The sequence below is a fragment of the Dendrobates tinctorius genome, unplaced genomic scaffold, assembly GCF_039654945.1.
Source record: "Dendrobates tinctorius isolate UK_male_01 unplaced genomic scaffold, ASM3965494v1 ptg000109l, whole genome shotgun sequence".
Classification (NCBI taxonomy): domain Eukaryota; kingdom Metazoa; phylum Chordata; class Amphibia; order Anura; family Dendrobatidae; genus Dendrobates; species Dendrobates tinctorius.
Window position 1 is genome coordinate 669,272 of NW_027361777.1, and position 72,089 is coordinate 741,360.

Here is a 72,089-nt window from a genome sequence, read left to right on the forward strand (position 1 = left end):
TTGGTAGAATCATGCAGGACTGAAATTTTTGATGTTTTTCTACTCCTCTCATGAGCCCAAACAAGTCTCTAAAAGCATGAGTTTGCAACTACTTTACTTTTGGAGAAAATTCAAAACATTCATTATTCAATAGAGCCCAATAGCAAAAACCAGCGTTTTGAATGAAGAATCACATTTCTTGGTAGAATCATGCAGGATTGAAATTTTTGATGGTTTTTTACTCCTCTCAACAGCCCAAACAAGTTTCTAAAAGAATGAGTTTGCAACTACTTTACTTTTGGAGAAAATTCAAAACATTCATTATTCAATAGGGCCCAAACTATCAAAAACCAGTGGTTTCAATGAACACACATTTCTTGGTAGAATCATGCAGGACTGAAATTTTTGATGTTTTTCTACTCCTCTCATGAGCCCAAACAAGTCTCTAAAAGCATGAGTTTGCAACTACTTTACTTTTGGAGAAAATTCAAAACATTCACTATTCAATAGAGCCCAATAGCAAAAATCAGGTTTTGAATGAAGAATCACATTTCTTGGTAAAATCATGCAGGATTGAAATTTTTGATGGATTTTTACTCCTCTCAACAGCCCAAACAAGTTTCTAAAAGGATGAGTTTGCAACTACTTTACTTTTGGAGAAAATTCAAAACATTCATTATTCAATAGGGCCCAAACTATCAAAAACCAGCGGTTTGAATGAACACACATTTCTTGGTAGAATCATGCAGGACTGAAATTTTTGATGTTTTTCTACTCCTCTCATGAGCCCAAACAAGTCTCTAAAAGCATGAGTTTGCAACTACTTTACTTTTGGAGAAAATTCAAAACATTCATTATTCAATAGAGCCCAATAGCAAAAACCAGCGTTTTGAATGAAGAATCACATTTCTTGGTAGAATCATGCAGGATTGAAATTTTTGATGGTTTTTTACTCCTCTCAACAGCCCAAACAAGTTTCTAAAAGAATGAGTTTGCAACTACTTTACTTTTGGAGAAAATTCAAAACATTCATTATTCAATAGGGCCCAAAATATCAAAAACCAGTGGTTTCAATGAACACACATTTCTTGGTAGAATCATGCAGGAAAGAAATTTTTGATGTTTTTCTACTCCTCTCATGAGCCCAAACAAGTCTCTAAAAGCATGAGTTTGCAACTACTTTACTTTTGGAGAAAATTCAAAACATTCACTATTCAATAGAGCCCAATAGCAAAAATCAGGTTTTGAATGAAGAATCACATTTCTTGGTAAAATCATGCAGGATTGAAATTTTTGATGGTTTTTTACTCCTCTCAACAGCCCAAACAAGTTTCTAAAAGGATGAGTTTGCAACTACTTTACTTTTGGAGAAAATTCAAAACATTCCTTATTCAATAGGGCCCAAACTATCAAAAACCAGCGGTTTGAATGAACACACATTTCTTGGTAGAATCATGCAGGACTGAAATTTTTGATGTATTTCTACTCCTCTCATGAGCCAAAACAAGTCTCTAAAAGCATGAGTTTGCAACTACTTTACTTTTGGAGAAAATACAAAACATTCATTATTCAATAGAGCCCAATAGCAAAAACCAGCGTTTTGAATGAAGAATCACATTTCTTGGTAGAATCATGCAGGATTGAAATTTTTGATGGTTTTTTACTCCTCTCAACAGCCCAAACAAGTTTCTAAAAGTATGAGTTTGCAACTACTTTAGTTTTGGAGAAAATTCAAAACATTCATTATTCAATAGGGCCCAAAATATCAAAAACCAGCGGTTTCAATGAACACACATTTCTTGGTAGAATCATGCAGGACTGAAATTTTTGATGTTTTTCTACTCCTATCATGAGCCCAAACAAGTCTCTAAAAGCATGAGTTTGCAACTACTTTACTTTTGGAGAAAATTCAAAACATTCACTATTCAATAGAGCCCAATAGCAAAAATCAGGTTTTGAATGAAGAATCACATTTCTTGGTAAAATCATGCAGGATTGAAATTTTTGATGGTTTTTTACTCCTCTCAACAGCCCAAACAAGTTTCTGAAAGGATGAGTTTGCAACTACTTTACTTTTGGAGAAAATTCAAAACATTCATTATTCAATAGGGCCCAAACTATCAAACACCAGCGGTTTCAATGAACACACATTTCTTGGTAGAATCAAGCAGGACTGAAATTTTTGATGTTTTTCTACTCCTCTCATGAGCCCAAACAAGTCTCTAAAAGCATGAGTTTGCAACTACTTTACTTTTGGAGAAAATTCAAAACATTCATTATTCAATAGAGCCCAATAGCAAAAACCAGCGTTTTGAATGAAGAATCACATTTCTTGGTAGAATCATGCAGGATTGAAATTTTTGATGGTTTTTTACTCCTCTCAACAGCCCAAACAAGTTTCTAAAAGGATGAGTTTGCAGCTACTTTACTTTTGGAGAAAATTCAAAACATTCATTATTCAATAGGGCCCAAACTATCAAAAACCAGCGGTTTCAATGAACACACATTTCTTGGTAGAATCATGCAGGACTGAAATTTTTGATGTTTTTCTACTCCTCTCATGAGCCCAAACAAGTCTCTAAAAGCATGAGTTTGCAACTACTTTACTTTTGGAGAAAATTCAAAACATTCATTATTCAATAGAGCCCAATAGCAAAAACCAGCGTTTTGAATGAAGAATCACATTTCTTGGTAGAATCATGCAGGATTGAAATTTTTGATGGTTTTTTACTCCTCTCAACAGCCCAAACAAGTTTCTAAAAGGATGAGTTTGCAACTACTTTACTTTTGGAGAAAATTCAAAACATTCATTATTCAATAGAGCCCAATAGCAAAAATCAGGTTTTGAATGAAGAATCACATTTCTTGGTAGAATCATGTAGGACTGAAATTTTTGATGTTTTTCTACTCCTCTCATGAGCCCAAACAAGTCTCTAAAAGCATGAGTTTGCAACTACTTTACTTTTGGAGAAAATTCAAAACATTCATTATTCAATAGAGCCCAATAGCAAAAACCAGCGTTTTGAATGAAGAATCACATTTCTTGGTAGAATCATGCAGGATTGAAATTTTTGATGGTTTTTTACTCCTCTCAACAGCCCAAACAAGTTTCTAAAAGGATGAGTTTGCAACTACTTTACTTTTGGAGAAAATTCAAAACATTCATTATTCAATAGGGCCCAAATTCTCAAAAACCAGCGGTTTCAATGAACACACATTTCTTGGTAGAATCATGCAGGACTGAAATTTTTGATGTTTTTCTACTCCTCTCATGAGCCCAAACAAGTCTCTAAAAGCATGAGTTTGCAACTACTTTACTTTTGGAGAAAATTCAAAGCATTCACTATTCAATAGAGCCCAATAGCAAAAATCAGGTTTTGAATGAAGAATCACATTTCTTGGTAAAATCATGCAGGATTGAAATTTTTGATGGTTTTTTACTCCTCTCAACAGCCCAAACAAGTTTCTAAAAGGATGAGTTTGCAACTACTTTACTTTTGGAGAAAATTCAAAACATTCATTATTCAATAGGGCCCAAACTATCAAAAACCAGCGGTTTGAATGAACACACATTTCTTGGTAGAATCATGCAGGACTGAAATTTTTGATGTTTTTCTACTCCTCTCATGAGCCCAAACAAGTCTCTAAAAGCATGAGTTTGCAACTACTTTACTTTTGGAGAAAATTCAAAACATTCATTATTCAATAGAGCCCAATAGCAAAAACCAGCGTTTTGAATGAAGAATCACATTTCTTGGTAGAATCATGCAGGATTGAAATTTTTGATGGTTTTTTACTCCTCTCAACAGCCCAAACAAGTTTCTAAAAGGATGAGTTTACAACTACTTTACTTTTGGAGAAAATTCAAAACATTCATTATTCAATAGGGCCCAAAATATCAAAAACCAGCGGTTTGAATGAACACACATTTCTTGGTAGAATCATGCAGGACTGAAATTTTTGATGTTTTTCTACTCCTCTCATGAGCCCAAACAAGTCTCTAAAAGCATGAGTTTGAAACTACTTTACTTTTGGAGAAAATTCAAAACATTCACTATTCAATAGAGCCCAATAGCAAAAATCAGGTTTTGAATGAAGAATCACATTTCTTGGTAAAATCATGCAGGATTGAAATTTTTGATGGTTTTTTACTCCTCTCAACAGCCCAAACAAGTTTCTAAAAGTATGAGTTTGCAACTACTTTACTTTTGGAGAAAATTCAAAACATTCATTATTCAATAGGGTCCAAACTATCAAAAACCAGCGGTTTCAATGAACACACATTTCTTGGTAGAATCATGCAGGACTGAAATTTTTGATGTTTTTCTACTCCTATCATGAGCCCAAACAAGTCTCTAAAAGCATGAGTTTGTAACTACTTTATTTTTTGAGAAAATTCAAAACATTCACTGTTCAATAGAGCCCAATAGCAAAAATCAGGTTTTGAATGAAGAATCACATTTCTTGGTAAAATCATGCAGGATTGAAATTTTTGATGGTTTTTTACTCCTCTCAACAGCCCAAACAAGTTTCTGAAAGGATGAGTTTGCAACTACTTTACTTTTGGAGAAAATTCAAAACATTCATTATTCAATAGAGCCCAATAGCAAAAATCAGGTTTTGAATGAAGAATCACATTTCTTGGTAGAATCATGCAGGACTGAAATTTTTGATATTTTTCTACTCCTCTCATGAGCCCAAACAAGTCTCTAAAATCATGAGTTTGCAACTACTTTACTTTTGGAGAAAATTCAAAACATTCACTATTCAATAGAGCCCAATAGCAAAAATCAGTTTTGAATGAAGAATCACATTTCTTGGTAAAATCATGCAGGATTGAAATTTTTGATGGTTTTTTACTCCTATCAACAGCCCAAGCAAGTTTCTAAAAGGATGAGTTTGCAACTACTTTACTTTTGGAGAAAATTCAAAACATTCATTATTCAATAGGGCCCAAACTATCAAAAACCAGCGGTCTGAATGAACACACATTTCTTGGTAGAATCATGCAGGACTGAAATTTTTGATGTTTTTCTACTCTCATGAGCCCAAACAAGTCTCTAAAAGCATGAGTTTGCAACTACTTTACTTTTGGAGAAAATTCAAAACATTCACTATTCAATAGAGCCCAATAGCAAAAATCAGGTTTTGAATGAAAAATCACATTTCTTGGTAAAATCATGCAGGATTGAAATTTTTGATGGTTTTTTACTCCTCTCAACAGCCCAAACAAGTTTCTAAAAGGATGAGTTTGCAACTACTTTACTTTTGGAGAAAATTCAAAACATTCATTATTCAATAGGGCCCAAACTATCAAAAACCAGCGGTTTCAATGAACACACATTTCTTGGTAGAATCATGCAGGACTGAAATTTTTGATGTTTTTCTACTCCTCTCATGAGCCCAAACAAGTCTATAAAAGCATGAGTTTGCAACTACTTTACTTTTGGAGAAAATTCAAAACATTCATTATTCAATAGAGCCCAATAGCAAAAACCAGCGTTTTGAATGAAGAATCACATTTCTTGGTAGAATCATGCAGGATTGAAATTTTTGATGGTTTTTTACTCCTCTCAACAGCCCAAACAAGTTTCTAAAAGGATGAGTTTGCAACTACTTTACTTTTGGAGAAAATTCAAAACATTCATTATTCAATAGAGCCCAATAGCAAAAATCAGGTTTTGAATGAAGAATCACATTTCTTGGTAGAATCATGCAGGACTGAAATTTTTGATGTTTTTCTACTCCTCTCATGAGCCCAAACAAGTCTCTAAAAGCATGAGTTTGCAACTACTTTACTTTTGGAGAAAATTCAAAACATTCATTATTCAATAGAGCCCAATAGCAAAAACCAGCGTTTTGAATGAAGAATCACATTTCTTGGTAGAATCATGCAGGATTGAAATTTTTGATGGTTTTTTACTCCTCTCAACAGCCCAAACAAGTTTCTAAAATGATGAGTTTGCAGCTACTTTACTTTTGGAGAAAATTCAAAACATTCATTATTCAATAGGGCCCAAACTATCAAAAACCAGCGGTTTCAATGAACACACATTTCTTGGTAGAATCATGCAGGACTGAAATTTTTGATGTTTTTCTACTCCTATCATGAGCCCAAACAAGTCTCTAAAAGCATGAGTTTGCAACTACTTTATTTTTTGAGAAAATTCAAAACATTCACTATTCAATAGAGCCCAATAGCAAAAATCAGGTTTTGAATGAAGAATCACATTTCTTGGTAAAATCATGCAGGATTGAAATTTTTGATGGTTTTTTACTCCTCTCAACAGCCCAAACAAGTTTCTGAAAGGATGAGTTTGCAACTACTTTACTTTTGGAGAAAATTCAAAACATTCATTATTCAATAGGGCCCAAACTATCAAACACCAGCGGTTTCAATGAACACACATTTCTTGGTAGAATCAAGCAGGACTGAAATTTTTGATGTTTTTCTACTCCTCTCATGATCCCAAACAAGTCTCTAAAACCATGAGTTTGCAACTACTTTACTTTTGGAGAAAATTCAAAACATTCATTATTCAATAGAGCCCAATAGCAAAAACCAGCGTTTTGAATGAAGAATCACATTTCTTGGTAGAATCATGCAGGATTGAAATTTTTGATGGTTTTTTACTCCTCTCAACAGCCCAAACAAGTTTCTAAAATGATGAGTTTGCAGCTACTTTACTTTTGGAGAAAATTCAAAACATTCATTATTCAATAGGGCCCAAACTATCAAAAACCAGCGGTTTCAATGAACACACATTTCTTGGTAGAATCATGCAGGACTGAAATTTTTGATGTTTTTCTACTCCTCTCATGAGCCCAAACAAGTCTCTAAAAGCATGAGTTTGCAACTACTTTACTTTTGGAGAAAATTCAAAACATTCATTATTCAATAGAGCCCAATAGCAAAAACCAGCGTTTTGAATGAAGAATCACATTTCTTGGTAGAATCATGCAGGATCGAAATTTTTGATGGTTTTTTACTCCTCTCAACAGCCCAAACAAGTTTCTAAAAGGATGAGTTTGCAACTACTTTACTTTTGGAGAAAATTCAAAACATTCATTATTCAATAGAGCCCAATAGCAAAAATCAGGTTTTGAATGAAGAATCACATTTCTTGGTAGAATCATGCAGGACTGAAATTTTTGATGTTTTTCTACTCCTCTCATGAGCCCAAACAAGTCTCTAAAATCATGAGTTTGCAACTACTTTACTTTTGGAGAAAATTCAAAACATTCACTATTCAATAGAGCCCAATAGCAAAAATCAGGTTTTGAATGAAGAATCACATTTCTTGGTAAAATCATGCAGGATTGAAATTTTTGATGGTTTTTTACTCCTATCAACAGCCCAAGCAAGTTTCTAAAAGGATGAGTTTGCAACTACTTTACTTTTGGAGAAAATTCAAAACATTCATTATTCAATAGGGCCCAAACTATCAAAAACCAGCGGTTTGAATGAACACACATTTCTTGGTAGAATCATGCAGGACTGAAATTTTTGATGTTTTTCTACTCCTCTCATGAGCCCAAACAAGTCTCTAAAAGCATGAGTTTGCAACTACTTTACTTTTGGAGAAAATTCAAAACATTCATTATTCAATAGAGCCCAATAGCAAAAACCAGCGTTTTGAATGAAGAATCACATTTCTTGGTAGAATCATGCAGGATTGAAATTTTTGATGGTTTTTTACTCCTCTCAACAGCCCAAACAAGTTTCTAAAAGAATGAGCTTGCAACTACTTTACTTTTGGAGAAAATTCAAAACATTCATTATTCAATAGGGCCCAAACTATCAAAAACCAGTGGTTTCAATGAACACACATTTCTTGGTAGAATCATGCAGGACTGAAATTTTTGATGTTTTTCTACTCCTCTCATGAGCCCAAACAAGTCTCTAAAAGCATGAGTTTGCAACTACTTTACTTTTGGAGAAAATTCAAAACATTCACTATTCAATAGAGCCCAATAGCAAAAATCAGGTTTTGAATGAAGAATCACATTTCTTGGTAAAATCATGCAGGATTGAAATTTTTGATGGATTTTTACTCCTCTCAACAGCCCAAACAAGTTTCTAAAAGGATGAGTTTGCAACTACTTTACTTTTGGAGAAAATTCAAAACATTCATTATTCAATAGGGCCCAAACTATCAAAAACCAGCGGTTTGAATGAACACACATTTCTTGGTAGAATCATGCAGGACTGAAATTTTTGATGTTTTTCTACTCCTCTCATGAGCCCAAACAAGTCTCTAAAAGCATGAGTTTGCAACTACTTTACTTTTGGAGAAAATTCAAAACATTCATTATTCAATAGAGCCCAATAGCAAAAACCAGCGTTTTGAATGAAGAATCACATTTCTTGGTAGAATCATGCAGGATTGAAATTTTTGATGGTTTTTTACTCCTCTCAACAGCCCAAACAAGTTTCTAAAAGAATGAGTTTGCAACTACTTTACTTTTGGAGAAAATTCAAAACATTCATTATTCAATAGGGCCCAAAATATCAAAAACCAGTGGTTTCAATGAACACACATTTCTTGGTAGAATCATGCAGGACAGAAATTTTTGATGTTTTTCTACTCCTCTCATGAGCCCAAACAAGTCTCTAAAAGCATGAGTTTGCAACTACTTTACTTTTGGAGAAAATTCAAAACATTCACTATTCAATAGAGCCCAATAGCAAAAATCAGGTTTTGAATGAAGAATCACATTTCTTGGTAAAATCATGCAGGATTGAAATTTTTGATGGTTTTTTACTCCTCTCAACAGCCCAAACAAGTTTCTAAAAGGATGAGTTTGCAACTACTTTACTTTTGGAGAAAATTCAAAACATTCCTTATTCAATAGGGCCCAAACTATCAAAAACCAGCGGTTTGAATGAACACACATTTCTTGGTAGAATCATGCAGGACTGAAATTTTTGATGTATTTCTACTCCTCTCATGAGCCCAAACAAGTCTCTAAAAGCATGAGTTTGCAACTACTTTACTTTTGGAGAAAATTCAAAACATTCATTATTCAATAGAGCCCAATAGCAAAAACCAGCGTTTTGAATGAAGAATCACATTTCTTGGTAGAATCATGCAGGATTGAAATTTTTGATGGTTTTTTACTCCTCTCAACAGCCCAAACAAGTTTCTAAAAGTATGAGTTTGCAACTACTTTAGTTTTGGAGAAAATTCAAAACATTCATTATTCAATAGGGCCCAAAATATCAAAAACCAGCGGTTTCAATGAACACACATTTCTTGGTAGAATCATGCAGGACTGAAATTTTTGATGTTTTTCTACTCCTATCATGAGCCCAAACAAGTCTCTAAAAGCATGAGTTTGCAACTACTTTACTTTTGGAGAAAATTCAAAACATTCACTATTCAATAGAGCCCAATAGCAAAAATCAGGTTTTGAATGAAGAATCACATTTCTTGGTAAAATCATGCAGGATTGAAATTTTTGATGGTTTTTTACTCCTCTCAACAGCCCAAACAAGTTTCTGAAAGGATGAGTTTGCAACTACTTTACTTTTGGAGAAAATTCAAAACATTCATTATTCAATAGGGCCCAAACTATCAAACACCAGCGGTTTCAATGAACACACATTTCTTGGTAGAATCAAGCAGGACTGAAATTTTTGATGTTTTTCTACTCCTCTCATGAGCCCAAACAAGTCTCTAAAAGCATGAGTTTGCAACTACTTTACTTTTGGAGAAAATTCAAAACATTCATTATTCAATAGAGCCCAATAGCAAAAACCAGCGTTTTGAATGAAGAATCACATTTCTTGGTAGAATCATGCAGGATTGAAATTTTTGATGGTTTTTTACTCCTCTCAACAGCCCAAACAAGTTTCTAAAAGGATGAGTTTGCAGCTACTTTACTTTTGGAGAAAATTCAAAACATTCATTATTCAATAGGGCCCAAACTATCAAAAACCAGCGGTTTCAATGAACACACATTTCTTGGTAGAATCATGCAGGACTGAAATTTTTGATGTTTTTCTACTCCTCTCATGAGCCCAAACAAGTCTCTAAAAGCATGAGTTTGCAACTACTTTACTTTTGGAGAAAATTCAAAACATTCATTATTCAATAGAGCCCAATAGCAAAAACCAGCGTTTTGAATGAAGAATCACATTTCTTGGTAGAATCATGCAGGATTGAAATTTTTGATGGTTTTTTACTCCTCTCAACAGCCCAAACAAGTTTCTAAAAGGATGAGTTTGCAACTACTTTACTTTTGGAGAAAATTCAAAACATTCATTATTCAATAGAGCCCAATAGCAAAAATCAGGTTTTGAATGAAGAATCACATTTCTTGGTAGAATCATGTAGGACTGAAATTTTTGATGTTTTTCTACTCCTCTCATGAGCCCAAACAAGTCTCTAAAAGCATGAGTTTGCAACTACTTTACTTTTGGAGAAAATTCAAAACATTCATTATTCAATAGAGCCCAATAGCAAAAACCAGCGTTTTGAATGAAGAATCACATTTCTTGGTAGAATCATGCAGGATTGAAATTTTTGATGGTTTTTTACTCCTCTCAACAGCCCAAACAAGTTTCTAAAAGGATGAGTTTGCAACTACTTTACTTTTGGAGAAAATTCAAAACATTCATTATTCAATAGGGCCCAAACTATCAAAAACCAGCGGTTTCAATGAACACACATTTCTTGGTAGAATCATGCAGGACTGAAATTTTTGATGTTTTTCTACTCCTCTCATGAGCCCAAACAAGTCTCTAAAAGCATGAGTTTGCAACTACTTTACTTTTGGAGAAAATTCAAAGCATTCACTATTCAATAGAGCCCAATAGCAAAAATCAGGTTTTGAATGAAGAATCACATTTCTTGGTAAAATCATGCAGGATTGAAATTTTTGATGGTTTTTTACTCCTCTCAACAGCCCAAACAAGTTTCTAAAAGGATGAGTTTGCAACTACTTTACTTTTGGAGAAAATTCAAAACATTCATTATTCAATAGGGCCCAAACTATCAAAAACCAGCGGTTTGAATGAACACACATTTCTTGGTAGAATCATGCAGGACTGAAATTTTTGATGTTTTTCTACTCCTCTCATGAGCCCAAACAAGTCTCTAAAAGCATGAGTTTGCAACTACTTTACTTTTGGAGAAAATTCAAAACATTCATTATTCAATAGAGCCCAATAGCAAAAACCAGCGTTTTGAATGAAGAATCACATTTCTTGGTAGAATCATGCAGGATTGAAATTTTTGATGGTTTTTTACTCCTCTCAACAGCCCAAACAAGTATCTAAAAGGATGAGTTTACAACTACTTTACTTTTGGAGAAAATTCAAAACATTCATTATTCAATAGGGCCCAAAATATCAAAAACCAGCGGTTTGAATGAACACACATTTCTTGGTAGAATCATGCAGGACTGAAATTTTTGACGTTTTTCTACTCCTCTCATGAGCCCAAACAAGTCTCTAAAAGCATGAGTTTGAAACTACTTTACTTTTGGAGAAAATTCAAAACATTCACTATTCAATAGAGCCCAATAGCAAAAATCAGGTTTTGAATGAAGAATCACATTTCTTGGTAAAATCATGCAGGATTGAAATTTTTGATGGTTTTTTACTCCTCTCAACAGCCCAAACAAGTTTCTAAAAGTATGAGTTTGCAACTACTTTACTTTTGGAGAAAATTCAAAACATTCATTATTCAATAGGGTCCAAACTATCAAAAACCAGCGGTTTCAATGAACACACATTTCTTGGTAGAATCATGCAGGACTGAAATTTTTGATGTTTTTCTACTCCTATCATGAGCCCAAACAAGTCTCTAAAAGCATGAGTTTGCAACTACTTTATTTTTTGAGAAAATTCAAAACATTCACTGTTCAATAGAGCCCAATAGCAAAAATCAGGTTTTGAATGAAGAATCACATTTCTTGGTAAAATCATGCAGGATTGAAATTTTTGATGGTTTTTTACTCCTCTCAACAGCCCAAACAAGTTTCTGAAAGGATGAGTTTGCAACTACTTTACTTTTGGAGAAAATTCAAAACATTCATTATTCAATAGAGCCCAATAGCAAAAATCAGGTTTTGAATGAAGAATCACATTTCTTGGTAGAATCATGCAGGACTGAAATTTTTGATATTTTTCTACTCCTCTCATGAGCCCAAACAAGTCTCTAAAATCATGAGTTTGCAACTACTTTACTTTTGGAGAAAATTCAAAACATTCACTATTCAATAGAGCCCAATAGCAAAAATCAGTTTTGAATGAAGAATCACATTTCTTGGTAAAATCATGCAGGATTGAAATTTTTGATGGTTTTTTACTCCTCTCAACAGCCCAAGCAAGTTTCTAAAAGGATGAGTTTGCAACTACTTTACTTTTGGAGAAAATTCAAAACATTCATTATTCAATAGGGCCCAAACTATCAAAAACCAGCGGTCTGAATGAACACACATTTCTTGGTAGAATCATGCAGGACTGAAATTTTTGATGTTTTTCTACTCTCATGAGCCCAAACAAGTCTCTAAAAGCATGAGTTTGCAACTACTTTACTTTTGGAGAAAATTCAAAACATTCACTATTCAATAGAGCCCAATAGCAAAAATCAGGTTTTGAATGAAAAATCACATTTCTTGGTAAAATCATGCAGGATTGAAATTTTTGATGGTTTTTTACTCCTCTCAACAGCCCAAACAAGTTTCTAAAAGGATGAGTTTGCAACTACTTTACTTTTGGAGAAAATTCAAAACATTCATTATTCAATAGGGCCCAAACTATCAAAAACCAGCGGTTTCAATGAACACACATTTCTTGGTAGAATCATGCAGGACTGAAATTTTTGATGTTTTTCTACTCCTCTCATGAGCCCAAACAAGTCTATAAAAGCATGAGTTTGCAACTACTTTACTTTTGGAGAAAATTCAAAACATTCACTATTCAATAGAGCCCAATAGCAAAAATCAGGTTTTGAATGAAGAATCACATTTCTTGGTAAAATCATGCAGGATTGAAATTTTTGATGGTTTTTTACTCCTCTCAACAGCCCAAACAAGTTTCTGAAAGGATGAGTTTGCAACTACTTTACTTTTGGAGAAAATTCAAAACATTCATTATTCAATAGGGCCCAAACTATCAAACACCAGCGGTTTCAATGAACACACATTTCTTGGTAGAATCAAGCAGGACTGAAATTTTTGATGTTTTTCTACTCCTCTCATGAGCCCAAACAAGTCTCTAAAAGCATGAGTTTGCAACTACTTTACTTTTGGAGAAAATTCAAAACATTCATTATTCAATAGAGCCAAATAGCAAAAACAAGCGTTTTGAATGAAGAATCACATTTCTTGGTAGAATCATGCAGGATTGAAATTTTTGATGGTTTTTTACTCCTCTCAACAGCCCAAACAAGTTTCTAAAAGGATGAGTTTGCAGCTACTTTACTTTTGGAGAAAATTCAAAACATTCATTATTCAATAGGGCCCAAACTATCAAAAACCAGCGGTTTCAATGAACACACATTTCTTGGTAGAATCATGCAGGACTGAAATTTTTGATGTTTTTCTACTCCTCTCATGAGCCCAAACAAGTCTCTAAAAGCATGAGTTTGCAACTACTTTACTTTTGGAGAAAATTCAAAACATTCATTATTCAATAGAGCCCAATAGCAAAAACCAGCGTTTTGAATGAAGAATCACATTTCTTGGTAGAATCATGCAGGATTGAAATTTTTGATGGTTTTTTACTCCACTCAACAGCCCAAACAAGTTTCTAAAAGGATGAGTTTGCAACTACTTTACTTTTGGAGAAAATTCAAAACATTCATTATTCAATAGAGCCCAATAGCAAAAATCAGGTTTTGAATGAAGAATCACATTTCTTGGTAGAATCATGCAGGACTGAAATTTTTGATGTTTTTCTACTCCTCTCATGAGCCCAAACAAGTCTCTAAAAGCATGAGTTTGCAACTACTTTACTTTTGGAGAAAATTCAAAACATTCATTATTCAATAGAGCCCAATAGCAAAAACCAGCGTTTTGAATGAAGAATCACATTTCTTGGTAGAATCATGCAGGATTGAAATTTTTGATGGTTTTTTACTCCTCTCAACAGCCCAAACAAGTTTCTAAAAGGATGAGTTTGCAACTACTTTACTTTTGGAGAAAATTCAAAACATTCATTATTCAATAGGGCCCAAACTATCAAAAACCAGCGGTTTCAATGAACACACATTTCTTGGTAGAATCATGCAGGACTGAAATTTTTGATGTTTTTCTACTCCTCTCATGAGCCCAAACAAGTTTCTAAAAGCATGAGTTTGCAACTACTTTACTTTTGGAGAAAATTCAAAGCATTCACTATTCAATAGAGCCCAATAGCAAAAATCAGGTTTTGAATGAAGAATCACATTTCTTGGTAAAATCATGCAGGATTGAAATTTTTGATGGTTTTTTACTCCTCTCAACAGCCCAAACAAGTTTCTAAAAGGATGAGTTTGCAACTACTTTACTTTTGGAGAAAACTCAAAACATTCATTATTCAATAGGGCCCAAACTATCAAAAACCAGCGGTTTGAATGAACACACATTTCTTGGTAGAATCATGCAGGACTGAAATTTTTGATGTTTTTCTACTCCTCTCATGAGCCCAAACAAGTCTCTAAAAGCATGAGTTTGCAACTACTTTACTTTTGGAGAAAATTCAAAACATTCATTATTCAATAGAGCCCAATAGCAAAAACCAGCGTTTTGAATGAAGAATCACATTTCTTGGTAGAATCATGCAGGATTGAAATTTTTGATGGTTTTTTACTCCTCTCAACAGCCCAAACAAGTTTCTAAAAGGATGAGTTTGCAACTACTTTACTTTTGGAGAAAATTCAAAACATTCATTATTCAATAGGGCCCAAAATATCAAAAACCAGCGGTTTGAATGAACACACATTTCTTGGTAGAATCATGCAGGACTGAAATTTTTGATGTTTTTCTACTCCTCTCATGAGCCCAAACAAGTCTCTAAAAGCATGAGTTTGAAACTACTTTACTTTTGGAGAAAATTCAAAACATTCACTATTCAATAGAGCCCAATAGCAAAAATCAGGTTTTGAATGAAGAATCACATTTCTTGGTAAAATCATGCAGGATTGAAATTTTTGATGGTTTTTTACTCCTCTCAACAGCCCAAACAAGTTTCTAAAAGTATGAGTTTGCAACTACTTTACTTTTGGAGAAAATTCAAAACATTCATTATTCAATAGGGTCCAAACTATCAAAAACCAGCGGTTTCAATGAACACACATTTCTTGGTAGAATCATGCAGGACTGAAATTTTTGATGTTTTTCTACTCCTATCATGAGCCCAAACAAGTCTCTAAAAGCATGAGTTTGCAACTACTTTATTTTTTGAGAAAATTCAAAACATTCACTATTCAATAGAGCCCAATAGCAAAAATCAGGTTTTGAATGAAGAATCACATTTCTTGGTAAAATCATGCAGGATTGAAATTTTTGATGGTTTTTTACTCCTCTCAACAGCCCAAACAAGTTTCTGAAAGGATGAGTTTGCAACTACTTTACTTTTGGAGAAAATTCAAAACATTCATTATTCAATAGGGCCCAAACTATCAAACACCAGCGGTTTCAATGAACACACATTTCTTGGTAGAATCAAGCAGGACTGAAATTTTTGATGTTTTTCTACTCCTCTCATGATCCCAAACAAGTCTCTAAAACCATGAGTTTGCAACTACTTTACTTTTGGAGAAAATTCAAAACATTCATTATTCAATAGAGCCCAATAGCAAAAACCAGCGTTTTGAATGAAGAATCACATTTCTTGGTAGAATCATGCAGGATTGAAATTTTTGATGGTTTTTTACTCCTCTCAACAGCCCAAACAAGTTTCTAAAATGATGAGTTTGCAGCTACTTTACTTTTGGAGAAAATTCAAAACATTCATTATTCAATAGGGCCCAAACTATCAAAAACCAGCGGTTTCAATGAACACACATTTCTTGGTAGAATCATGCAGGACTGAAATTTTTGATGTTTTTCTACTCCTCTCATGAGCCCAAACAAGTCTCTAAAAGCATGAGTTTGCAACTACTTTACTTTTGGAGAAAATTCAAAACATTCATTATTCAATAGAGCCCAATAGCAAAAACCAGCGTTTTGAATGAAGAATCACATTTCTTGGTAGAATCATGCAGGATCGAAATTTTTGATGGTTTTTTACTCCTCTCAACAGCCCAAACAAGTTTCTAAAAGGATGAGTTTGCAACTACTTTACTTTTGGAGAAAATTCAAAGCATTCATTATTCAATAGAGCCCAATAGCAAAAATCAGGTTTTGAATGAAGAATCACATTTCTTGGTAGAATCATGCAGGACTGAAATTTTTGATGTTTTTCTACTCCTCTCATGAGCCCAAACAAGTCTCTAAAATCATGAGTTTGCAACTACTTTACTTTTGGAGAAAATTCAAAACATTCACTATTCAATAGAGCCCAATAGCAAAAATCAGGTTTTGAATGAAGAATCACATTTCTTGGTAAAATCATGCAGGATTGAAATTTTTGATGGTTTTTTACTCCTATCAACAGCCCAAGCAAGTTTCTAAAAGGATGAGTTTGCAACTACTTTACTTTTGGAGAAAATTCAAAACATTCATTATTCAATAGGGCCCAAACTATCAAAAACCAGCGGTTTGAATGAACACACATTTCTTGGTAGAATCATGCAGGACTGAAATTTTTGATGTTTTTCTACTCTCATGAGCCCAAACAAGTCTCTAAAAGCATGAGTTTGCAACTACTTTACTTTTGGAGAAAATTCAAAACATTCACTATTCAATAGAGCCCAATAGCAAAAATCAGGTTTTGAATGAAAAATCACATTTCTTGGTAAAATCATGCAGGATTGAAATTTTTGATGGTTTTTTACTCCTCTCAACAGCCCAAACAAGTTTCTAAAAGGATGAGTTTGCAACTACTTTACTTTTGGAGAAAATTCAAAACATTCATTATTCAATAGGGCCCAAACTATCAAAAACCAGCGGTTTCAATGAACACACATTTCTTGGTAGAATCATGCAGGACTGAAATTTTTGATGTTTTTCTACTCCTCTCATGAGCCCAAACAAGTCTCTAAAAGGATGAGTTTGGGGGGGTGTGGTTTGCAGAGGCCAGGAGCAGACGTGTTTTGCAAGAGCTCCTGAGATTCCTCTAAAAGAGCTACCTAAAGCTTACAAATAAGTGGACTTTATGCAACTATTTGCTGTGGAGGACCTGTGAGAACATGCCTGGAGCTACAGAGATGAAGAAAGAAAAAAATCCAGTGGATAAAAAGCTTCTTAAAGCATCGAGAAGCAAGCGGCCTGAAATTGCTGTGTCATCCCCGCTGTCTGGCTGGAGGAAGATGGCGGCTGCAGTGAAGCCGGTAGCACAGAGGAAGATTGAAGCGACGCCGATGTGGAGATCTGCTGGGTCACAGCCAGTCAACCGGATCATCGGTGGTGGACAAGGAAGGAAAAAAGAGATACCACCGGTTGTCAGCAGCGGGAGGAGAAGCGGCGGCAAAGGTACAGCGGCAGAGCAGAAGAGGAGCGGGACAGAAGAAGCGATGATGTCATCCTATGCCGGCGGGAAGCAGAGAGGCTGCGGGGTCGTCGTGGCAATGGAGAAGCTGGAGAACACAGCGAGGAAGCCCGTCGGGGCTGCCCTGAATGGACGCAATGGTGCCGGAAGAGGAGAAGAAAGAGGCGGCAGAGCGGTCACAGCAGCGGTCACACCAAAGGAGGAGGAAGACCCGGTCCTGCTTTCTTCATCCGTGGTTCTGGCGGTAGCTGAGGGGAGGACCCGGGAGACCGGCGGTGATTCTACAGTGGCAGAGCAGAAGAGGAGCAGGGCAGAAGAAGCGGTGATGTCATCATATGCCGGTGAGAGGAAGAGAAGCTGCGGGGTCGCCGTGGCAATGGAGAAGCCGGAGATTGCAGCGGGGAAGCCTGTTGGGGCCTCGCTGAATGGACGTGATGGTGCAGGGAGAGGGGATAGAGGCAGAAGAGCGGTAATAGCAGCGGTGACATCATTGGAGAGGGAAGAAGCCGCGGTCCCGCTTTCATCATCTGCGGTCCTGGCGGTGGCTGAGGGGAGGACCCGGGAGACCGGCGGTGAGTCTACAAGGACCTTGGTGGAGGCTGGTGTCTGGCGCAGGGAGGTGTCAGGCGCCCTGGAACACAATCAAGCGCTCCATACAGCGGAAGAGGGAATCTTCATTGCGACTTGTGGAGCAGCTGAGGAGAGTTGTCGGGTGAGCGTCCAAGGGGCAGGAATCGGTTCAGGGTGGAAGGAGAAGAAAGAGGAGGGTCTGAGGTTGGAACCAGGGGGTGGCAGCCTGCGATATGAAGCTGCTGTATTTGTACCATCGGTACTCAGAGATGGGGGTGCCTGGACTCAGAAATTGGGGATAGGGGGGCAGGGGAACACCTCATTACAACAATGTTTAAATGGGGGGTACCCCTATACTCCCTCACAAAAGGAACAACTACAAAATACTCAGAGGTTGCGGGATGTGGATGAAGAAGTTCATAATGGAGGGAGTGGATCTGTGGTTCAGTCGTGTGGGGCGATGAGCAAGGTATCCCTAAGAAATAATGGGGTTAAAAACCCTGTTAATACAGGAAGACAGATGAGCGTAACCTTACGTAAGCCAAATGAGGCCATAAATAATAACGGACAGAAATATAAAAAATCCAAATTGGGGGATGGGGAGAAAAAAGGGTTCCATATTGACTCTGTCAATTGCATATCATTTAAAGAGGATGTGTATCAAACGATGCTGGAAAGCTCCCAGTTTAATGAGATTACTTTTGGCGCCAATGATGATTTAGAAAGCATTTATACAATAGAATCCTCTGGCGGGGCTGATTCATACGAAGCGTATGGGAGCGATCCTTTTAATGATAAGATTTTGAATGGAACCTCATCTCCATATTCTACTTCTGAGGGGGATAATACTCCTGAAATTAATACTTCACTGATAGATGACATACCCGCCTCAGATGACCATCCATCAGAAGGCTTTGTAGCTAGAATGTGTACAGCCCTTTTAAAATCACTAGATGCCTCAGTAGAAAATCATATTACTCAGAGAAACTCATTTAAGCAAAAAGAATCCAAGGCTTCTGAAGTCTTCATTAAAAATCTTTTTAGGGATACTTTGCTGCGCCTGACTGATGACTCCTATCCTAACTCTGCTAGAAACTTTGATAATACCACAAAAAGCCGAGAAGTACACGATTCTCAAGAAAACCATGAGCCCCGACCCTCTATCACTCTAAAATTGAATGACCTCCCTTATAAAAACCATGAGACACCAACAACACTAGCGGATGGTACCCATTTAACCTCTTTGATCTCCTCAGAGGTCTCTGGATGCTGTTTTCACAATACTAAGACGACAGATTCAATCAAAATTAAAAGTGATATATTACACTCAAGCGACTGTCAAATGTTATCTGTGCTCTCAGACTCACTGAATACTATTAAAAAGGACATTGCTTCTTTTAACTCCACCCTGGCCAATTATGAGGACTTTAAAAGAAAAAACAATGTTAAAATACGAGGGATCCCTGAATCGGTTCAGGCCTATCAACTAAAGAGCTACATATCCTCAATGGTCATCTACTTCTTCCCCAATGTTAATGAGAATTATCTGATTGAAAAAACTTTTCGAATACGCAGACCACCCGAACTTCCGCAAGACTTGGCAAGAGATGTTATTGTGTCGTTTCATCCAAACTGGTTAAGGAGTGCGCTTCTTGGAATGCCTAAAGAACCAGAATTCAAATCTTCCCCCTATAGTCATCTATCTTTCTTCAAGGACTTATCAAGAAACACCTTAAAAAAAAGAAGAACATTCTCCTCTACTACACGCGAACTGTTACGTGCCGAGATACCATATTTTTGGACTCAGTCTTCGACTCTAATGGTGAAATATGCAGCGAGGTTAATTCCCATTACTTCTCCAGACGAAGGGACAGACTTTTTAGAATGCGCTGGAATTAAGATTTCCAAGATTCTCCGCAAAATCTCTTCTTCTCTCAACTCGGACTATCATCATGAATGAAAGAACTCAACTTACTATTTACACAGGCTTCAGTTCTCATATTGGTCTTTACTGCTATTGTTTTACACTTTTCTAATATTCTGGAATTGAACCGGACATTACCCCCAATCGGTTCCAGGGGCATCACTGGATTTCCCGGACGGGGCAGGCTATATACCTCCTATACTCTACTTTATATATGTCTGTTAATTAACACATTGGAGGCAAATGTGAATAATTGTTTTTTTTTGCAGGTATTGATACGAAGAGTTTAAAACCAAAAGGACGCAACTGGATAGTAACGTCGAGTTTGTTGCTTTTATTAGTTAACACAGATATGTAAAATTATAACATAATTTTGTGTACTGATTTTATTTCTACTCATCTAACTCGATGATCACTTAAAAGATCACTTGCATTTCTTAAGCTAATACTTTGTGATCTCTGATGTGATACGTATATAGTCTGCCTATTCCCCCATTTTTGGGGGTCTTCCCTGTCTTCACAGGGTATTTCTGTTTCCCCACCCTATCCTTTGTTCTTGTATTCCTTCCCTACCCTTATAAAAATTCTTAAAACTCTAATAAAGATTATTGGAAAATAAAAGCATGAGTTTGCAACTACTTTACTTTTGGAGAAAATTCAAAACATTCATTATTCAATAGAGCCCAATAGCAAAAACCAGCGTTTTGAATGAAGAATCACATTTCTTGGTAGAATCATGCAGGATTTAAATTTTTGATGGTTTTTTACTCTTCTCAACAGCCCAAACAAGTTTCTAAAAGGATGAGTTTGCAACTACTTTACTTTTGGAGAAAATTCAAAACATTCATTATTCAATAGAGCCCAATAGCAAAAATCAGGTTTTGAATGAAGAATCACATTTCTTGGTAGAATCATGCAGGACTGAAATTTTTGATGTTTTTCTACTCCTCTCATGAGCCCAAACAAGTCTCTAAAATCATGAGTTTGCAACTACTTTACTTTTGGAGAAAATTCAAAACATTCACTATTCAATAGAGCCCAATAGCAAAAATCAGGTTTTGAATGAAGAATCACATTTCTTGGTAAAATCATGCAGGATTGAAATTTTTGATGGTTTTTTACTCCTCTCAACAGCCCAAGCAAGTTTCTAAAAGGATGAGTTTGCAACTACTTTACTTTTGGAGAAAATTCAAAACATTCATTATTCAATAGGGCCCAAACTATCAAAAACCAGCGGTTTGAATGAACACACATTTCTTGGTAGAATCATGCAGGACTGAAATTTTTGATGTTTTTCTACTCCTCTCATGAGCCCAAACAAGTCTCTAAAAGCATGAGTTTGCAACTACTTTACTTTTGGAGAAAATTCAAAACATTCACTATTCAATAGAGCCCAATAGCAAAAATCAGGTTTTGAATGAAGAATCACATTTCTTGGTAAAATCATGCAGGATTGAAATTTTTGATGGTTTCTTACTCCTCTCAACAGCCCAAACAAGTTTCTAAAAGGATGAGTTTGCAACTACTTTACTTTTGGAGAAAATTCAAAACATTCATTATTCAATAGGGCCCAAACGATCAAAAACCAGCGGTTTCAATGAACACACATTTCTTGGTAGAATCATGCAGGACTGAAATTTTTGATGTTTTTCTACTCCTCTCATGAGCCCAAACAAGTCTCTAAAAGCATGAGTTTGCAACTACTTTACTTTTGGAGAAAATTCAAAACATTCATTATTCAATAGAGCCCAATAGCAAAAACCAGCGTTTTGAATGAAGAATCACATTTCTTGGTAGAATCATGCAGGATTGAAATTTTTGATGGTTTTTTACTCCTCTCAACAGCCCAAACAAGTTTCTAAAAGGATGAGTTTGCAACTACTTTACTTTTGGAGAAAATTCAAAACATTCATTATTCAATAGGGCCCAAACTATCAAAAACCAGCGGTTTGAATGAACACACATTTCTTGGTAGAATCATGCAGGACTGAAATTTTTGATGTTTTTCTACTCCTCTCATGAGCCCAAACAAGTCTCTAAAAGCATGAGTTTGCAACTACTTTACTTTTGGAGAAAATTCAAAACATTCACTATTCAATAGAGCCCAATAGCAAAAATCAGGTTTTGAATGAAGAATCACATTTCTTGGTAAAATCATGCAGGATTGAAATTTTTGATGGTTTTTTACTCCTCTCAACAGCCCAAACAAGTTTCTAAAAGGATGAGTTTGCAACTACTTTACTTTTGGAGAAAATTCAAAACATTCATTATTCAATAGGGCCCAAACTATCAAAAACCAGTGGTTTCAATGAACACACATTTCTTGGTAGAATCATGCAGGACTGAAATTTTTGATGTTTTTCTACTCCTCTCATGAGCCCAAACAAGTCTCTAAAAGCATGAGTTTGCAACTACTTTACTTTTGGAGAAAATTCAAAACATTCACTATTCAATAGAGCCCAATAGCAAAAATCAGGTTTTGAATGAAGAATCACATTTCTTGGTAAAATCATGCAGGATTGAAATTTTTGATGGTTTTTTACTCCTCTCAACAGCCCAAACAAGTTTCTAAAAGGATGAGTTTGCAACTACTTTACTTTTGGAGAAAATTCAAAACATTCATTATTCAATAGGGCCCAAACTATCAAAAACCAGCGGTTTCAATGAACACACATTTCTTGGTAGAATCATGCAGGACTGAAATTTTTGATGTTTTTCTACTCCTATCATGAGCCCAAACAAGTCTCTAAAAGCATGAGTTTGCAACTACTTTACTTTTGGAGAAAATTCAAAACATTCACTATTCAATAGAGCCCAATAGCAAAAATCAGGTTTTGAATGAAGAATCACATTTCTTGGTAAAATCATGCAGGATTGAAATTTTTGATGGTTTTTTACTCCTCTCAACAGCCCAAACAAGTTTCTGAAAGGATGAGTTTGCAACTACTTTACTTTTGGAGAAAATTCAAAACATTCATTATTCAATAGGGCCCAAACTATCAAACACCAGCGGTTTCAATGAACACACATTTCTTGGTAGAATCAAGCAGGACTGAAATTTTTGATGTTTTTCTACTCCTCTCATGAGCCCAAACAAGTCTCTAAAAGCATGAGTTTGCAACTACTTTACTTTTGGAGAAAATTCAAAACATTCATTATTCAATAGAGCCCAATAGCAAAAACCAGCGTTTTGAATGAAGAATCACATTTCTTGGTAGAATCATGCAGGATTGAAATTTTTGATGGTTTTTTACTCCTCTCAACAGCCCAAACAAGTTTCTAAAAGGATGAGTTTGCAGCTACTTTACTTTTGGAGAAAATTCAAAACATTCATTATTCAATAGGGCCCAAACTATCAAAAACCAGCGGTTTCAATGAACACACATTTCTTGGTAGAATCATGCAGGACTGAAATTTTTGATGTTTTTCTACTCCTCTCATGAGCCCAAACAAGTCTCTAAAAGCATGAGTTTGCAACTACTTTACTTTTGGAGAAAATTCAAAACATTCATTATTCAATAGAGCCCAATAGCAAAAACCAGCGTTTTGAATGAAGAATCACATTTCTTGGTAGAATCATGCAGGATTGAAATTTTTGATGGTTTTTTACTCCTCTCAACAGCCCAAACAAGTTTCTAAAAGGATGAGTTTGCAACTACTTTACTTTTGGAGAAAATTCAAAACATTCATTATTCAATAGAGCCCAATAGCAAAAATCAGGTTTTGAATGAAGAATCACATTTCTTGGTAGAATCATGCAGGACTGAAATTTTTGATGTTTTTCTACTCCTCTCATGAGCCCAAACAAGTCTCTAAAAGCATGAGTTTGCAACTACTTTACTTTTGGAGAAAATTCAAAACATTCATTATTCAATAGAGCCCAATAGCAAAAACCAGCGTTTTGAATGAAGAATCACATTTCTTGGTAGAATCATGCAGGATTGAAATTTTTGATGGTTTTTTACTCCTCTCAACAGCCCAAACAAGTTTCTAAAAGGATGAGTTTGCAACTACTTTACTTTTGGAGAAAATTCAAAACATTCATTATTCAATAGGGCCCAAACTATCAAAAACCAGCGGTTTCAATGAACACACATTTCTTGGTAGAATCATGCAGGACTGAAATTTTTGATGTTTTTCTACTCCTCTCATGAGCCCAAACAAGTCTCTAAAAGCATGAGTTTGCAACTACTTTACTTTTGGAGAAAATTCAAAGCATTCACTATTCAATAGAGCCCAATAGCAAAAATCAGGTTTTGAATGAAGAATCACATTTCTTGGTAAAATCATGCAGGATTGAAATTTTTGATGGTTTTTTACTCCTCTCAACAGCCCAAACAAGTTTCTAAAAGGATGAGTTTGCAACTACTTTACTTTTGGAGAAAATTCAAAACATTCATTATTCAATAGGGCCCAAACTATCAAAAACCAGCGGTTTGAATGAACACACATTTCTTGGTAGAATCATGCAGGACTGAAATTTTTGATGTTTTTCTACTCCTCTCATGAGCCCAAACAAGTCTCTAAAAGCATGAGTTTGCAACTACTTTACTTTTGGAGAAAATTCAAAACATTCATTATTCAATAGAGCCCAATAGCAAAAACCAGCGTTTTGAATGAAGAATCACATTTCTTGGTAGAATCATGCAGGATTGAAATTTTTGATGGTTTTTTACTCCTCTCAACAGCCCAAACAAGTTTCTAAAAGGATGAGTTTGCAACTACTTTACTTTTGGAGAAAATTCAAAACATTCATTATTCAATAGGGCCCAAAATATCAAAAACCAGCGGTTTGAATGAACACACATTTCTTGGTAGAATCATGCAGGACTGAAATTTTTGATGTTTTTCTACTCCTCTCATGAGCCCAAACAAGTCTCTAAAAGCATGAGTTTGAAACTACTTTACTTTTGGAGAAAATTCAAAACATTCACTATTCAATAGAGCCCAATAGCAAAAATCAGGTTTTGAATGAAGAATCACATTTCTTGGTAAAATCATGCAGGATTGAAATTTTTGATGGTTTTTTACTCCTCTCAACAGCCCAAACAAGTTTCTAAAAGAATGAGTTTGCAACTACTTTACTTTTGGAGAAAATTCAAAACATTCATTATTCAATAGGGTCCAAACTATCAAAAACCAGCGGTTTCAATGAACACACATTTCTTGGTAGAATCATGCAGGACTGAAATTTTTGATGTTTTTCTACTCCTATCATGAGCCCAAACAAGTCTCTAAAAGCATGAGTTTGCAACTACTTTATTTTTTGAGAAAATTCAAAACATTCACTATTCAATAGAGCCCAATAGCAAAAATCAGGTTTTGAATGAAGAATCACATTTCTTGGTAAAATCATGCAGGATTGAAATTTTTGATGGTTTTTTACTCCTCTCAACAGCCCAAACAAGTTTCTGAAAGGATGAGTTTGCAACTACTTTACTTTTGGAGAAAATTCAAAACATTCATTATTCAATAGGGCCCAAACTATCAAACACCAGCGGTTTCAATGAACACACATTTCTTGGTAGAATCAAGCAGGACTGAAATTTTTGATGTTTTTCTACTCCTCTCATGATCCCAAACAAGTCTCTAAAACCATGAGTTTGCAACTACTTTACTTTTGGAGAAAATTCAAAACATTCATTATTCAATAGAGCCCAATAGCAAAAACCAGCGTTTTGAATGAAGAATCACATTTCTTGGTAGAATCATGCAGGATTGAAATTTTTGATGGTTTTTTACTCCTCTCAACAGCCCAAACAATTTTCTAAAATGATGAGTTTGCAGCTACTTTACTTTTGGAGAAAATTCAAAACATTCATTATTCAATAGGGCCCAAACTATCAAAAACCAGCGGTTTCAATGAACACACATTTCTTGGTAGAATCATGCAGGACTGAAATTTTTGATGTTTTTCTACTCCTCTCATGAGCCCAAACAAGTCTCTAAAAGCATGAGTTTGCAACTACTTTACTTTTGGAGAAAATTCAAAACATTCATTATTCAATAGAGCCCAATAGCAAAAACCAGCGTTTTGAATGAAGAATCACATTTCTTGGTAGAATCATGCAGGATTGAAATTTTTGATGGTTTTTTACTCCTCTCAACAGCCCAAACAAGTTTCTAAAAGGATGAGTTTGCAACTACTTTACTTTTGGAGAAAATTCAAAACATTCATTATTCAATAGAGCCCAATAGCAAAAATCAGGTTTTGAATGAAGAATCACATTTCTTGGTAGAATCATGCAGGACTGAAATTTTTGATGTTTTTCTACTCCTCTCATGAGCCCAAACAAGTCTCTAAAATCATGAGTTTGCAACTACTTTACTTTTGGAGAAAATTCAAAACATTCACTATTCAATAGAGCCCAATAGCAAAAATCAGGTTTTGAATGAAGAATCACATTTCTTGGTAAAATCATGCAGGATTGAAATTTTTGATGGTTTTTTACTCCTATCAACAGCCCAAGCAAGTTTCTAAAAGGATGAGTTTGCAACTACTTTACTTTTGGAGAAAATTCAAAACATTCATTATTCAATAGGGCCCAAACTATCAAAAACCAGCGGTTTGAATGAACACACATTTCTTGGTAGAATCATGCAGGACTGAAATTTTTGATGTTTTTCTACTCTCATGAGCCCAAACAAGTCTCTAAAAGCATGAGTTTGCAACTACTTTACTTTTGGAGAAAATTCAAAACATTCACTATTCAATAGAGCCCAATAGCAAAAATCAGGTTTTGAATGAAAAATCACATTTCTTGGTAAAATCATGCAGGATTGAAATTTTTGATGGTTTTTTACTCCTCTCAACAGCCCAAACAAGTTTCTAAAAGGATGAGTTTGCAACTACTTTACTTTTGGAGAAAATTCAAAACATTCATTATTCAATAGGGCCCAAACTATCAAAAACCAGCGGTTTCAATGAACACACATTTCTTGGTAGAATCATGCAGGACTGAAATTTTTGATGTTTTTCTACTCCTCTCATGAGCCCAAACAAGTCTCTAAAAGGATGAGTTTGGGGGGGTGTGGTTTGCAGAGGCCAGGAGCAGACGTGTTTTGCAAGAGCTCCTGAGATTCCTCTAAAAGAGCTACCTAAAGCTTACAAATAAGTGGACTTTATGCAACTATTTGCTGTGGAGGACCTGTGAGAACATGCCTGGAGCTACAGAGATGAAGAAAGAAAAAAATCCAGTGGATAAAAAGCTTCTTAAAGCATCGAGAAGCAAGCGGCCTGAAATTGCTGTGTCATCCCCGCTGTCTGGCTGGAGGAAGATGGCGGCTGCAGTGAAGCCGGTAGCACAGAGGAAGATTGAAGCGACGCCGATGTGGAGATCTGCTGGGTCACAGCCAGTCAACCGGATCATCGGTGGTGGACAAGGAAGGAAAAAAGAGATACCACCGGTTGTCAGCAGCGGGAGGAGAAGCGGCGGCAAAGGTACAGCGGCAGAGCAGAAGAGGAGCGGGACAGAAGAAGCGATGATGTCATCCTATGCCGGCGGGAAGCAGAGAGGCTGCGGGGTCGTCGTGGCAATGGAGAAGCTGGAGAACACAGCGAGGAAGCCCGTCGGGGCTGCCCTGAATGGACGCAATGGTGCCGGAAGAGGAGAAGAAAGAGGCGGCAGAGCGGTCACAGCAGCGGTCACACCAAAGGAGGAGGAAGACCCGGTCCTGCTTTCTTCATCCGTGGTTCTGGCGGTAGCTGAGGGGAGGACCCGGGAGACCGGCGGTGATTCTACAGTGGCAGAGCAGAAGAGGAGCAGGGCAGAAGAAGCGGTGATGTCATCATATGCCGGTGAGAGGAAGAGAAGCTGCGGGGTCGCCGTGGCAATGGAGAAGCCGGAGATTGCAGCGGGGAAGCCTGTTGGGGCCTCGCTGAATGGACGTGATGGTGCAGGGAGAGGGGATAGAGGCAGAAGAGCGGTAATAGCAGCGGTGACATCATTGGAGAGGGAAGAAGCCGCGGTCCCGCTTTCATCATCTGCGGTCCTGGCGGTGGCTGAGGGGAGGACCCGGGAGACCGGCGGTGAGTCTACAAGGACCTTGGTGGAGGCTGGTGTCTGGCGCAGGGAGGTGTCAGGCGCCCTGGAACACAATCAAGCGCTCCATACAGCGGAAGAGGGAATCTTCATTGCGACTTGTGGAGCAGCTGAGGAGAGTTGTCGGGTGAGCGTCCAAGGGGCAGGAATCGGTTCAGGGTGGAAGGAGAAGAAAGAGGAGGGTCTGAGGTTGGAACCAGGGGGTGGCAGCCTGCGATATGAAGCTGCTGTATTTGTACCATCGGTACTCAGAGATGGGGGTGCCTGGACTCAGAAATTGGGGATAGGGGGGCAGGGGAACACCTCATTACAACAATGTTTAAATGGGGGGTACCCCTATACTCCCTCACAAAAGGAACAACTACAAAATACTCAGAGGTTGCGGGATGTGGATGAAGAAGTTCATAATGGAGGGAGTGGATCTGTGGTTCAGTCGTGTGGGGCGATGAGCAAGGTATCCCTAAGAAATAATGGGGTTAAAAACCCTGTTAATACAGGAAGACAGATGAGCGTAACCTTACGTAAGCCAAATGAGGCCATAAATAATAACGGACAGAAATATAAAAAATCCAAATTGGGGGATGGGGAGAAAAAAGGGTTCCATATTGACTCTGTCAATTGCATATCATTTAAAGAGGATGTGTATCAAACGATGCTGGAAAGCTCCCAGTTTAATGAGATTACTTTTGGCGCCAATGATGATTTAGAAAGCATTTATACAATAGAATCCTCTGGCGGGGCTGATTCATACGAAGCGTATGGGAGCGATCCTTTTAATGATAAGATTTTGAATGGAACCTCATCTCCATATTCTACTTCTGAGGGGGATAATACTCCTGAAATTAATACTTCACTGATAGATGACATACCCGCCTCAGATGACCATCCATCAGAAGGCTTTGTAGCTAGAATGTGTACAGCCCTTTTAAAATCACTAGATGCCTCAGTAGAAAATCATATTACTCAGAGAAACTCATTTAAGCAAAAAGAATCCAAGGCTTCTGAAGTCTTCATTAAAAATCTTTTTAGGGATACTTTGCTGCGCCTGACTGATGACTCCTATCCTAACTCTGCTAGAAACTTTGATAATACCACAAAAAGCCGAGAAGTACACGATTCTCAAGAAAACCATGAGCCCCGACACTCTATCACTCTAAAATTGAATGACCTCCCTTATAAAAACCATGAGACACCAACAACACTAGCGGATGGTACCCATTTAACCTCTTTGATCTCCTCAGAGGTCTCTGGATGCTGTTTTCACAATACTAAGACGACAGATTCAATCAAAATTAAAAGTGATATATTACACTCAAGCGACTGTCAAATGTTATCTGTGCTCTCAGACTCACTGAATACTATTAAAAAGGACATTGCTTCTTTTAACTCCACCCTGGCCAATTATGAGGACTTTAAAAGAAAAAACAATTTTAAAATACGAGGGATCCCTGAATCGGTTCAGGCCTATCAACTAAAGAGCTACATATCCTCAATGGTCATCTACTTCTTCCCCAATGTTAATGAGAATTATCTGATTGAAAAAACTTTTCGAATACGCAGACCACCCGAACTTCCGCAAGACTTGGCAAGAGATGTTATTGTGTCGTTTCATCCAAACTGGTTAAGGAGTGCGCTTCTTGGAATGCCTAAAGAACCAGAATTCAAATCTTCCCCCTATAGTCATCTATCTTTCTTCAAGGACTTATCAAGAAACACCTTAAAAAAAAGAAGAACATTCTCCTCTACTACACGCGAACTGTTACGTGCCGAGATACCATATTTTTGGACTCAGTCTTCGACTCTAATGGTGAAATATGCAGCGAGGTTAATTCCCATTACTTATCCAGACGAAGGGACAGACTTTTTAGAATGCGCTGGAATTAAGATTTCCAAGATTCTCCGCAAAATCTCTTCTTCTCTCAACTCGGACTATCATCATGAATGAAAGAACTCAACTTACTATTTACACAGGCTTCAGTTCTCATATTGGTCTTTACTGCTATTGTTTTACACTTTTCTAATATTCTGGAATTGAACCGGACATTACCCCCAATCGGTTCCAGGGGCATCACTGGATTTCCCGGACGGGGCAGGCTATATACCTCCTATACTCTACTTTATATATGTCTGTTAATTAACACATTGGAGGCAAATGTGAATAATTGTTTTTTTTTGCAGGTATTGATACGAAGAGTTTAAAACCAAAAGGACGCAACTGGATAGTAACGTCGAGTTTGTTGCTTTTATTAGTTAACACAGATATGTAAAATTATAACATAATTTTGTGTACTGATTTTATTTCTACTCATCTAACTCGATGATCACTTAAAAGATCACTTGCATTTCTTAAGCTAATACTTTGTGATCTCTGATGTGATACGTATATAGTCTGCCTATTCCCCCATTTTTGGGGGTCTTCCCTGTCTTCACAGGGTATTTCTGTTTCCCCACCCTATCCTTTGTTCTTGTATTCCTTCCCTACCCTTATAAAAATTCTTAAAACTCTAATAAAGATTATTGGAAAATAAAAGCATGAGTTTGCAACTACTTTACTTTTGGAGAAAATTCAAAACATTCATTATTCAATAGAGCCCAATAGCAAAAACCAGCGTTTTGAATGAAGAATCACATTTCTTGGTAGAATCATGCAGGATTTAAATTTTTGATGGTTTTTTACTCTTCTCAACAGCCCAAACAAGTTTCTAAAAGGATGAGTTTGCAACTACTTTACTTTTGGAGAAAATTCAAAACATTCATTATTCAATAGAGCCCAATAGCAAAAATCAGGTTTTGAATGAAGAATCACATTTCTTGGTAGAATCATGCAGGACTGAAATTTTTGATGTTTTTCTACTCCTCTCATGAGCCCAAACAAGTCTCTAAAATCATGAGTTTGCAACTACTTTACTTTTGGAGAAAATTCAAAACATTCACTATTCAATAGAGCCCAATAGCAAAAATCAGGTTTTGAATGAAGAATCACATTTCTTGGTAAAATCATGCAGGATTGAAATTTTTGATGGTTTTTTACTCCTCTCAACAGCCCAAGCAAGTTTCTAAAAGGATGAGTTTGCAACTACTTTACTTTTGGAGAAAATTCAAAACATTCATTATTCAATAGGGCCCAAACTATCAAAAACCAGCGGTTTGAATGAACACACATTTCTTGGTAGAATCATGCAGGACTGAAATTTTTGATGTTTTTCTACTCCTCTCATGAGCCCAAACAAGTCTCTAAAAGCATGAGTTTGCAACTACTTTACTTTTGGAGAAAATTCAAAACATTCACTATTCAATAGAGCCCAATAGCAAAAATCAGGTTTTGAATGAAGAATCACATTTCTTGGTAAAATCATGCAGGATTGAAATTTTTGATGGTTTCTTACTCCTCTCAACAGCCCAAACAAGTTTCTAAAAGGATGAGTTTGCAACTACTTTACTTTTGGAGAAAATTCAAAACATTCATTATTCAATAGGGCCCAAACTATCAAAAACCAGCGGTTTCAATGAACACACATTTCTTGGTAGAATCATGCAGGACTGAAATTTTTGATGTTTTTCTACTCCTCTCATGAGCCCAAACAAGTCTCTAAAAGCATGAGTTTGCAACTACTTTACTTTTGGAGAAAATTCAAAACATTCATTATTCAATAGAGCCCAATAGCAAAAACCAGCGTTTTGAATGAAGAATCACATTTCTTGGTAGAATCATGCAGGATTGAAATTTTTGATGGTTTTTTACTCCTCTCAACAGCCCAAACAAGTTTCTAAAAGGATGAGTTTGCAACTACTTTACTTTTGGAGAAAATTCAAAACATTCATTATTCAATAGGGCCCAAACTATCAAAAACCAGCGGTTTGAATGAACACACATTTCTTGGTAGAATCATGCAGGACTGAAATTTTTGATGTTTTTCTACTCCTCTCATGAGCCCAAACAAGTCTCTAAAAGCATGAGTTTGCAACTACTTTACTTTTGGAGAAAATTCAAAACATTCACTATTCAATAGAGCCCAATAGCAAAAATCAGGTTTTGAATGAAGAATCACATTTCTTGGTAAAATCATGCAGGATTGAAATTTTTGATGGTTTTTTACTCCTCTCAACAGCCCAAACAAGTTTCTAAAAGGATGAGTTTGCAACTACTTTACTTTTGGAGAAAATTCAAAACATTCATTATTCAATAGGGCCCAAACTATCAAAAACCAGTGGTTTCAATGAACACACATTTCTTGGTAGAATCATGCAGGACTGAAATTTTTGATGTTTTTCTACTCCTCTCATGAGCCCAAACAAGTCTCTAAAAGCATGAGTTTGCAACTACTTTACTTTTGGAGAAAATTCAAAACATTCACTATTCAATAGAGCCCAATAGCAAAAATCAGGTTTTGAATGAAGAATCACATTTCTTGGTAAAATCATGCAGGATTGAAATTTTTGATGGTTTTTTACTCCGATCAACAGCCCAAACAAGTTTCTAAAAGGATGAGTTTGCAACTACTTTACTTTTGGAGAAAATTCAAAACATTCATTATTCAATAGGGCCCAAACTATCAAAAACCAGCGGTTTGAATGAACACACATTTCTTGGTAGAATCATGCAGGACTGAAATTTTTGATGTTTTTCTACTCCTCTCATGAGCCCAAACAAGTCTCTAAAAGCATGAGTTTGCAACTACTTTACTTTTGGAGAAAATTCAAAACATTCATTATTCAATAGAGCCCAATAGCAAAAACCAGCGTTTTGAATGAAGAATCACATTTCTTGGTAGAATCATGCAGGATTGAAATTTTTGATGGTTTTTTTACTCCTCTCAACAGCCCAAACAAGTTTCTAAAAGGATGAGTTTGCAACTACTTTACTTTTGGAGAAAATTCAAAACATTCATTATTCAATAGGGCCCAAAATATCAAAAGCCAACGGTTTGAATGAACACACATTTCTTGGTAGAATCGTGCAGGACTGAAATTTTTGATGTTTTTCTACTCCTCTCATGAGCCCAAACAAGTCTCTAAAAGGATGAGTTTGCAACTACTTTACTTTTGGAGAAAATTCAAAACATTCATTATTCAATAGAGCCCAATAGCAAAAACTAGCGTTTTGAATGAAGAACCACATTTCTTGGTAGAATCATGCAGGATTGAAATTTTTGATGGTTTTTTACTCCTCTCAAAAGCCCAAACAAGTTTCTAAAAGGATGAGTTTGCAACTACTTTACTTTTGGAGAAAATTCAAAACATTCATTATTCAATAGGGCCCAAACTATCAAAAACCAGCGGTTTGAATGAACACACATTTCTTGGTAGAATCATGCAGGACTGAAATTTTTGATGTTTTTCTACTCCTCTCATGAGCCCAAACAAGTCTCTAAAAGCATGAGTTTGCAACTACTTTACTTTTGGAGAAAATTCAAAACATTCACTATTCAATAGAGCCCAATAGCAAAAATCAGGTTTTGAATGAAGAATCACATTTCTTGCTAAAATCATGCAGCATTGAAATTTTTGATGGTTTTTTACTCTTCTCAACAGCCCAAACAAGTTTCTAAAAGGATGAGTTTGCAACTACTTTACTTTTGGAGAAAATTCAAAACATTCATTATTCAATAGGGCCCAAACTATCAAAAACCAGCGGTTTCAATGAACACACATTTCTTGGTAGAATCATGCAGGACTGAAATTTTTGATGTTTTTCTACTCCTCTCATGAGCCCAAACAAGTCTCTAAAAGCATGAGTTTGCAACTACTTTACTTTTGGAGAAAATTCAAAACATTCACTATTCAATAGAGCCCAATAGCAAAAATCAGGTTTTGAATGAAGAATCACATTTCTTGGTAAAATCAAGCAGGATTGAAATTTTTGATGGTTTTTTACTCCTCTCAACAGCCCAAACAAGTTTCTGAAAGGATGAGTTTGCAACTACTTTACTTTTGGAGAAAATTCAAAACATTCATTATTCAATAGGGCCCAAACTATCAAACACCAGCGGTTTCAATGAACACACATTTCTTGGTAGAATCAAGCAGGACTGAAATTTTTGATGTTTTTCTACTCCTCTCATGAGCCCAAACAAGTCTCTAAAAGCATGAGTTTGCAACTACTTTACTTTTGGAGAAAATTCAAAACATTCATTATTCAATAGAGCCCAATAGCAAAAACCAGCGTTTTGAATGAAGAATCACATTTCTTGGTAGAATCATGCAGGATTGAAATTTTTGATGGTTTTTTACTCCTCTCAACAGCCCAAACAAGTTTCTAAAAGGATGAGTTTGCAGCTACTTTACTTTTGGAGAAAATTCAAAACATTCATTATTCAATAGGGCCCAAACTATCAAAAACCAGCGGTTTCAATGAACACACATTTCTTGGTAGAATCATGCAGGACTGAAATTTTTGATGTTTTTCTACTCCTCTCATGAGCCCAAACAAGTCTCTAAAATCATGAGTTTGCAACTACTTTACTTTTGGAGAAAATTCAAAACATTCACTATTCAATAGAGCCCAATAGCAAAAATCAGGTTTTGAATGAAGAATCACATTTCTTGGTAAAATCATGCAGGATTGAAAATTTTGATGGTTTTTTACTCCTATCAACAGCCCAAGCAAGTTTCTAAAAGGATGAGTTTGCAACTCCTTTACTTTTGGAGAAAATTCAAAACATTCATTATTCAATAGGGCCCAAACTATCAAAAACCAGCGGTTTGAATGAACACACATTTCTTGGTAGAATCATGCAGGACTGAAATTTTTGATGTTTTTCTACTCTCATGAGCCCAAACAAGTCTCTAAAAGCATGAGTTTGCAACTACTTTACTTTTGGAGAAAATTCAAAACATTCATTATTCAATAGAGCCCAATAGCAAAAACCAGCGTTTTGAATGAAGAATCACATTTCTTGGTAGAATCATGCAGGATTGAAATTTTTGATGGTTTTTTACTCCTCTCAACAGCCCAAACAAGTTTCTAAAAGGATGAGTTTGCAGCTACTTTACTTTTGGAGAAAATTCAAAACATTCATTATTCAATAGGGCCCAAACTATCAAAAACCAGCGGTTTCAATGAACACACATTTCTTGGTAGAATCATGCAGGACTGAAATTTTTGATGTTTTTCTACTCCTCTCATGAGCCCAAACAAGTCTCTAAAATCATGAGTTTGCAACTACTTTACTTTTGGAGAAAATTCAAAACATTCACTATTCAATAGAGCCCAATAGCAAAAATCAGCTTTTGAATGAAGAATCACATTTCTTGGTAAAATCATGCAGGATTGAAATTTTTGATGGTTTTTTACTCCTATCAACAGCCCAAGCAAGTTTCTAAAAGGATGAGTTTGCAACTACTTTACTTTTGGAGAAAATTCAAAACATTCATTATTCAATAGGGCCCAAACTATCAAAAACCAGCGGTTTGAATGAACACACATTTCTTGGTAGAATCATGCAGGACTGAAATTTTTGATGTTTTTCTACTCTCATGAGCCCAAACAAGTCTCTAAAAGCATGAGTTTGCAACTACTTTACTTTTGGAGAAAATTCAAAACATTCACTATTCAATAGAGCCCAATAGCAAAAATCAGGTTTTGAATGAAGAATCACATTTCTTGGTAAAATCATGCAGGATTGAAATTTTTGATGGTTTTTTACTCCTCTCAACAGGCCAAACAAGTTTCTAAAAGGATGAGTTTGCAACTACTTTACTTTTGGAGAAAATTCAAAACATTCATTATTCAATAGGGCCCAAACTATCAAAAACCAGCGGTTTCAATGAACACACATTTCTTGGTAGAATCATGCAGGACTGAAATTTTTGATGTTTTTCTACTCCTCTCATGAGCCCAAACAAGTCTCTAAAAGCATGAGTTTGCAACTACTTTACTTTTGGAGAAAATTCAAAACATTCATTATTCAATAGAGCCCAATAGCAAAAACCAGCGTTTTGAATGAAGAATCACATTTCTTGGTAGAATCATGCAGGATTGAAATTTTTGATGGTTTTTTACTCCTCTCAACAGCCCAAACAAGTTTCTAAAAGGATGAGTTTGCAACTACTTTACTTTTGGAGAAAATTCAAAACATTCATTATTCAATAGGGCCCAAACTATCAAAAACCAGCGGTTTCAATGAACACACATTTCTTGGTAGAATCATGCAGGACTGAAATTTTTGATGTTTTTCCACTCCTCTCATGAGCCCAAACAAGTCTCTAAAAGCATGAGTTTGCAACTACTTTACTTTTGGAGAAAATTCAAAACATTCAATATTCAATAGAGCCCAATAGCAAAAATCAGGTTTTGAATGAAGAATCACATTTCTTGGTAGAATCATGCAGGATTGAAATTTTTGATGGTTTTTTACTCCTCTCAACAGCCCAAACAAGTTTCTAAAAGGATGAGTTTGCAACTACTTTACTTTTGGAGAAAATTCAAAACATTCATTATTCAATAGGGCCCAAACTATCAAAAACCAGCGGTTTGAATGAACACACATTTCTTGGTAGAATCGTGCAGGACTGAAATTTTTGATGTTTTTCTACTCCTCTCATGAGCCCAAACAAGTCTCTAAAAGGATGAGTTTGCAACTACTTTACTTTTGGAGAAAATTCAAAACATTCATTATTCAATAGAGCCCAATAGCAAAAACCAGGTTTTCAATGAAGAATCACATTTCTTGGCAAAATCATGCAGGATTGAAATTTTTGATGGTTCTTTACTCCTCTCAACAGCCCAAACAAGTTTCTAAAAGGATGAGTTTGCAACTACTTTACTTTTGGAGAAAATTCAAAACATTCATTATTCAATAGAGCCCAATAGCAAAAACCAGCGTTTTGAATGAAGAATCACATTTCTTGGTAGAATCATGCAGGATTGAAATTTTTGATGGTTTTTTACTCCTCTCAACAGCCCAAACAAGTTTCTAAAAGGATGAGTTTGCAACTACTTTACTTTTGGAGAAAATTCAAAACATTCATTATTCAATAGGGCCCAAACTATCAAAAACCAGCGGTTTCAATGAACACACATTTCTTGGTAGAATCATGCAGGACTGAAATTTTTGATGTTTTTCTACTCCTCTCATGAGCCCAAACAAGTCTCTAAAAGCATGAGTTTGCAACTACTTTACTTTTGGAGAAAATTCAAAACATTCATTATTCAATAGAGCCCAATAGCAAAAATCAGGTTTTGAATGAAGAATCACATTTCTTGGTAGAATCATGCAGGATTGAAATTTTTGACGGTTTTTTACTCCTCTCAACAGCCCAAACAAGTTTCTAAAAGGATGAGTTTGCAACTACTTTACTTTTGGAGAAAATTCAAAACATTCATTATTCAATAGGGCCCAAAATATCAAAAACCAGCGGTTTGAATGAACACACATTTCTTGGTAGAATCGTGCAGGACTGAAATTTTTGATGTTTTTCTACTCCTCTCATGAGCCCAAACAAGTCTCTAAAAGCATGAGTTTGCAACTACTTTACTTTTGGAGAAAATTCAAAACATTCACTATTCAATAGAGCTCAATAGCAAAAATCAGGTTTTGAATGAAGAATCACATTTCTTGGTAAAATCATGCAGGATTGAAATTTTTGATGGTTTTTTACTCCTCTCAACAGCCCAAACAAGTTTCTAAAAGGATGAGTTTGCAACTACTTTACTTTTGGAGAAAATTCAAAACATTCATTATTCAATAGGGCCCAAACTATCAAAAACCAGCGGTTTGAATGAACACACATTTCTTGGTAGAATCATGCAGGACTGAAATTTTTGATGTTTTTCTACTCCTCTCATGAGCCCAAACAAGTCTCTAAAAGCATGAGTTTGCAACTACTTTACTTTTGGAGAAAATTCAAAACATTCATTATTCAATAGAGCCCAATAGCAAAAACCAGCGTTTTGAATGAAGAATCACATTTCTTGGTAGAATCATGCAGGATTGAAATTTTTGATGGTTTTTTTACTCCTCTCAACAGCCCAAACAAGTTTCTAAAAGGATGAGTTTGCAACTACTTTACTTTTGGAGAAAATTCAAAACATTCATTATTCAATAGGGCCCAAAATATCAAAAGCCAACGGTTTGAATGAACACACATTTCTTGGTAGAATCGTGCAGGACTGAAATTTTTGATGTTTTTCTACTCCTCTCATGAGCCCAAACAAGTCTCTAAAAGGATGAGTTTGCAACTACTTTACTTTTGGAGAAAATTCAAAACATTCATTATTCAATAGAGCCCAATAGCAAAAACCAGCGTTTTGAATGAAGAATCACATTTCTTGGTAGAATCATGCAGGATTGAAATTTTTGATGGTTTTTTACTTCTCTCAAAAGCCCAAACAAGTTTCTAAAAGGATGAGTTTGCAACTACTTTACTTTTGGAGAAAATTCAAAACATTCATTATTCAATAGGGCCCAAACTATCAAAAACCAGCGGTTTGAATGAACACACATTTCTTGGTAGAATCATGCAGGACTGAAATTTTTGATGTTTTTCTACTCCTCTCATGAGCCCAAACAAGTCTCTAAAAGCATGAGTTTGCAACTACTTTTCTTTTGGAGAAAATTCAAAACATTCACTATTCAATAGAGCCCAATAGCAAAAATCAGGTTTTGAATGAAGAATCACATTTCTTGCTAAAATCATGCAGGATTGAAATTTTTGATGGTTTTTTACTCCTCTCAACAGCCCAAACAAGTTTCTAAAAGGATGAGTTTGCAACTACTTTACTTTTGGAGAAAATTCAAAACATTCATTATTCAATAGGGCCCAAACTATCAAAAACCAGCGGTTTCAATGAACACACATTTCTTGGTAGAATCATGCAGGACTGAAATTTTTGATGTTTTTCTACTCCTCTCATGAGCCCAAACAAGTCTCTAAAAGCATGAGTTTGCAACTACTTTACTTTTGGAGAAAATTCAAAACATTCACTATTCAATAGAGCCCAATAGCAAAAATCAGGTTTTGAATGAAGAATCACATTTCTTGGTAAAATCATGCAGGATTGAAATTTTTGATGGTTTTTTACTCCTCTCAACAGCCCAAACAAGTTTCTGAAAGGATGAGTTTGCAACTACTTTACTTTTGGAGAAAATTCAAAACATTCATTATTCAATAGGGCCCAAACTATCAAACACCAGCGGTTTCAATGAACACACATTTCTTGGTAGAATCAAGCAGGACTGAAATTTTTGATGTTTTTCTACTCCTCTCATGAGCCCAAACAAGTCTCTAAAAGCATGAGTTTGCAACTACTTTACTTTTGGTGAAAATTCAAAACATTCATTATTCAATAGAGCCCAATAGCAAAAACCAGCGTTTTGAATGAAGAATCACATTTCTTGGTAGAATCATGCAGGATTGAAATTTTTGATGGTTTTTTACTCCTCTCAACAGCCCAAACAAGTTTCTAAAAGGATGAGTTTGCAGCTACTTTACTTTTGGAGAAAATTCAAAACATTCATTATTCAATAGGGCCCAAACTATCAAAAACCAGCGGTTTCAATGAACACACATTTCTTGGTAGAATCATGCAGGACTGAAATTTTTGATGTTTTTCTACTCCTCTCATGAGCCCAAACAAGTCTCTAAAATCATGAGTTTGCAACTACTTTACTTTTGGAGAAAATTCAAAACATTCACTATTCAATAGAGCCCAATAGCAAAAATCAGGTTTTGAATGAACAATCACATTTCTTGGTAAAATCATGCAGGATTGAAATTTTTGATGGTTTTTTACTCCTATCAACAGCCCAAGCAAGTTTCTAAAAGGATGAGTTTGCAACTACTTTACTTTTGGAGAAAATTCAAAACATTCATTATTCAATAGGGCCCAAACTCAAAAACCAGCGGTTTCAATGAACACACATTTCTTGGTAGAATCATGCAGGACTGAAATTTTTGATGTTTTTCTACTCTCATGAGCCCAAACAAGTCTCTAAAAGCATGAGTTTGCAACTACTTTACTTTTGGAGAAAATTCAAAACATTCACTATTCAATAGAGCCCAATAGCAAAAATCAGGTTTTGAATGAAGAATCACATTTCTTGGTAAAATCATGCAGGATTGAAATTTTTGATGGTTTTTTACTCCTCTCAACAGCCCAAACAAGTTTCTAAAAGGATGAGTTTGCAACTACTTTACTTTTGGAGAAAATTCAAAACATTCATTATTCAATAGGGCCCAAACTATCAAAAACCAGCGGTTTCAATGAACACACATTTCTTGGTAGAATCATGCAGGACTGAAATTTTTGATGTTTTTCTACTCCTCTCATGAGCCCAAACAAGTCTCTAAAAGCATGAGTTTGCAACTACTTTACTTTTGGAGAAAATTCAAAACATTCATTATTCAATAGAGCCCAATAGCAAAAACCAGCGTTTTGAATGAAGAATCACATTTCTTGGTAGAATCATGCAGGATTGAAATTTTTGATGGTTTTTTACTCCTCTCAACAGCCCAAACAAGTTTCTAAAAGGATGAGTTTGCAACTACTTTACTTTTGGAGAAAATTCAAAACATTCATTATTCAATAGGGCCCAAACTATCAAAAACCAGCGGTTTCAATGAACACACATTTCTTGGTAGAATCATGCAGGACTGAAATTTTTGATGTTTTTCTACTCCTCTCATGAGCCCAAACAAGTCTCTAAAAGCATGAGTTTGCAACTACTTTACTTTTGGAGAAAATTCAAAACATTCATTATTCAATAGAGCCCAATAGCAAAAATCAGGTTTTGAATGAAGAATCACATTTCTTGGTAGAATCATGCAGGATTGAAATTTTTGATGGTTTTTCTACTCCTCTCAACAGCCCAAACAAGTTTCTAAAAGGATGAGTTTGCAACTACTTTACTTTTGGAGAAAATTCAAAACATTCATTATTCAATAGGGCCCAAACTATCAAAAACCAGCGGTTTGAATGAACACACATTTCTTGGTAGAATCATGCAGGACTGACATTTTTCATGTTTTTCTACTCCTCTCATGAGCCTAAACAAGTCTCTAAAAGCATGAGTTTGCAACTACTTTACTTTTGGAGAAAATTCAAAACATTCACTATTCAATAGAGCCCAATAGCAAAAATCAGGTTTTCAATGAAGAATCACATTTCTTGGCAAAATCATGCAGGATTGAAATTTTTGATGGTTTTTTACTCCTCTCAACAGCCCAAACAAGTTTCTAAAAGGATGAGTTTGCAACTACTTTACTTTTGGAGAAAATTCAAAACATTCATTATTCAATAGAGCCCAATAGCAAAAACCAGCGTTTTGAATGAAGAATCACATTTCTTGGTAGAATCATGCAGGATTGAAATTTTTGATGGTTTTTTACTCCTCTCAACAGCCCAAACAAGTTTCTAAAAGGATGAGTTTGCAACTACTTTACTTTTGGAGAAAATTCAAAACATTCATTATTCAATAGGGCCCAAACTATCAAAAACCAGCGGTTTCAATGAACACACATTTCTTGGTAGAATCATGCAGGACTGAAATTTTTGATGTTTTTCTACTCCTCTCATGAGCCCAAACAAGTCTCTAAAAGCATGAGTTTGCAACTACTTTACTTTTGGAGAAAATTCAAAACATTCATTATTCAATAGAGCCCAATAGCAAAAATCAGGTTTTGAATGAAGAATCACATTTCTTGGTAGAATCATGCAGGATTGAAATTTTTGATGGTTTTTTACTCCTCTCAACAGCCCAAACAAGTTTCTAAAAGGATGAGTTTGCAACTACTTTACTTTTGGAGAAAATTCAAAACATTCATTATTCAATAGGGCCCAAAATATCAAAAACCAGCGGTTTGAATGAACACACATTTCTTGGTAGAATCGTGCAGGACTGAAATTTTTGATGTTTTTCTACTCCTCTCATGAGCCCAAACAAGTCTCTAAAAGCATGAGTTTGCAACTACTTTACTTTTGGAGAAAATTCAAAACATTCACTATTCAATAGAGCCCAATAGCAAAAATCAGGTTTTGAATGAAGAATCACATTTCTTGGTAAAATCATGCAGGATTGAAATTTTTGATGGTTTTTTACTCCTCTCAACAGCCCAAACAAGTTTCTAAAAGGATGAGTTTGCAACTACTTTACTTTTGGAGAAAATTCAAAACATTCATTTTTCAATAGGGCCCAAACTATCAAAAACCAGCGGTTTCAATGAACACACATTTCTTGGTAGAATCATGCAGGACTGAAATTTTTGATGTTTTTCTACTCCTCTCATGAGCCCAAACAAGTCTCTAAAAGCATGAGTTTGCAACTACTTTACTTTTGGAGAAAATTCAAAACATTCATTATTCAATAGAGCCCAATAGCAAAAATCAGGTTTTGAATGAAGAATCACATTTCTTGGTAGAATCATGCAGGATTGAAATTTTTGATGGTTTTTTACTCCTCTCAACAGCCCAAACAAGTTTCTAAAAGGATGAGTTTGCAACTACTTTACTTTTGGAGAAAATTCAAAACATTCATTATTCAATAGGGCCCAAAATATCAAAAACCAGCGGTTTGAATGAACACACATTTCTTGGTAGAATCGTGCAGGACTGAAATTTTTGATGTTTTTCTACTCCTCTCATGAGCCCAAACAAGTCTCTAAAAGGATGAGTTTGCAACTACTTTACTTTTGGAGAAAATTCAAAACATTCATTATTCAATAGAGCTCAATAGCAAAAACCAGCGTTTTGAATGAAGAATCACATTTCTTGGTAGAATCATGCAGGATTTAAATTTTTGATGGTTTTTTACTCCCCTCAACAGCCCAAACAAGTTTCTAAAAGGATGAGTTTGCAACTACTTTACTGTTGGAGAAAATTCAAAACATTCATTATTCAATAGAGCCCAATAGCAAAAACCAGCGTTTTGAATGAAGAATCACATTTCTTGGTAGAATCATGCAGGATTGAAATTTTTGATGGTTTTTTACTCCTCTCAACAGCCCAAACAAGTTTCTAAAAGGATGAGTTTGCAACTACTTTACTTTTGGAGAAAATTCAAAACATTCATTATACAATAGGGCCCAAACTATCAAAAACCAGCGGTTTCAATGAACACACATTTCTTGGTAGAATCATGCAGGACTGAAATTTTTGATGTTTTTCTACTCCACTCATGAGCCCAAACAAGTCTCTAAAAGCATGAGTTTGCAACTACTTTACTTTTGGAGAAAATTCAAAACATTCATTATTCAATAGAGCCCAATAGCAAAAATCAGGTTTTGAATGAAGAATCACATTTCTTGGTAGAATCATGCAGGATTGAAATTTTTGATGGGTTTTTACTCCTCTCAACAGCCCAAACAAGTTTCTAAAAGGATGAGTTTGCAACTACTTTACTTTTGGAGAAAATTCAAAACATTCATTATTCAATAGATCCCAATAGCAAAAACCAGCGTTTTGAATGAAGAATCACATTTCTTGGTAGAATCATGCAGGATTGAAATTTTTGATGGTTTTTTACTCCTCTCAACAGCCCAAACAAGTTTCTAATAGGATGAGTTTGCAACTACTTTACTTTTGGAGAAAATTCAAAACATTCATTATACAATAGGGCCCAAACTATCAAAAACCAGCGGTTTCAATGAACACACATTTCTTGGTAGAATCATACAGGACTGAAATTTTTGATGTTTTTCTACTCCTCTCATGAGCCCAAACAAGTCTCTAAAAGCATGAGTTTGCAACTACTTTACTTTTGGAGAAAATTCAAAACATTCATTATTCAAAAGAGCCCAATAGCAAAAATCAGGTTTTGAATGAAGAATCACATTTCTTGGTAGAGTCATGCAGGATTGAAATTTTTGATGGGTTTTTACTCCTCTCAACAGCCCAAACAAGTTTCTAAAAGGATGAGTTTGCAACTACTTTACTTTTGGAGAAAATTCAAAACATTCATTATTCAATAGGGCCCAAAATATCAAAAACCAGCGGTTTGAATGAACACACATTTCTTGGTAGAATCGTGCAGGACTGAAATTTTTGATGTTTTTCTACTCCTCTCATGAGCCCAAACAAGTCTCTAAAAGCATGAGTTTGCAACTACTTTACTTTTGGAGAAAATTCAAAACATTCATTATTCAATAGAGCCCAATAGCAAAAATCAGGTTTTGAATGAGGAATCACATTTCTTGGTAGAATCATGCAGGATTTTAATTTTTGATGGTTTTTTACTCCTCTCAACAGCCCAAACAAGTTTCTAAAAGGATGAGTTTGCAACTACTTTACTTTTGGAGAAAATTCAAAACATTCATTATTCAATAGGGCCCAAAATATCAAAAACCAGCGGTTTGAATGAACACACATTTCTTGGTAGAATCGTGCAGGACTGAAATTTTTGATGTTGTTCTACTCCTCTCATGAGCCCAAACAAGTCTCTAAAAGCATGAGTTTGCAACTACTTTACTTTTGGAGAAAATTCAAAACATTCACTATTCAATAGAGCCCAATAGCAAAAATCAGGTTTTGAATGAAGAATCACATTTCTTGGTAAAATCATGCAGGATTGAAATTTTTGATGGTTTTTTACTCCTCTCAACAGCCCAAACAAGTTTCTAAAAGGATGAGTTTGCAACTACTTTACTTTTGGAGAAAATTCAAAACATTCATTATTCAATAGGGCCCAAACTATCAAAAACCAGCGGTTTCAATGAACACACATTTCTTGGTAGAATCATGCAGGACTGAAATTTTTGATGTTTTTCTACTCCTCTCATGAGCCCAAACAAGTCTCTAAAAGCATGTGTTTGCAACTACTTTACTTTTGGAGAAAATTCAAAACATTCATTATTCAATAGAGCCCAATAGCAAAAACCAGCGTTTTGAATGAAGAATCACATTTCTTGGTAGAATCATGCAGGATTGAAATTTTTGATGGTTTTTTACTCCTCTCAACAGCCAAAACAAGTTTCTAAAAGGATGAGTTTGCAACTACTTTACTTTTGGAGAAAATTCAAAACATTCATTATTCAATAGAGCCCAATAACAAAAATCAGGTTTTGAATGAAGAATCACATTTCTTGGTAGAATCATGCAGGATTGAAATTTTTGATGGGTTTTTACTCCTCTCAACAGCCCAAACAAGTTTCTAAAAGGATGAGTTTGCAACTACTTTACTTTTGGAGAAAATTCAAAACATTCATTATTCAATAGGGCCCAAAATATCAAAAACCAGCGGTTTGAATGAACACACATTTCTTGGTAGAATCGTGCAGGACTGAAATTTTTGATGTATTTCTACTCCTCTCATGAGCCCAAACAAGTCTCTAAAAGCATGAGTTTGCAACTACTTTACTTTTGGAGAAAATTCAAAACATTCACTATTCAATAGAGCCCAATAGCAAAAATCAGGTTTTGAATGAAGAATCACATTTCTTGGTAAAATCATGCAGGATTGAAATTTTTGATGGTTTTTTACTCCTCTCAACAGCCCAAACAAGTTTCTAAAAGGATGAGTTTGCAACTACTTTACTTTTGGAGAAAATTCAAAACATTCATTATTCAATAGGGCCCAAACTATCAAAAACCAGCGGTTTCAATGAACACACATTTCTTGGTAGAATCATTCAGGACTGAAATTTTTGATGTTTTTCTACTCCTCTCATGAGCCCAAACAAGTCTCTAAAAGCATGAGTTTGCAACTACTTTACTTTTGGAGAAAATTCAAAACATTCATTATTCAATAGAGCCCAATAGCAAAAACCAGCGTTTTGAATGAAGAATCACATTTCTTGGTAGAATCATGCAGGATTGAAATTTTTGATGGTTTTTTACTCCTCTCAACAGCCCAAACAAGTTTCTAAAAGGATGAGTTTGCAACTACTTTACTTTTGGAGAAAATTCAAAACATTCATTATTCAATAGGGCCCAAAATATCAAAAAACAGCGGTTTGAATGAACACACATTTCTTGGTAGAATCGTGCAGGACTGAAATTTTTGATGTTTTTCTACTCCTCTCATGAGCCCAAACAAGTCTTTAAAAGGATGAGTTTGCAACTACTTTACTTTTGGAGAAAATTCAAAACATTCATTATTCAATAGAGCCCAATAGCAAAAACCAGCGTTTTGAATGAAGAATCACATTTCTTGGTAGAATCATGCAGGATTGAAATTTTTGATGGTTTTTTACTCCTCTCAACAGCCCAAACAAGTTCCTAAAAGGATGAGTTTGCAACTACTTTACTTTTGGAGAAAATTCAAAACATTCATTATTCAATAGAGCCCAATAGCAAAAATCAGGTTTTGAATGAAGAATCACATTTCTTGGTAGAATCATGCAGGACTGAAATTTTTGATGTTTTTCTACTCCTCTCTTGAGCCCAAACAAGTCTCTAAAAGCATGAGTTTGCAACTACTTTACTTTTGGAGAAAATTCAAAGCATTCACTATTCAATAGAGCCCAATAGCAAAAATCAGGTTTTGAATGAAGAATCACATTTCTTGGTAAAATCATGCAGGACTGAAATTTTTGATGGTTTTTTACTCCTCTCAACAGCCCAAACAAGTTTCTAAAAGGATGAGTTTGCAACTACTTTACTTTTGGAGAAAATTCAAAACATTCATTATTCAATAGGGCCCAAAATATCAAAAACCAGCGGTTTGCATGAACACACATTTCTTGGTAGAATCGTGCAGGACTGAAATTTTTGATGTTTTTCTACTCCTCTCATGAGCCCAAACAAGTCTCTAAAAGCATGAGTTTGCAACTACTTTACTTTTGGAGAAAATTCAAAACATTCATTATTCAATAGAGCCCAATAGCAAAAACCAGCGTTTTGAATGAAGAATCACATTTCTTGGTAGAATCATGCAGGATTGAAATTTTTGATGATTTTTTACTCCTCTCAACAGCCCAAACAAGTTTCTAAAAGGATGAGTTTGCAACTACTTTACTTTTGGAGAAAATTCAAAACATTCATTATTCAATAGGGCCCAAACTATCAAAAACCAGCGGTTTCAATGAACACACATTTCTTGGTAGAATCATGCAGGACTGAAATTTTTGATCTTTTTCTACTCCTCTCATGAGCCCAAACAAGTCTCTAAAAGCATGAGTTTGCAACTATTTTACTTTTGGAGAAAATTCAAAACATTCACTATTCAATAGAGCCCAATAGCAAAAATCAGGTTTTGAATGAAGAATCACATTTCTTGGTAAAATCATGCAGGATTGAAATTTTTGATGGTTTTTTACTCCTCTCAACAGCCCAAACAAGTTTCTAAAAGGATGAGTTTGCAACTACTTTACTTTTGGAGAAAATTCAAAACATTCATTATTCAATAGGGCCCAAACTATCAAAAACCAGCGGTTTCAATGAACACACATTTCTTGGTAGAATCATGCAGGACTGAAATTTTTGATGTTTTTCTACTCCTCTCATGAGCCCAAACAAGTCTCTAAAAGCATGAGTTTGCAACTACTTTACTTTTGGAGAAAATTCAAAACATTCATTATTCAATAGAGCCCAATAGCAAAAATCAGGTTTTGAATGAAGAATCACATTTCTTGGTAGAATCATGCAGGATTGAAATTTTTGATGGTTTTTTACTCCTCTCAACAGCCCAAACAAGTTTCTAAAAGGATGAGTTTGCAACTACTTTACTTTTGGAGAAAATTCAAAACATTAATTATTCAATAGGGCCCAAAATATCAAAAACCAGTGGTTTGAATGAAAACACATTTCTTGGTAGAATCGTGCAGGACTGAAATTTTTGATGTTTTTCTACTCCTCTCATGAGCCCAAACAAGTCTCTAAAAGGATGAGTTTGCAACTACTTTACTTTTGGAGAAAATTCAAAACATTCATTATTCAATCGAGCCCAATAGCAAAAACCAGCGTTTTGAATGAAGAATCACATTTCTTAGTAGAATCATGCAGGATTGAAATTTTTGATGGTTTTTTACTCCTTTCAACAGCCCAAACAAGTTTCTAAAAGGATGAGTTTGCAAGTATTTTACTTTTGGAGAAAATTCAAAACATTCATTATTCAATAGAGCCCAATAGCAAAAACCAGCGTTTTGAATGAAGAATCACATTTCTTGGTAGAATCATGCAGGATTGAAATTTTTGATGGTTTTTTACTCCTCTCAACAGCCCAAACAAGTTTCTAAAAGGATGAGTTTGCAACTACTTTACTTTTGGAGAAAATTCAAAACATTCATTATTCAATAGGGCCCAAACTATCAAAAACCAGCGGTTTCAATGAACACACATTTCTTGGTAGAATCATGCAGGACTGAAATTTTTGATGTTTTTCTACTCCTCTCATGAGCCCAAACAAGTCTCTAAAAGCATGAGTTTGCAACTACTTTACTTTTGGAGAAAATTCAAAACATTCATTATTCAATAGAGCCCAATAGCAAAAACCAGCCTTTTGAATGAAGAATCACATTTCTTGGTAGAATCATGCAGGATTGAAATTTTTGATGGTTTTTTACTCCTCTCAACAGCCCAAACAAGTTTCTAAAAGGATGAGTTTGCAACTACTTTACTTTTGGAGAAAATTCAAAACATTCATTATTCAATAGGGCCCAAACTATCAAAAACCAGCGGTTTCAATGAACACACATTTCTTGGTAGAATCATGCAGGACTGAAATTTTTGATGTTTTTCTACTCCTCTCATGAGCCCAAACAAGTCTCTAAAAGCATGAGTTTGCAACTACTTTACTTTTGGAGAAAATTCAAAACATTCATTATTCAATAGAGCCCAATAGCAAAAACCAGCGTTTTGAATGAAGAATCACATTTCTTGGTAGAATCATGCAGGATTGAAATTTTTGATGGTTTTTTACTCCTCTCAACAGCCCAAACAAGTTTCTAAAAGGATGAGTTTGCAACTACTTTACTTTTGGAGAAAATTCAAAACATTCATTATTCAATAGGGCCCAAACTATCAAAAACCAGCGGTTTCAATGAACACACATTTCTTGGTAGAATCATGCAGGACTGAAATTTTTGATGTTTTTCTACTCCTCTCATGAGCCCAAACAAGTCTCTAACAGCATGAGTTTGCAACTACTTTACTTTTGGAGAAAATTCAAAACATTCATTATTCAATAGAGCCCAATAGCAAAAACCAGCGTTTTGAATGAAGAATCACATTTCTTGGTAGAATCATGCAGGATTGAAATTTTTGATGGTTTTTTACTCCTCTCAACAGCCCAAACAAGTTTCTAAAAGTATGAGTTTGCAACTACTTTACTTTTGGAGAAAATTCAAAACATTCATTATTCAATAGGGCCCAAACTATCAAAAACCAGCGGTTTCAATGAACACACATTTCTTGGTAGAATCATGCAGGACTGAAATTTTTGATGTTTTTCTACTCCTCTCATGAGCCCAAACAAGTCTCTAAAAGCATGAGTTTGCAACTACTTTACTTTTGGAGAAAATTCAAAACATTCATTATTCAATAGAGCCCAATAGCAAAAACCAGCGTTTTGAATGAAGAATCACATTTCTTGGTAGAATCATGCAGGATTGAAATTTTTGATGGTTTTTTACTCCTCTCAACAGCCCAAACAAGTTTCTAAAAGGATGAGTTTGCAACTACTTTACTTTTGGAGAAAATTCAAAACATTCATTATTCAATAGGGCCCAAACTATCAAAAACCAGCGGTTTCATTGAACACACATTTCTTGGTAGAATCATGCAGGACTGAAATTTTTGATGTTTTTCTACTCCTCTCATGAGCCCAAACAAGTCTCTAAAAGCATGAGTTTGCAACTACTTTACTTTTGGAGAAAATTCAAAACATTCATTATTCAATAGAGCCCAATAGCAAAAACCAGCGTTTTGAAAGAAGAATCACATTTCTTGGTAGAATCATGCAGGATTGAAATTTTTGATGGTTTTTTACTCCTCTCAACAGCCCAAACAAGTTTCTAAAAGGATGAGTTTGCAACTACTTTACTTCTTGGAGAAAATTCAAAACATTCATTATTCAATAGGGCCCAAACTATCAAAAACCAGCGGTTTCAATGAACACACATTTCTTGGTAGAATCATGCAGGACTGAAATTTTTGATGTTTTTCTACTCCTCTCATGAGCCCAAACAAGTCTCTAAAAGCATGAGTTTGCAACTACTTTACTTTTGGAGAAAATTCAAAACATTCATTATTCAATAGAGCCCAATAGCAAAAATCAGGTTTTGAATGAAGAATCACATTTCTTGGTAGAATCATGCAGGATTGAAATTTTTGATGGGTTTTTACTCCTCTCAACAGCCCAAACAAGTTTCTAAAAGGATGAGTTTGCAACTACTTTACTTTTGGAGAAAATTCAAAACATTCATTATTCAATAGGGCCCAAAATAGCAAAAACAAGCGGATTGAATGAACACACATATCTTGGTAGAATCGTGCAGGACTGAAATTTTTGATGTTTTTCTACTCTCATGAGCCCAAACAAGTCTCTAAAAGCATGAGTTTGCAACTACTTTACTTTTGGAGAAAATTCAAAACATTCATTATTCAATAGAGCCCAATAGCAAAAACCAGCGTTTTGAATGAAGAATCACATTTCTTGGTAGAATCATGCAGGATTGAAATTTTTGATGGTTTTTTACTCCTCTCAACAGCCCAAACAAGTTTCTAAAAGGATGAGTTTGCAACTACTTTACTTTTGGAGAAAATTCAAAACATTCATTATTCAATAGGGCCCAAACTATCAAAAACCAGCGGTTTCAATGAACACACATTTCTTGGTAGAATCATGCAGGACTGAAATTTTTGATGTTTTTCTACTCCTCTCATGAGCCCAAACAAGTCTCTAAAAGCATGAGTTTGCAACTACTTTACTTTTGGAGAAAATTCAAAACATTCATTATTCAATAGAGCCCAATAGCAAAAACCAGCGTTTTGAATGAAGAATCACATTTCTTGGTAGAATCATGCAGGATTGAAATTTTTGATGGTTTTTTACTCCTCTCAACAGCCCAAACAAGTTTCTAAAAGTATGAGTTTGCAACTACTTTACTTTTGGAGAAAATTCAAAACATTCATTATTCAATAGGGCCCAAACTATCAAAAACCAGCGGTTTCAATGAACACACATTTCTTGGTAGAATCATGCAGGACTGAAATTTTTGATGTTTTTCTACTCCTCTCATGAGCCCAAACAAGTCTCTAAAAGCATGAGTTTGCAACTACTTTACTTTTGGAGAAAATTCAAAACATTCATTATTCAATAGAGCCCAATAGCAAAAACCAGCGTTTTGAAAGAAGAATCACATTTCTTGGTAGAATCATGCAGGATTGAAATTTTTGATGGTTTTTTACTCCTCTCAACAGCCAAAACAAGTTTCTAAAAGGATGAGTTTGCAACTACTTTACTTTTGGAGAAAATTCAAAACATTCATTATTCAATAGAGCCCAATAACAAAAATCAGGTTTTGAATGAAGAATCACATTTCTTGGTAGAATCATGCAGGATTGAAATTTTTGATGGGTTTTTACTCCTCTCAACAGCCCAAACAAGTTTCTAAAAGGATGAGTTTGCAACTACTTTACTTTTGGAGAAAATTCAAAACATTCATTATTCAATAGGGCCCAAAATATCAAAAACCAGCGGTTTGAATGAACACACATTTCTTGGTAGAATCGTGCAGGACTGAAATTTTTGATGTATTTCTACTCCTCTCATGAGCCCAAACAAGTCTCTAAAAGCATGAGTTTGCAACTACTTTACTTTTGGAGAAAATTCAAAACATTCACTATTCAATAGAGCCCAATAGCAAAAATCAGGTTTTGAATGAAGAATCACATTTCTTGGTAAAATCATGCAGGATTGAAATTTTTGATGGTTTTTTACTCCTCTCAACAGCCCAAACAAGTTTCTAAAAGGATGAGTTTGCAACTACTTTACTTTTGGAGAAAATTCAAAACATTCATTATTCAATAGGGCCCAAACTATCAAAAACCAGCGGTTTCAATGAACACACATTTCTTGGTAGAATCATTCAGGACTGAAATTTTTGATGTTTTTCTACTCCTCTCATGAGCCCAAACAAGTCTCTAAAAGCATGAGTTTGCAACTACTTTACTTTTGGAGAAAATTCAAAACATTCATTATTCAATAGAGCCCAATAGCAAAAACCAGCGTTTTGAATGAAGAATCACATTTCTTGGTAGAATCATGCAGGATTGAAATTTTTGATGGTTTTTTACTCCTCTCAACAGCCCAAACAAGTTTCTAAAAGGATGAGTTTGCAACTACTTTACTTTTGGAGAAAATTCAAAACATTCATTATTCAATAGGGCCCAAAATATCAAAAAACAGCGGTTTGAATGAACACACATTTCTTGGTAGAATCGTGCAGGACTGAAATTTTTGATGTTTTTCTACTCCTCTCATGAGCCCAAACAAGTCTTTAAAAGGATGAGTTTGCAACTACTTTACTTTTGGAGAAAATTCAAAACATTCATTATTCAATAGAGCCCAATAGCAAAAACCAGCGTTTTGAATGAAGAATCACATTTCTTGGTAGAATCATGCAGGATTGAAATTTTTGATGGTTTTTTACTCCTCTCAACAGCCCAAACAAGTTCCTAAAAGGATGAGTTTGCAACTACTTTACTTTTGGAGAAAATTCAAAACATTCATTATTCAATAGAGCCCAATAGCAAAAATCAGGTTTTGAATGAAGAATCACATTTCTTGGTAGAATCATGCAGGACTGAAATTTTTGATGTTTTTCTACTCCTCTCTTGAGCCCAAACAAGTCTCTAAAAGCATGAGTTTGCAACTACTTTACTTTTGGAGAAAATTCAAAGCATTCACTATTCAATAGAGCCCAATAGCAAAAATCAGGTTTTGAATGAAGAATCACATTTCTTGGTAAAATCATGCAGGACTGAAATTTTTGATGGTTTTTTACTCCTCTCAACAGCCCAAACAAGTTTCTAAAAGGATGAGTTTGCAACTACTTTACTTTTGGAGAAAATTCAAAACATTCATTATTCAATAGGGCCCAAAATATCAAAAACCAGCGGTTTGCATGAACACACATTTCTTGGTAGAATCGTGCAGGACTGAAATTTTTGATGTTTTTCTACTCCTCTCATGAGCCCAAACAAGTCTCTAAAAGCATGAGTTTGCAACTACTTTACTTTTGGAGAAAATTCAAAACATTCATTATTCAATAGAGCCCAATAGCAAAAACCAGCGTTTTGAATGAAGAATCACATTTCTTGGTAGAATCATGCAGGATTGAAATTTTTGATGATTTTTTACTCCTCTCAACAGCCCAAACAAGTTTCTAAAAGGATGAGTTTGCAACTACTTTACTTTTGGAGAAAATTCAAAACATTCATTATTCAATAGGGCCCAAACTATCAAAAACCAGCGGTTTCAATGAACACACATTTCTTGGTAGAATCATGCAGGACTGAAATTTTTGATCTTTTTCTACTCCTCTCATGAGCCCAAACAAGTCTCTAAAAGCATGAGTTTGCAACTATTTTACTTTTGGAGAAAATTCAAAACATTCACTATTCAATAGAGCCCAATAGCAAAAATCAGGTTTTGAATGAAGAATCACATTTCTTGGTAAAATCATGCAGGATTGAAATTTTTGATGGTTTTTTACTCCTCTCAACAGCCCAAACAAGTTTCTAAAAGGATGAGTTTGCAACTACTTTACTTTTGGAGAAAATTCAAAACATTCATTATTCAATAGGGCCCAAACTATCAAAAACCAGCGGTTTCAATGAACACACATTTCTTGGTAGAATCATGCAGGACTGAAATTTTTGATGTTTTTCTACTCCTCTCATGAGCCCAAACAAGTCTCTAAAAGCATGAGTTTGCAACTACTTTACTTTTGGAGAAAATTCAAAACATTCATTATTCAATAGAGCCCAATAGCAAAAATCAGGTTTTGAATGAAGAATCACATTTCTTGGTAGAATCATGCAGGATTGAAATTTTTGATGGTTTTTTACTCCTCTCAACAGCCCAAACAAGTTTCTAAAAGGATGAGTTTGCAACTACTTTACTTTTGGAGAAAATTCAAAACATTAATTATTCAATAGGGCCCAAAATATCAAAAACCAGTGGTTTGAATGAAAACACATTTCTTGGTAGAATCGTGCAGGACTGAAATTTTTGATGTTTTTCTACTCCTCTCATGAGCCCAAACAAGTCTCTAAAAGGATGAGTTTGCAACTACTTTACTTTTGGAGAAAATTCAAAACATTCATTATTCAATCGAGCCCAATAGCAAAAACCAGCGTTTTGAATGAAGAATCACATTTCTTAGTAGAATCATGCAGGATTGAAATTTTTGATGGTTTTTTACTCCTTTCAACAGCCCAAACAAGTTTCTAAAAGGATGAGTTTGCAAGTATTTTACTTTTGGAGAAAATTCAAAACATTCATTATTCAATAGAGCCCAATAGCAAAAACCAGCGTTTTGAATGAAGAATCACATTTCTTGGTAGAATCATGCAGGATTGAAATTTTTGATGGTTTTTTACTCCTCTCAACAGCCCAAACAAGTTTCTAAAAGGATGAGTTTGCAACTACTTTACTTTTGGAGAAAATTCAAAACATTCATTATTCAATAGGGCCCAAACTATCAAAAACCAGCGGTTTCAATGAACACACATTTCTTGGTAGAATCATGCAGGACTGAAATTTTTGATGTTTTTCTACTCCTCTCATGAGCCCAAACAAGTCTCTAAAAGCATGAGTTTGCAACTACTTTACTTTTGGAGAAAATTCAAAACATTCATTATTCAATAGAGCCCAATAGCAAAAACCAGCCTTTTGAATGAAGAATCACATTTCTTGGTAGAATCATGCAGGATTGAAATTTTTGATGGTTTTTTACTCCTCTCAACAGCCCAAACAAGTTTCTAAAAGGATGAGTTTGCAACTACTTTACTTTTGGAGAAAATTCAAAACATTCATTATTCAATAGGGCCCAAACTATCAAAAACCAGCGGTTTCAATGAACACACATTTCTTGGTAGAATCATGCAGGACTGAAATTTTTGATGTTTTTCTACTCCTCTCATGAGCCCAAACAAGTCTCTAAAAGCATGAGTTTGCAACTACTTTACTTTTGGAGAAAATTCAAAACATTCATTATTCAATAGAGCCCAATAGCAAAAACCAGCGTTTTGAATGAAGAATCACATTTCTTGGTAGAATCATGCAGGATTGAAATTTTTGATGGTTTTTTACTCCTCTCAACAGCCCAAACAAGTTTCTAAAAGGATGAGTTTGCAACTACTTTACTTTTGGAGAAAATTCAAAACATTCATTATTCAATAGGGCCCAAACTATCAAAAACCAGCGGTTTCAATGAACACACATTTCTTGGTAGAATCATGCAGGACTGAAATTTTTGATGTTTTTCTACTCCTCTCATGAGCCCAAACAAGTCTCTAACAGCATGAGTTTGCAACTACTTTACTTTTGGAGAAAATTCAAAACATTCATTATTCAATAGAGCCCAATAGCAAAAACCAGCGTTTTGAATGAAGAATCACATTTCTTGGTAGAATCATGCAGGATTGAAATTTTTGATGGTTTTTTACTCCTCTCAACAGCCCAAACAAGTTTCTAAAAGTATGAGTTTGCAACTACTTTACTTTTGGAGAAAATTCAAAACATTCATTATTCAATAGGGCCCAAACTATCAAAAACCAGCGGTTTCAATGAACACACATTTCTTGGTAGAATCATGCAGGACTGAAATTTTTGATGTTTTTCTACTCCTCTCATGAGCCCAAACAAGTCTCTAAAAGCATGAGTTTGCAACTACTTTACTTTTGGAGAAAATTCAAAACATTCATTATTCAATAGAGCCCAATAGCAAAAACCAGCGTTTTGAATGAAGAATCACATTTCTTGGTAGAATCATGCAGGATTGAAATTTTTGATGGTTTTTTACTCCTCTCAACAGCCCAAACAAGTTTCTAAAAGGATGAGTTTGCAACTACTTTACTTTTGGAGAAAATTCAAAACATTCATTATTCAATAGGGCCCAAACTATCAAAAACCAGCGGTTTCATTGAACACACATTTCTTGGTAGAATCATGCAGGACTGAAATTTTTGATGTTTTTCTACTCCTCTCATGAGCCCAAACAAGTCTCTAAAAGCATGAGTTTGCAACTACTTTACTTTTGGAGAAAATTCAAAACATTCATTATTCAATAGAGCCCAATAGCAAAAACCAGCGTTTTGAAAGAAGAATCACATTTCTTGGTAGAATCATGCAGGATTGAAATTTTTGATGGTTTTTTACTCCTCTCAACAGCCCAAACAAGTTTCTAAAAGGATGAGTTTGCAACTACTTTACTTCTTGGAGAAAATTCAAAACATTCATTATTCAATAGGGCCCAAACTATCAAAAACCAGCGGTTTCAATGAACACACATTTCTTGGTAGAATCATGCAGGACTGAAATTTTTGATGTTTTTCTACTCCTCTCATGAGCCCAAACAAGTCTCTAAAAGCATGAGTTTGCAACTACTTTACTTTTGGAGAAAATTCAAAACATTCATTATTCAATAGAGCCCAATAGCAAAAATCAGGTTTTGAATGAAGAATCACATTTCTTGGTAGAATCATGCAGGATTGAAATTTTTGATGGGTTTTTACTCCTCTCAACAGCCCAAACAAGTTTCTAAAAGGATGAGTTTGCAACTACTTTACTTTTGGAGAAAATTCAAAACATTCATTATTCAATAGGGCCCAAAATAGCAAAAACAAGCGGATTGAATGAACACACATATCTTGGTAGAATCGTGCAGGACTGAAATTTTTGATGTTTTTCTACTCTCATGAGCCCAAACAAGTCTCTAAAAGCATGAGTTTGCAACTACTTTACTTTTGGAGAAAATTCAAAACATTCATTATTCAATAGAGCCCAATAGCAAAAACCAGCGTTTTGAATGAAGAATCACATTTCTTGGTAGAATCATGCAGGATTGAAATTTTTGATGGTTTTTTACTCCTCTCAACAGCCCAAACAAGTTTCTAAAAGGATGAGTTTGCAACTACTTTACTTTTGGAGAAAATTCAAAACATTCATTATTCAATAGGGCCCAAACTATCAAAAACCAGCGGTTTCAATGAACACACATTTCTTGGTAGAATCATGCAGGACTGAAATTTTTGATGTTTTTCTACTCCTCTCATGAGCCCAAACAAGTCTCTAAAAGCATGAGTTTGCAACTACTTTACTTTTGGAGAAAATTCAAAACATTCATTATTCAATAGAGCCCAATAGCAAAAACCAGCGTTTTGAATGAAGAATCACATTTCTTGGTAGAATCATGCAGGATTGAAATTTTTGATGGTTTTTTACTCCTCTCAACAGCCCAAACAAGTTTCTAAAAGTATGAGTTTGCAACTACTTTACTTTTGGAGAAAATTCAAAACATTCATTATTCAATAGGGCCCAAACTATCAAAAACCAGCGGTTTCAATGAACACACATTTCTTGGTAGAATCATGCAGGACTGAAATTTTTGATGTTTTTCTACTCCTCTCATGAGCCCAAACAAGTCTCTAAAAGCATGAGTTTGCAACTACTTTACTTTTGGAGAAAATTCAAAACATTCATTATTCAATAGAGCCCAATAGCAAAAACCAGCGTTTTGAAAGAAGAATCACATTTCTTGGTAGAATCATGCAGGATTGAAATTTTTGATGGTTTTTTACTCCTCTCAACAGCCAAAACAAGTTTCTAAAAGGATGAGTTTGCAACTACTTTACTTCTTGGAGAAAATTCAAAACATTCATTATTCAATAGGGCCCAAACTATCAAAAACCAGCGGTTTCAATGAACACACATTTCTTGGTAGAATCATGCAGGACTGAAATTTTTGATGTTTTTCTACTCCTCTCATGAGCCCAAACAAGTCTCTAAAAGCATGAGTTTGCAACTACTTTACTTTTGGAGAAAATTCAAAACATTCATTATTCAATAGAGCCCAATAGCAAAAATCAGGTTTTGAATGAAGAATCACATTTCTTGGTAGAATCATGCAGGATTGAAATTTTTGATGGGTTTTTACTCCTCTCAACAGCCCAAACAAGTTTCTAAAAGGATGAGTTTGCAACTACTTTACTTTTGGAGCAAATTCAAAACATTCATTATTCAATAGGGCCCAAAATAGCAAAAACAAGCGGATTGAATGAACACACATATCTTGGTAGAATCGTGCAGGACTGAAATTTTTGATGTTTTTCTACTCTCATGAGCCCAAACAAGTCTCTAAAAGCATGAGTTTGCAACTACTTTACTTTTGGAGAAAATTCAAAACATTCATTATTCAATAGAGCCCAATAGCAAAAATCAGGTTTTGAATGAAGAATCACATTTCTTGGTAGAATCATGCAGGATTGAAATTTTTGATGGTTTTTTACTTCTCTCAACAGGCCAAACAAGTTTCTAAAAGGATGAGTTTGCAACTACTTTACTTTTGGAGAAAATTCAAAACATTCATTATTCAATAGGGCCCAAACTATCAAAAACCAGCGGTTTGAATGAACACACATTTCTTGGTAGAATCATGCAGGACTGAAATTTTTGATGTTTTTCTACTCCTCTCATGAGCCCAAACAAGTCTCTAAAAGCATGAGTTTGCAACTACTTTACTTTTGGAGAAAATTCAAAACATTCACTATTCAATAGTGCCCAATAGCAAAAATCAGGTTTTGAATGAAGAATCACATTTCTTGGTAAAATCATGCAGGATTGAAATTTTTGATGGTTTTTTACTCCGCTCAACAGCCCAAACAAGTTTCTAAAAGGATGAGTTTGCAACTACTTTACTTTTGGAGAAAATTCAAAACATTCATTATTCAATAGGGCCCAAACTATCAAAAACCAGCGGTTTCAATGAACACACATTTCTTGGTAGAATCATGCAGGACTGAAATTTTTGATGTTTTTCTACTCCTCTCATGAGCACAAACAAGTCTCTAAAAGCATGAGTTTGCAACTACTTTACTTTTGGAGAAAATTCAAAACATTCATTATTCAATAGAGCCCAATAGGAAAAATCAGGTTTTCAATGAAGAATCACATTTCTTGGTAGAATCATGCAGGATTGAAATTTTTGATGGTTTTTTACTCCTCTCAACAGCCCAAACAAGTTTCTAAAAGGATGAGTTTGCAACTACTTTACTTTTGGAGAAAATTCAAAACATTCATTATTCAATAGGGCCCAAAATATCAAAAACCAGCGGTTTGAATGAACACACATTTCTTGGTAGAATCGTGCAGGACTGAAATTTTTGATGTTTTTCTACTCCTCTCATGAGCCCAAACAAGTCTCTAAAAGGATGAGTTTGCAACTACTTTACTTTTGGAGAAAATTCAAAACATTCATTATTCAATAGAGCCCAATAGCAAAAACCAGCGTTTTGAATGAAGAATCACATTTCTTGGTAGAATCATGCAGGATTGAAATTTTTGAAGGTTTTTTACTCCTCTCAACAGCCCAAACAAGTTTCTAAAAGGATGAGTTTGCAACTACTTTACTTTTGGAGAAAATTCAAAACATTCATTATTCAATAGAGCCCAATAGCAAAAACCAGCGTTTTGAATGAAGAATCACATTTCTTGGTAGAATCATGCAGGATTGAAATTTTTGATGGTTTTTTACTCCTCTCAACAGCCCAAACAAGTTTCTAAAAGGATGAGTTTGCAACTACTTTACTTTTGGAGAAAATTCAAAACATTCATTATTCAATAGGGCCCAAACTATCAAAAACCAGCGGTTTCAATGAACACACATTTCTTGGTAGAATCATGCAGGACTGAAATTTTTGATGTTTTTCTACTCCTCTCATGAGCCCAAACAAGTTTCTAAAAGCATGAGTTTGCAACTACTTTACTTTTGGAGAAAATTCAAAACATTCATTATTCAATAGGGCCCAAACTATCAAAAACCAGCGGTTTCAATGAACACACATTTCTTGGTAGAATCATGCAGGACTGAAATTTTTGATGTTTTTCTACTCCTCTCATGAGCCCAAACAAGTCTCTAAAAGCATGAGTTTGCAACTACTTTACTTTTGGAGAAAATTCAAAACATTCATTATTCAATAGAGCCCAATAGCAAAAACCAGCGTTTTGAAAGAAGAATCACATTTCTTGGTAGAATCATGCAGGATTGAAATTTTTGATGGTTTTTTACTCCTCTCAACAGCCCAAACAAGTTTCTAAAAGGATGAGTTTGCAACTACTTTACTTCTTGGAGAAAATTCAAAACATTCATTATTCAATAGGGCCCAAACTATCAAAAACCAGCGGTTTCAATGAACACACATTTCTTGGTAGAATCATGCAGGACTGAAATTTTTGATGTTTTTCTACTCCTCTCATGAGCCCAAACAAGTCTCTAAAAGCATGAGTTTGCAACTACTTTACTTTTGGAGAAAATTCAAAACATTCATTATTCAATAGAGCCCAATAGCAAAAATCAGGTTTTGAATGAAGAAACACATTTCTTGGTAGAATCATGCAGGATTGAAATTTTTGATGGGTTTTTACTCCTCTCAACAGCCCAAACAAGTTTCTAAAAGGATGAGTTTGCAACTACTTTACTTTTGGAGAAAATTCAAAACATTCATTATTCAATAGGGCCCAAAATAGCAAAAACAAGCGGATTGAATGAACACACATATCTTGGTAGAATCGTGCAGGACTGAAATTTTTGATGTTTTTCTACTCTCATGAGCCCAAACAAGTCTCTAAAAGCATGAGTTTGCAACTACTTTACTTTGGGAGAAAATTCAAAACATTCATTATTCAATAGAGCCCAATAGCAAAAATCAGGTTTTGAATGAAGAATCACATTTCTTGGTAGAATCATGCAGGATTGAAATTTTTGATGGTTTTTTACTCCTCTCAACAGCCCAAACAAGTTTCTAAAAGGATGAGTTTGCAACTACTTTACTTTTGGAGAAAATTCAAAACATTCATTATTCAATAGGGCCCAAACTATCAAAAACCAGCGGTTTGAATGAACACACATTTCTTGGTAGAATCATGCAGGGCTGAAATTTTTGATGTTTTTCTACTCTCTCATGAGCCCAAACAAGTCTCTAAAAGCATGAGTTTGCAACTACTTTACTTTTGGAGAAAATTCAAAACATTCACTATTCAATAGTGCCCAATAGCAAAAATCAGGTTTTGAATGAAGAATCACATTTCTTGGTAAAATCATGCAGGATTGAAATTTTTGATGGTTTTTTACTCCTCTCAACAGCCCAAACAAGTTTCTAAAAGGATGAGTTTGCAACTACTTTACTTTTGGAGAAAATTCAAAACATTCATTATTCAATAGGGCCTAAACTATCAAAAACCAGCGGTTTCAATGAACACACATTTCTTGGTAGAATCATGCAGGACTGAAATTTTTGATGTTTTTCTACTCCTCTCATGAGCCCAAACAAGTCTCTAAAAGCATGAGTTTGCAACTACTTTACTTTTGGAGAAAATTCAAAACATTCATTATTCAATAGAGCCCAATAGCAAAAACCAGCGTTTTGAATGAAGAATCACATTTCTTGGTAGAATCATGCAGGATTGAAATTTTTGATGGTTTTTTACTCCTCTCAACAGCCCAAACAAGTTTCTAAAAGGATGAGTTTGCAACTACTTTACTTTTGGAGAAAATTCAAAACATTCATTATTCAATAGGGCCCAAACTATCAAAAACCAGCGGTTTCAATGAACACACATTTCTTGGTAGAATCATGCAGGACTGAAATTTTTGATGTTTTTCTACTCCTCTCATGAGCACAAACAAGTCTCTAAAAGCATGAGTTTGCAACTACTTTACTTTTGGAGAAAATTCAAAACATTCATTATTCAATAGAGCCCAATAGGAAAAATCAGGTTTTCAATGAAGAATCACATTTCTTGGTAGAATCATGCAGGATTGAAATTTTTGATGGTTTTTTACTCCTCTCAACAGCCCAAACAAGTTTCTAAAAGGATGAGTTTGCAACTACTTTACTTTTGGAGAAAATTCAAAACATTCATTATTCAATAGGGCCCAAAATATCAAAAACCAGCGGTTTGAATGAACACACATTTCTTGGTAGAATCGTGCAGGACTGAAATTTTTGATGTTTTTCTACTCCTCTCATGAGCCCAAACAAGTCTCTAAAAGGATGAGTTTGCAACTACTTTACTTTTGGAGAAAATTCAAAACATTCATTATTCAATAGAGCCCAATAGCAAAAACCAGCGTTTTGAATGAAGAATCACATTTCTTGGTAGAATCATGCAGGATTGAAATTTTTGATGGTTTTTTACTCCTCTCAACAGCCCAAACAAGTTTCTAAAAGGATGAGTTTGCAACTACTTTACTTTTGGAGAAAATTCAAAACATTCATTATTCAATAGAGCCCAATAGCAAAAACCAGCGTTTTGAATGAAGAATCACATTTCTTGGTAGAATCATGCAGGATTGAAATTTTTGATGGTTTTTTACTCCTCTCAACAGCCCAAACAAGTTTCTAAAAGGATGAGTTTGCAACTACTTTACTTTTGGAGAAAATTCAAAACATTCATTATTCAATAGGGCCCAAACTATCAAAAACCAGCGGTTTCAATGAACACACATTTCTTGGTAGAATCATGCAGGACTGAAATTTTTGATGTTTTTCTACTCCTCTCATGAGCCCAAACAAGTTTCTAAAAGCATGAGTTTGCAACTACTTTACTTTTGGAGAAAATTCAAAACATTCATTATTCAATAGAGCCCAATAGCAAAAACCAGCGTTTTGAATGAAGAATCACATTTCTTGGTAGAATCATGCAGGATTGTGTTCATTGAAACCGCTGGTTTTTGATAGTTTGGGCCCTATTGAATAATGAATGTTTTGAATTTTCTCCAAAAGTAAAGTAGTTGCAAACTCATCCTTTTAGAAACTTGTTTGGGCTGTTGAGAGGAGTAAAAAACCATCAAAAATTTCAATCCTGCATGATTCTACCAAGAAATGTGATTCTTCATTCAAAACGCTGGTTTTTGCTATTGGGCTCTATTGAATAATGAATGTTTTGAATTTTCTCCAAAAGTAAAGTAGTTGCAAACTCATGCTTTTAGAGACTTGTTTGGGCTCATGAGAGGAGTAGAAAAACATCAAAAATTTCAGTCCTGCATGATTCTACCAAGAAATGTGTGTTCATTGAAACCGCTGGTTTTTGATAGTTTGGGCCCTATTGAATAATGAATGTTTTGAATTTTCTCCAAAAGTAAAGTAGTTGCAAACTCATCCTTTTAGAAACTTGTTTGGGCTGTTGAGAGGAGTAAAAAACCATCAAAAATTTCAATCCTGCATGATTTTACCAAGAAATGTGATTCTTCATTCAAAACCTGATTTTTGCTATTGGGCTCTATTGAATAGTGAATGTTTTGAATTTTCTCCAAAAGTAAAGTAGTTGCAAACTCATGCTTTTAGAGACTTGTTTGGGCTCATGAGAGGAGTAGAAAAACATCAAAAATTTCAGTCCTGCATGATTCTACCAAGAAATGTGTGTTCATTGAAACCACTGGTTTTTGATAGTTTGGGCCCTATTGAATAATGAATGTTTTGAATTTTCTCCAAAAGTAAAGTAGTTGCAAACTCATCCTTTTAGAAACTTGTTTGGGCTGTTGAGAGGAGTAAAAAACCATCAAAAATTTCAATCCTGCATGATTTTACCAAGAAATGTGATTCTTCATTCAAAACCTGATTTTTGCTATTGGGCTCTATTGAATAGTGAATGTTTTGAATTTTCTCCAAAAGTAAAGTAGTTGCAAACTCATGCTTTTAGAGACTTGTTTGGGCTCATGAGAGGAGTAGAAAAACATCAAAAATTTCAGTCCTGCATGATTCTACCAAGAAATGTGTGTTCATTCAAACCGCTGGTTTTTGATAGTTTGGGCCCTATTGAATAATGAATGTTTTGAATTTTCTCCAAAAGTAAAGTAGTTGCAAACTCATCCTTTTAGAAACTTGTTTGGGCTGTTGAGAGGAGTAAAAAACCATCAAAAATTTCAATCCTGCATGATTCTACCAAGAAATGTGATTCTTCATTCAAAACGCTGGTTTTTGCTATTGGGCTCTATTGAATAATGAATGTTTTGAATTTTCTCCAAAAGTAAAGTAGTTGCAAACTCATCATTTTAGAAACTTTTTTTGGGCTGTTGAGAGGAGTAAAAAACCATCAAAAATTTCAATCCTGCATGATTCTACCAAGAAATGTGATTCTTCATTCAAAACGCTGGTTTTTGCTATTGGGCTCTATTGAATAATGAATGTTTTGAATTTTCTCCAAAAGTAAAGTAGTTGCAAACTCATGCTTTTAGAGACTTGTTTGGGCTCATGAGAGGAGTAGAAAAACATCAAAAATTTCAGTCCTGCATGATTCTACCAAGAAATGTGTGTTCATTGAAACCGCTGGTTTTTGATAGTTTGGGCCCTATTGAATAATGAATGTTTTGAATTTTCTCCAAAAGTAAAGTAGTTGCAAACTCATCCTTTTAGAAACTTGTTTGGGCTGTTGAGAGGAGTAAAAAACCATCAAAAATTTCAATCCTGCATGATTCTACCAAGAAATGTGATTCTTCATTCAAAACGCTGGTTTTTGCTATTGGGCTCTATTGAATAATGAATGTTTTGAATTTTCTCCAAAAGTAAAGTAGTTGCAAACTCATGCTTTTAGAGACTTGTTTGGGCTCATGAGAGGAGTAGAAAAACATCAAAAATTTCAGTCCTGCATGATTCTACCAAGAAATGTGTGTTCATTGAAACCGCTGGTTTTTGATAGTTTGGGCCCTATTGAATAATGAATGTTTTGAATTTTCTCCAAAAGTAAAGTAGTTGCAAACTCATCCTTTTAGAAACTTGTTTGGGCTGTTGAGAGGAGTAAAAAACCATCAAAAATTTCAATCCTGCATGATTTTACCAAGAAATGTGATTCTTCATTCAAAACCTGATTTTTGCTATTGGGCTCTATTGAATAGTGAATGTTTTGAATTTTCTCCAAAAGTAAAGTAGTTGCAAACTCATGCTTTTAGAGACTTGTTTGGGCTCATGAGAGGAGTAGAAAAACATCAAAAATTTCAGTCCTGCATGATTCTACCAAGAAATGTGTGTTCATTCAAACCGCTGGTTTTTGATAGTTTGGGCCCTATTGAATAATGAATGTTTTGAATTTTCTCCAAAAGTAAAGTAGTTGCAAACTCATCCTTTTAGAAACATGTTTGGGCTGTTGAGAGGAGTAAAAAACCATCAAAAATTTCAATCCTGCATGATTCTACCAAGAAATGTGATTCTTCATTCAAAACGCTGGTTTTTGCTATTGGGCTCTATTGAATCATGAATGTTTTGAATTTTCTCCAAAAGTAAAGTAGTTGCAAACTCATGCTTTTAGAGACTTGTTTGGGCTCATGAGAGGAGTAGAAAAACATCAAAAATTTCAGTCCTGCATGATTCTACCAAGAAATGTGTGTTCATTCAAACCGCTGGTTTTTGATAGTTTGGGCCCTATTGAATAATGAATGTTTTGAATTTTCTCCAAAAGTAAAGTAGTTGCAAACTCATCCTTTTAGAAACTTGTTTGGGCTGTTGAGAGGAGTAAAAAACCATCAAAAATTTCAATCCTGCATGATTTTACCAAGAAATGTGATTCTTCATTCAAAACCTGATTTTTGCTATTGGGCTCTATTGAATAGTGAATGTTTTGAGTTTTCTCCAAAAGTAAAGTAGTTGCAAACTCATGCTTTTAGAGACTTGTTTGGGCTCATGAGAGGAGTAGAAAAACATCAAAAATTTCAGTCCTGCATGATTCTACCAAGAAATGTGTGTTCATTCAAACCGCTGGTTTTTGATAGTTTGGGCCCTATTGAATAATGAATGTTTTGAATTTTCTCCAAAAGTAAAGTAGTTGCAAACTCATCCTTTTAGAAACTTGTTTGGGCTGTTGAGAGGAGTAAAAAACCATCAAAAATTTCAATCCTGCATGATTTTACCAAGAAATGTGATTCTTCATTCAAAACCTGATTTTTGCTAATGGGCTCTATTGAATAGTGAATGTTTTGAATTTTCTCCAAAAGTAAAGTAGATGCAAACTCATGCTTTTAGAGACTTGTTTGGGCTCATGAGAGGAGTAGAAAAACATCAAAAATTTCAGTCCTGCATGATTCTACCAAGAAATGTGTGTTCATTCAAACCTCTGGTTTTTGATAGTTTGGGCCCTATTGAATAATGAATGTTTTGAATTTTCTCCAAAAGTAAATTAGTTGCAAACTCATCCTTTTAGAAACTTGTTTGGGCTGTTGAGAGGAGTAAAAAACCATCAAAAATTTCAATCCTGCATGATTCTACCAAGAAATGTGATTCTTCATTCAAAACGCTGGTTTTTGCTATTGGGCTCTATTGAATAATGAATGTTTTGAATTTTCTCCAAAAGTAAAGTAGTTGCAAACTCATGCTTTTAGAGTCTTGTTTGGGCTCATGAGAGGAGTAGAAAAACATCAAAAATTTCAGTCCTGCATGATTCTACCAAGAAATGTGTGTTCATTGAAACCGCTGGTTTTTGATAGTTTGGGCCCTATTGAATAATGAATGTTTTGAATTTTCTCCAAAAGTAAAGTAGTTGCAAACTCATCCTTTTAGAAACTTGTTTGGGCTGTTGAGAGGAGTAAAAAACCATCAAAAATTTCAATCCTGCATGATTTTACCAAGAAATGTGATTCTTCATTCAAAACCTGATTTTTGCTATTGGGCTCTATTGAATAGTGAATGTTTTGAATTTTCTCCAAAAGTAAAGTAGTTGCAAACTCATGCTTTTAGAGACTTGTTTGGGCTCATGAGAGGAGTAGAAAAACATCAAAAATTTCAGTCCTGCATGATTCTACCAAGAAATGTGTGTTCATTCAAACCGCTGGTTTTTGATAGTTTGGGCCCTATTGAATAATGAATGTTTTGAATTTTCTCCAAAAGTAAAGTAGTTGCAAACTCATCCTTTTAGAAACATGTTTGGGCTGTTGAGAGGAGTAAAAAACCATCAAAAATTTCAATCCTGCATGATTCTACCAAGAAATGTGATTCTTCATTCAAAACGCTGGTTTTTGCTATTGGGCTCTATTGAATCATGAATGTTTTGAATTTTCTCCAAAAGTAAAGTAGTTGCAAACTCATGCTTTTAGAGACTTGTTTGGGCTCATGAGAGGAGTAGAAAAACATCAAAAATTTCAGTCCTGCATGATTCTACCAAGAAATGTGTGTTCATTCAAACCGCTGGTTTTTGATAGTTTGGGCCCTATTGAATAATGAATGTTTTGAATTTTCTCCAAAAGTAAAGTAGTTGCAAACTCATCCTTTTAGAAACTTGTTTGGGCTGTTGAGAGGAGTAAAAAACCTTCAAAAATTTCAATCCTGCATGATTTTACCAAGAAATGTGATTCTTCATTCAAAACCTGATTTTTGCTATTGGGCTCTATTGAATAGTGAATGTTTTGAATTTTCTCCAAAAGTAAAGTAGTTGCAAACTCATGCTTTTAGAGACTTGTTTGGGCTCATGAGAGGAGTAGAAAAACATCAAAAATTTCAGTCCTGCATGATTCTACCAAGAAATGTGTGTTCATTCAAACCGCTGGTTTTTGATAGTTTGGGCCCTATTGAATAATGAATGTTTTGAATTTTCTCCAAAAGTAAAGTAGTTGCAAACTCATCCTTTTAGAAACTTGTTTGGGCTGTTGAGAGGAGTAAAAAACCATCAAAAATTTCAATCCTGCATGATTTTACCAAGAAATGTGATTCTTCATTCAAAACCTGATTTTTGCTAATGGGCTCTATTGAATAGTGAATGTTTTGAATTTTCTCCAAAAGTAAAGTAGATGCAAACTCATGCTTTTAGAGACTTGTTTGGGCTCATGAGAGGAGTAGAAAAACATCAAAAATTTCAGTCCTGCATGATTCTACCAAGAAATGTGTGTTCATTCAAACCTCTGGTTTTTGATAGTTTGGGCCCTATTGAATAATGAATGTTTTGAATTTTCTCCAAAAGTAAATTAGTTGCAAACTCATCCTTTTAGAAACTTGTTTGGGCTGTTGAGAGGAGTAAAAAACCATCAAAAATTTCAATCCTGCATGATTCTACCAAGAAATGTGATTCTTCATTCAAAACGCTGGTTTTTGCTATTGGGCTCTATTGAATAGTGAATGTTTTGAATTTTCTCCAAAAGTAAAGTAGTTGCAAACTCATGCTTTTAGAGACTTGTTTGGGCTCATGAGAGGAGTAGAAAAACATCAAAAATTTCAGTCCTGCATGATTCTACCAAGAAATGTGTGTTCATTCAAACCGCTGGTTTTTGATAGTTTGGGCCCTATTGAATAATGAATGTTTTGAATTTTCTCCAAAAGTAAAGTAGTTGCAAACTCATCCTTTTAGAAACTTTTTTGGGCTGTTGAGAGGAGTAAAAAACCATCAAAAATTTCAATCCTGCATGATTCTACCAAGAAATGTGATTCTTCATTGAAAACGCTGGTTTTTGCTATTGGGCTCTATTGAATAATGAATGTTTTGAATTTTCTCCAAAAGTAAAGTAGTTGCAAACTCATGCTTTTAGAGACTTGTTTGGGCTCATGAGAGGAGTAGAAAACATCAAAAATTTCAGTCCTGCATGATTCTACCAAGAAATGTGTGTTCATTGAAACCGCTGGTTTTTGATAGTTTGGGCCCTATTGAATAATGAATGTTTTGAATTTTCTCCAAAAGTAAAGTAGTTGCAAACTCATCCTTTTAGAAACTTGTTTGGGCTGTTGAGAGGAGTAAAAAACCATCAAAAATTTAACCCTCCGTCAGGCGCAATAGATCTGACAGGCACACAGTAATTAGTTTCACTTCTCTCTCCTTGCCCACTTATCAGAAAACCCCACCCCTCCTAGTTATCTCTTGACTCTACAGGCTCTGTGAAACCTGATATCACAGTGACTCAGCAGACCTTCTAGTGAGCAGATATCAACACTTTGGCTTCTTCAGGCACATTGCGCCTGATTTCAACACAAATTGAAAGGTTAGTATTTTCTTTTTTTATTCATCACGATTGTGTATTTAGCTTGTTTTATGAAGGATTAATGCTAAGTTAGTGTACATAAGTACTGTTTTCTTAGACAAAAGGAGGGTGGCTTCTAAGGCACATTGCGCCCTAACACATACTCTTTCTCTCTTGCTTCAGATTTTCTGCTGCAATGGCCAGAAAACAGTATGATTCATCTAAACCCCTTCATTTAGAAGAAATGAAGATTTTTTTGTTAGAAGATGATGAGGAAGAACCAACAGTAACTGAGGATTTAGAGGAATCTAGTGACATTTCATCTGAAGATGAGGTAGCAGAATGTAACACTGATTCTGGAACAGAGCAGGATGGTGATGACACTGATACAGAGGAAACAGACACAGATCTAGCTTATTATTTGGGCAAAGATAAAAATACAAAGTGGAACAAAAAGGCACCCAAGAACAAACAGCGCAGAGAATCCCACTATATTATTACACACCTTCCTGGAGTTATTGGAAGTGCTAGAAAAGCTAAAACTGCAGTGGAATGTTGGAGTAATCTAATTACAGATAGCATGTTGGAAACTATTGTTCGGTTCACTAACCAGTATATTGACACAATCAAAGAGCAATTCTCCAGAGAGAGGGACATCAAAAACACTGATGTGATTGAACTCAAGGCATTTATTGGCTTGTTATACCTAGCTGGTGCTTTCAGAGCAAATAGGCAAAGTTTGGAGGAGCTGTGGGGGACAGACGGTGATGGCATCGAAAAATTCAGCCTTGTGATGAATCTGAAACGATTCAAAGTCCTGATCCGTTGCCTCCGTTTCGATGATCGAAGTACCCGGACAGAACAAAAAGGTTATGACCGGCTTGCACCAATTCGGGACATATTTCAACAATTTATTATGAATTGTCAAAAAAGCTATTGCCCGGGGCAAAACCTCACTATTGATGAGATGCTTTTAGGTTTCCGTGGAAGATGTGGTTTTCGGCAATATATACCATCAAAGCCAAACAAATATGGAATTAAAATTTTTGCCATGGTTGATGCAAGGATGATGTACACTATGAACATGGAAGTTTATTGTGGAAGACAGACACCAGGTCCTTTCAATGTGAGCAACAAGCCTAGTGATGTGGTAAAGAGAATTGCTGAACCAATGTTTGGATCTGGTCGAAATATCACTGCTGACAACTGGTTTACTGACTTTGATCTGATTGATTTTTTAAAAACGAAAAAGCTGTCATATGTGGGAACTGTTAGAAAAAACAAAAGGCAGTTGCCGTCAGATTTTCTATATACAAAAGGCAAACAACAGTATAGCACTATGTTTGGGTTCAGTAATGGAAAGATTTTAGTTTCTTACATCCCACGCGATAAGAAAAATGTGATTTTGGTCTCTTCATTACATAATGATTACACCATTGATCCAGAGTCTGGGGAGCTAAGGAAACCAGAAATCATAACTTTTTATAATTTGACCAAAAGCGGCGTTGACACTGCTGACCAAATGTGTGGCAATTTCAATGTAAGTCGAAATACCAAACGCTGGCCGATGGTAATCTTCTTTACAATGCTGAATGTGGGTGGCATCAACTCACAAGTAATTTACCTCGGTAATGAACTTAAACAAATGCGCAGAAGAATGTACCTAAAACAATTGGCTAAGGAACTGGTGAGTGGAGAGCTAAGCCTAAGAAGTACAAAGACGGTTGGAATGCCCCTTGCCCTGCAACACCGGTTGAAGAGATATCGTCCCAAGGACGTTCCAGAACAAACACCGACTCAACCACCTTCTAAAAGACGCAGTTGTACTACCTGCTCATTTGTATCTGGTTTCAGAAGGCTTTCTAAATATGACTGCAAAATATGTAAAGAATCAATCTGCCTTTCCCATGCAACTTTTGTCTGCCAGCCTTGCTTTTCTAAGTGTACCTGTGCTGCTTCTGCTGCAATTGAAACCACTGAAGATGAGTAGAAAATAATTAAGTAACATCTAAGTGCAATATCCTTTAAGTTTTTTTCCATAATTTTATATTTAAGCCATAGTTAAGTAAAGATAACTGGAGCCTATTTGGCGGTACTACCGAAAAGTGGTACTTTTAGTTTTAATAAGTTTATGGTTAATAAATGTTTTTTTTTGCATCTGATTTGGTGTAATCTCTTTTAATACATTCCTATGAAGGTCACTGACTACTTCTATAGTCCTGAAATTGAAATATGTAGCTACTATAGGTGGTTTTCTGACCTGTGCTTGTCAGGCACATTGCGCATGAACTGAGGAGAATCTATATTGCGCCTGACGGAGGGTTAAATCCTGCATGATTCTACCAAGAAATGTGATTCTTCATTCAAAACGCTGGTTTTTGCTATTGGGCTCTATTGAATAATGAATGTTTTGAATTTTCTCCAAAAGTAAAGTAGTTGCAAACTCATGCTTTTAGAGACTTGTTTGGGCTCATGAGAGGAGTAGAAAAAAATCAAAAATTTCAGTCCTGCATGATTCTACCAAGAAATGTGTGTTCATTGAAACCGCTGGTGTTTGATAGTTTGGGCCCTATTGAATAATGAATGTTTTGAATTTTCTCCAAAAGTAAAGTAGTTGCAAACTCATCCTTTTAGAAACTTGTTTGGGCTGTTGAGAGGAGTAAAAAACCATCAAAAATTTCAATCCTGCATGATTTTACCAAGAAATGTGATTCTTCATTCAAAACCTGATTTTTGCTATTGGGCTCTATTGAATAGTGAATGTTTTGAATTTTCTCCAAAAGTAAAGTAGTTGCAAACTCATGCTTTTAGAGACTTGTTTGGGCTCATGAGAGGAGAAGAAAAACATCAAAAATTTCAGTCCTGCATGATTCTACCAAGAAATGTGTGTTCATTGAAACCGCTGGTTTTTGATAGTTTGGGCCCTATTGAATAATGAATGTTTTGAATTTTCTCCAAAAGTAAA